The 71349-nt window shown below is 35.6% G+C and overlaps 6 protein-coding genes and 1 long non-coding RNA gene across 8 annotated transcripts in view; 5 read left to right on the top strand and 2 right to left on the bottom strand.

Moving 5' to 3' along the window:
- LOC141847633 (transmembrane emp24 domain-containing protein p24delta3-like) overlaps positions 1 to 2803 on the top strand; it is a 7150-nt gene extending 4347 nt beyond the window's left edge. The window contains exons 2-4 of the mRNA XM_074735687.1: positions 1637 to 1846; positions 1934 to 2010; positions 2475 to 2803. Of these exons, the coding sequence (XP_074591788.1) occupies positions 1637 to 1846; positions 1934 to 2010; positions 2475 to 2619 (432 nt within the window). The 3' untranslated portion in view covers positions 2620 to 2803. The remainder of the gene's footprint in view (positions 1 to 1636; positions 1847 to 1933; positions 2011 to 2474) is intronic.
- Positions 2804 to 10851: 8048 nt separating this feature from the next.
- On the top strand, positions 10852 to 13177 carry LOC141847138 (uncharacterized). Its single transcript, XR_012603399.1, has 3 exons — positions 10852 to 11271; positions 11998 to 12045; positions 13047 to 13177. It is a non-coding gene; the product is annotated as an uncharacterized LOC141847138 (long non-coding RNA).
- Positions 13178 to 21439: 8262 nt separating this feature from the next.
- Positions 21440 to 34194, top strand: LOC141847403 (chaperone protein dnaJ 1, mitochondrial). Of its 2 annotated transcripts, none has more exons than XM_074735447.1 (19): positions 21440 to 21623; positions 21707 to 21815; positions 22896 to 22985; positions 23075 to 23166; positions 23973 to 24056; positions 24138 to 24176; positions 25475 to 25618; positions 25719 to 25760; positions 25835 to 25922; positions 26388 to 26452; positions 26564 to 26626; positions 26702 to 26774; positions 28606 to 28697; positions 29560 to 29631; positions 29821 to 29877; positions 31130 to 31178; positions 31250 to 31319; positions 32044 to 32133; positions 33633 to 34194. In XM_074735447.1, the coding sequence occupies exons 1-19, from the start codon at positions 21564 to 21566 to the stop codon at positions 33658 to 33660; spliced, it is 1407 nt and encodes a 468-aa protein (XP_074591548.1). In that variant the 5' UTR covers positions 21440 to 21563; the 3' UTR covers positions 33661 to 34194. The 2 variants fall into 2 exon arrangements, with proteins under 2 accessions (XP_074591548.1, XP_074591547.1); XM_074735446.1 differs by having other exon boundaries at positions 33669 to 34193.
- A 10083-nt stretch (positions 34195 to 44277) lies between these two features.
- On the top strand, positions 44278 to 49529 carry LOC141847646 (ABC transporter G family member 1-like). The gene is made up of 8 exons (XM_074735700.1): positions 44278 to 44555; positions 44710 to 44789; positions 46243 to 46707; positions 47417 to 47503; positions 47594 to 47719; positions 47781 to 47972; positions 48254 to 48340; positions 48661 to 49529. The coding sequence occupies exons 1-8, from the start codon at positions 44288 to 44290 to the stop codon at positions 49348 to 49350; spliced, it is 1995 nt and encodes a 664-aa protein (XP_074591801.1). The 5' UTR covers positions 44278 to 44287; the 3' UTR covers positions 49351 to 49529.
- A 185-nt stretch (positions 49530 to 49714) lies between these two features.
- LOC141847648 (pre-rRNA-processing protein PNO1-like) lies at positions 49715 to 52085 on the bottom strand. The gene is made up of 2 exons (XM_074735701.1): positions 51784 to 52085; positions 49715 to 50243 (listed from the first exon to the last, which is right to left on the bottom strand). Exons 1-2 carry the CDS (start codon positions 52033 to 52035, stop codon positions 49821 to 49823), a joined length of 675 nt encoding a protein of 224 aa, XP_074591802.1. The 5' UTR covers positions 52036 to 52085; the 3' UTR covers positions 49715 to 49820.
- Positions 52086 to 57788: 5703 nt separating this feature from the next.
- On the top strand, positions 57789 to 68486 carry LOC141846983 (ABC transporter G family member 1-like). The gene is made up of 7 exons (XM_074734994.1): positions 57789 to 57910; positions 58496 to 58886; positions 66361 to 66447; positions 66539 to 66664; positions 66726 to 66917; positions 67199 to 67285; positions 67618 to 68486. The coding sequence occupies exons 1-7, from the start codon at positions 57789 to 57791 to the stop codon at positions 68305 to 68307; spliced, it is 1695 nt and encodes a 564-aa protein (XP_074591095.1). The 3' UTR covers positions 68308 to 68486.
- A 155-nt stretch (positions 68487 to 68641) lies between these two features.
- On the bottom strand, positions 68642 to 71085 carry LOC141847650 (pre-rRNA-processing protein PNO1-like). The gene is made up of 2 exons (XM_074735702.1): positions 70784 to 71085; positions 68642 to 69198 (listed from the first exon to the last, which is right to left on the bottom strand). The coding sequence occupies exons 1-2, from the start codon at positions 71033 to 71035 to the stop codon at positions 68776 to 68778; spliced, it is 675 nt and encodes a 224-aa protein (XP_074591803.1). The 5' UTR covers positions 71036 to 71085; the 3' UTR covers positions 68642 to 68775.
- Positions 71086 to 71349: the final 264 nt, after the last annotated feature.

Genomic DNA, 71349 nt, shown 5'->3' with positions numbered 1-71349 from the left:
ACCAATATTAAAACCTTATTACTGTCCATTGTTGTATTTTGATTCCACTCTGGGTTTGGTTTAATTGGTAATTTATTCCAGTTGAAAATGAGGGCCTCTATATTAATGTGACAATGACCTATTTATTATCAAATTGTGTACAAAATGATATATGTTAGTTATGCAGTATCCTAATCTACTATTTCGAAATCATTCTTCAGTTCAATCATTCGTGAATGACTTGTGAGTTGCATCACAGCTTGTACACATATTTGCAAACTTTGGAAGTAAATTAAATGGCTGGTTTAACTAAATCTCAGTGAATGTCATATTCAGACTTGAAAGTAAGGGATGGTAATGAATCAAAACAGAAAAATCTTTCTTTTAAGCAGACAAAAGTAACTTATCAATTGATGTTTTGGTCAATAACGTCAGAAGAAAGCAACCGTAGCTTGTGACTTAGGTGGTGAAATATTGTAATAAGATATTCATCCAAAGAAGTAATCTCAGATTATGTCTGATCTTCATGTCGTGGAAATCTTGGAGTCAAATGTGGGATACTAAAACAATAAACCATGAGTCTGAACTATTTGGTTGCTACATGAATCGGTTCTCAGTATTGAACTATGCAAGGCTATATCTCTGATTATATTTTAGATCTTTTGACTCATTTTTAATTACGCTAACTATTTAGTTCAACTTGTCTAACCAATTCACCTCGAATGAATTATTTTAAGAACATTTGGAACCTGAAGCAAAATGTCTGTTTTAGTTTAAAATCACTGATGCAAAGCAACATATGAAACTTAAGGGTCTTTCTTATTCGTGGTTTGTGTAGTACAATGAATGCAAAATAATGTACAAAATGTTATATGCATCTTGCAACACATAAGAGAAACAATCACAAGAATTGTCCAATAGTATCCTGTAATTGCCTGATGTTTAGTTTCCTAAATAAAAGTTAGGTGCTGTTGGCAAGAATTTGCATTATCAAGGATCACATTTCAATACATATGATGCAGAGATGACAAGCAATTGAAATGCCCATGCCTGATGGTTGACTCCCTTTGGATGAATTAATGGCATAGTTTTAATGGTAATTGAAACAACCTCTTGCCAAAGGCAAGGTAAGGCTGCGTACAATGGATCCTTTTCCCGGACCCCGCATGGCGGGAGCTTCGTGCACCGGGCTGCCCTTTTTTTAATGGTAATTTGAGATAAGCTCATTTTCTATTCTAAAGCATCCAACCCTAAGTTCAAAGCACTGGATGTAGATATGTGGTGCTAAACTTTGTTATGTTTTTTGTATATTGTGATGGGGGGAGATGGACCTACAGATATTCATCAGCAGGTAGGATTCTTTCTTTGATGAGGAGAATTGTGTAGCCTTCGAATGAATGAAAATGGGTGCATGTCTCGACATTCTTTTGACTGCGGAACTGATATTTTTCTTGACTTCCACCTTTCATTTATGTTAAGAAATTTCAGAATTGCTATGCTTTGCAAAACGCTATTAGCCCTCAGTTTATGTTCTTCATTTTTCATAATTAAAAGGGTTGAATGAATGGAGATTGCATGAAATCCTATGCTGTCTTCCCATTGACTTTAAGGATGCTGTGAAATATATGGTTTTGCTGATAGGGTTGACCTTATGCAGGTTACATCACCTTATGGAAATACACTTCATGAGAAAGACCATGTTCCAACTGGTCAGTTTGCATTCACCACTACTGAGGCTGGCAACTACTTGGCATGTTTCTGGATAGATGGCGGGAACCAAGGTGTAGAGACAAGCATTAGCATCGACTGGAAGATTGGAATTGCAGCCAAGGATTGGGATTCTGTTGCCAAAAAGGAAAAAATCGAGGTGAGTACCTAAAATGTTAGATCGTCAACCACGGCAATTTTAGATGCAATCTTCTTGTGACAAGTGTGGCATGGTCCTCAATTCCAGGGTGTTGAACTAGAGCTTACAAAACTAGAAGCAGCTGTGCGGGCAATCCATGATAACTTGCTGTATCTCAAATCCAAGTAATTCTGAAATTTAATGTTTCTTTCTAGTACTTGTGCAAATTGTGAACTGCCAAGAATAATTTTTTGCTAAAATTTCCATTGCTTCCCATAGTTTGTTCAATTTTGCAATTTGTTTGTCAAACTCCCAAAATGTTAGTTTGCTACCCAAATAAATTGACTTCCCTTTCTTAACCTGAAGTAACTTTCATGAACTAGTTACATGCTTTTTTCAGTACTCGCTGAGCTACAATCTGCAATTTCTCTATCAAACTTCTAAAGATGTTTTTTTTTTCCTTCAAAAGTTACATTCTGTAATCATTTCTCTCCATGATCTTAGTATACAAAAACATGGAAACATTGTGTCTTGTGACATTGATTGTACATTCGAAAGCCCATGGAATGTTGACCAGGAAAGTTGTTTTTATCCTAAAATTTTATATATCTAACACTAATGATCTTTTTTTTTCTCTCTATTTTTCCAGGGAAGCTGACATGAGAGAGGTGAGCGAGAGAACCAATGCAAGAATTGCATGGTATAGCATTTTCTCACTTGCACTTTGCATCTCGGTTTCCATCTTACAGTTGTGGCACTTGCAGAGATACTTTCAAAAGAAGAAACTTATCTAAAACACGTTTGTATACAGAAGGATGTTGTTGTGTATTAATTCTTGATGCTGAAAAATATTATCGCTGATACACCAACAGCCTTTCAGCTGCTTATTCCAATAGTTTGCAACATAACTGAATTCATATTGTAAGGATCAAACCTTGGCAAATTGGTTGCTGAAATGTTACTGCTTATTTTGTTGTATTTTGGGGGTAAAGTTATATTTTACTATGATTTTCTCATTTAACTCTATAGTCTTAATTCTTTTTATTTGTTGTTTATTTAGTACTTTACAATTTTGTTCAACATTTATTTATGATATTGCAATGATGTCATAATTATATTGTATTGGCTGAGCTAATTAAACCAAATTCAATCTAAAAATCCAGTGAAGATATAATTAAAGAGATACATTATATTGATAGAATGATATTTTACCGTTTTGACATACTTAAAAGTTCACTATTTTCCAAAAGACACCACATTTTAGTCATTGGAAGAAATAACCATTAGTTATCTAGGGAGGTGTTGTGTTTTAGGGATGATAATGGTCACGTTTGAGTTGGAGTCTATATCCTCCATTCTCATTTATTATATTCATCTTCATTGTATATTTAATTTTCATCCTATATTTATTAGAAAATCGGATATCTATCTCCGTATCCATTAAGGATCAGATATTTTTTATATTAATAATTTTTTCATTCAATTCAAATATCATTATTCAATAAAAATATATTAGAATTAATATCATATTTACAAAATATAATGCAACAAAATATAATAAATATCTATAAATTACGAGAGGAGAAGTCGATAATGAAAAAGAAAAGATCAGATTTATTTTCTTGTTATATATATATATATAATTTAATGGAGTATTCCAATCAGGTATAAGTAATTTTACCATATTTGTCTCCATATTGGAATCTAAAAATCTTCATATTTAATTACCCGATTATTTAATCGATTTAAAAAATTCCTCCATATTCTCCTCCATTTGAATCGAATATCGAATCTCCATCGATTCGGAAGATATTGTCATTCCTATCGTGCTTTTTATTTAAATAGTTAGAGGGCTTATGGATGGTGAGTCATTTCCAAAGTGCGCACTTTAAGTTTGAGAATGCCTAAAAGGCGTATCAAAATTTATTTTTTCCCAAAAGACGCACCTGATTTCCATTTTACCACTCTGTCATTTGCCAACTTTTCATTTTTCTTTCCTCTCTTATTTGCATGCAGTATTTAATATTTTCTCTTTCCTCTCTCCTTTACATACAAGTATACAACATTATTTCTCTTTTCTCTTTGACCTCGCAGGGATGTTTAGTTGACTAGAGGATGATAGATTTGTTATAATTCCTCTCTTTTAAAAAAAATAAATTAAATTTTAATTTGGCATAGATAATCCTCTAAATTTATTTACTTTTCATTTTTAATTTTAAAACTTTAATAAGAATTAAAAAATGTATTTAAAAATTAATAAATATTAAAGATATTTTTTATTTTTAATATCTTCTATTTTTTAATGTCTAATTATAAAAGAATAAAACATAAAATTAACAAAGTTAATTTTATTAATAAAAATAATAAAAATGGAATAAAAATTATTTTGATGTTGGTCTTCAGGAAACAACATCATAACTTAAATACCAACATTGTTATGGTGTTGGTTTTTGAATATCAATACTATAATATTTTGAAAGTTTTAAATCATTTTGAGCACTATTAAAAGAGTCTTAAAACAGTAAATGAGAGTTTATTTGGACTCAGATTCATCTAATATAAGAGTTGAAATGAATTCGATTGGAGTTCTCTAGGTCTATCAATGAATTTTGATCAAAAATCTATTGATGGACCTACAAGGCTCAAATATCTGAAAACTTAAAATAAGATGGAAGATATGAGTGTGTAAAAGGGGCATATAGTGAGAAATCTTTGTCCTAAATCTCCTACATGAAGTTATAGGCCCGTGTCAATTGACACAAAGTCTGAAACTTTTTAAACCTATTAAGCAATACTAAGAATCCTTTACAATGATAACAGAGAGCACCCGTGGACTCCATGGTAGTGTAAAAACCTACAAAACTTGGATTTTTAAAATTTTATAATGAGATGAAAGTGTGAAGTATGTAGAAGGTAGATATGATGAGAAATCTTAGTTTTGAGTCTCCTATGCTAAGTTATAGGCTCGTATCAATTTACACAAAATCTAAAACTTTCTAAACCTTTTAAGCAATGTCGGGAATCATTTACGTTGATAAAGATATGACACCGTTGGACTTTAGGGCACTACAAAAATCTATAAGAATTTGAATGAGTCGGATCAGAGCTCTCTAAGTCTATCAATATATTTTGATCGAAACCCATTGATGAATTAAAAAACTTAGATTTCTAAAATTTTACAATGAGATTGAAGATATGAGTATGTAGAAGGTATTTATGGTATCCAATTCTGGCCCTAATAAACGTAAGCAAAGTTATAATCACATGTCAACTAGCACAGACTGTGGTACTGATTTTCGAAGACTAGTATTATAGTGTTGGTTTTGATCACACACTGTTGTGCTGGTTTCTGATGACTAACACCACTGTGGTGTTGGTCTTCAGAAACCAACATCATAGTATTTTAAAAGTTTCAAATTGTTCTAAATACTATTGGGAGAGTCTTAAAATAGTAAAAAAAAAGCTTATTTGGACTTATGTTCACCTAATAAACCCACATGAGTTAGAATAGATCTAATCGGAGCTCTCTAGGTCCATTGATGAGTTTTGACCAAAATCTACTGATGAACTTAGATGACTTAAATTTTTGAAAAGTTGACGTGTAATGGAAAATGGTAGTGCAGTGAAGTTATGTACGGTGTCCTATTTTAGTTCTGACATCCCTACGATAAGTTATGTATATGTGTCAATTATCTTAAAGTCTAACTATTGTTAATGATTTAAATTAATATTTTTGGACACATATAGACTTCAGGAAACTTTAGAAAACTGTAGCATTTGGAATGATTCTGATCGAAGCTCTCTAGATTCATTAACAAAATCCACTGATGAACCTAGGTGTTTTGGATTTCTAAAAATTTATAATGAAATAGAAGAGGGTAGTATAGTGAATGTATTTATGGTGTCCATGACTAGTTCTGACATCCCTACGATAAATTATGAGTAAAAATTAATATAAAAAAAGATAATTTTTTTTTTAAATCTTTGAAAAGACTTTAAATGATATTTTTGGGGTCGAAACATGGGTTGTTATGATTTCACTCATAATAAATGTAGATCTCTAAACGATCTTCGATTTGGCATGTAGAACGTCCCATTCTGATACCCGAATAAAAAATTATGGCCTTCGGAAGTAGGCATTTGACATACACATAACTTATCGTAGGAATGCCAGAACCAAGTATAGAAATCATATATATCTCCTACATACTCACTTTTTCATCTTATGGTAAAATTTCTATAGTGCCCATTGATGGACTTAGAGAGCTCTGATCAGATCTATTCCAACTCCAATAGATTTCTGTAGTGCCTAGGAGTTCAATTGTGCCCTTCATTATCATTGTAAAAGATTCCCAGCATTGCTCAAAAGGTTAGAAGTTTCAGACTTCGTGTCAATTGACATGAGTTATAATTTCATGTAGGAGACTCAGGATATGTTGGTGCAGTTTGCACTAACGGTCAAACTCAAGTTTTGATGAATGACAAATAAGTTAAAGTTAGGTTTGTTGTGGGTTTAACCTCTTTACTAAGTGTGTAGGGTCGAAAGACTTAGAACCAGACACTAGGCTGAAGTCCAGGGTGGTTGAGCCCTGGCAGGAAGTCCAGTTGGGTCCGCGGAGCCTGACAACTGTTGGATCGAGATCGCGCTAGAGGGGGGGGGGGTGAATAGCGCTCGTGGCTATTTCGTTTGTTTTGGAATCGTACGAGTAAAACAAACGCAGCGGAAACAAAGATAAAACAAGGCACAGGGACACCAAGATTTACTTGGTTCGGAGTCTTGAGCGACTCCTACTCCAAGGCCCGCGATCGTTGATCGCTTTCGATGGGCAACAACTATAATATCGAAAAAACTTTATACAATCAGTATTTTAATTCAAATGCTATAATAAAATTATACCAACAATTTAAGAGATGAAGAATCGGATCAGCAGAACGTTGTTGAAGCTTTTTGAGGCAGCACGTTGGAGAAGACCAATTGCTCTCTTGTTCAAGAGATTCATTCTTGCTCTTCACGTTGAGGTGCCTTTTAAAGCTTTTGCAAAGTTAATCAAGATCCTTGGAAATAGGATCTACACGTTGAGGCACCAATTAAAGTCTTACACGCGTGGATCAGCCTTGCACGCATGGATCAGCCGATCAGAGCAGATTTATTCTGCTGCTTATCCACAATTCAAGACAAATATTGCATTTTGGTCCCTGCAAAACATGTTAATCTCAAAGCAAACCAAATGTTGCATTTTGATCCCTGCAAAATATGTTAATCCCAAAACAGACCAAATGTTGCATTTTGATCCCTGCAAAATATGTTAATCCCAAAACAGACCAAATGTTGCATTTTGATCCCTGCAAAATATGTTAATCCCAAAACAGACCTGCAACACAAAGTTAGGACATAAATGGATAAAAAGAGATGTCGACAGCCTCCGGACTGTCCGGGTCTGACTTCGGATTTCCATCCGGAAATCCTAGGTCGACCCGACGCCTACTGTTCCCTCTTCCGGGGAACGCGTCCTCACCTACTCCCCTCAAGAGAGATTACCTGATGCCAGTACGATCCTCCAGATCGACTGGACTTTTGCTCGGCGCTCGATGCTCCCGGACTTTCTGCTGGACTTCCGCTTCTCGGCTGGTCCAGTCTTCCACCTGGTTCGCGACACCAGGACTTTTCACCTAGGGTTACCAACAACTGGCCGAAGACCAAGTTGGTTGAGACTTGGCAGAAAGACCAGGGTGGTTGAGCCTTGGCAGGAAGTCCTGGTGGGTTAAGAAGTCAAGTAGAGCTGCACGAGGTAAGTGAGGTAAGTCACTGGAGGAGCGAACCAGTGAGGACGAGTCCAATTTTGGACTTTAGGCGCGGTCCAACTTAGACCCACTTGGGTGATCTAAGTTGAGTCCTGGTTAGATCCTGGTCTGGATTGACAGGATCTAATTAATTTTAAATATTCTGTATTTTAATATATTTTATCATTATACTAACTCTATTTTATATGATTTATTTGGTATATGGATAAAATTAATTTTGCATGTAAAACAAAATTAATCTTCATTATTATTTATTTTGTTAATATGTAATTTTATTAAATGATAAAATTATTTATATTATTTAAGGAATAAATATTTAAAGAGAATAAAATAAATATTATTTAAATTATTTTTTAATTCTGGATAAGATAAACTGCAATGCGTGGATCAAGTTTTGCAGTTTTTTTTAAACATTTGCAGATCTGATAAACTCAACAGTTTCTATATAAAGCCTTGGTCAGTGCATGAATCTTACAACTTCGACCAACGTCATTCTTCTGCGGCGACCCGAGCTTCGACACGACCACGTCCAACTTCTGCCGGAAGATCACCCCCAACATCCGAGCGCTCCAGAATTTTCTGTTGTGTTGGGTAACGAAATTTTTTTTAATTTATTTTTAATTTATTTAAAAATCAAAAGTGTGGGGTTGTCACACTTTTGATTATTGTATTCGCCTACTCTACCAGAGTTTTTGTCTGGTAGAGAGATTTAGTGGATTGCCCACAGGAAAGGTCCAAGGGACCTGGGCCTTCGAGTAGGAGTCGTCGACGGCTCCGAACGAAGTAAAAAATTACTTGTGTCTTCGTACATTTTCTTTCATCGCTTCGTATTTCTTATTTTCCGCTGCACGCTTTTCAAAGCACAAATTTTCTAACTCTGATTTTAAACGAACGAATTTTTAAAAAGCACGTGATTCACCCCCCCTCTCACGTGCACTCGATCCTACAAGTGGTATCAGAGCCCGGTTTGCTCTGAATCGGTGCAACCACCGTAAGAGCCGGGGGAGATCCATATTTTTTTTGTGTTTCGTATTTTTTTTCACAATCTAAATTAGGCATTGGTGCCTGAGTTTAGATTTTTTTTTTTCTTCGTTCGTTCGTTGGTTTTACTCGAATCTGGTGCAACACCATTCGAGTCGTGCCTAAGTTTAAATTATTTTTTTTTCGTTCGTTGGTTTTACTCGAATCTGGTGCAACACCATTCGAGTCATTTTTTTTCTCTATTATACCTCTTCCCGCACTGCTAATCCAAGACCCAGTCTTGGAACTTTTGTCTATTTTTTTCGTGTGTGCAGGATCTAAATGGCCCAAGGTGAAGGCTATAGCACCGCTCGTCCTCCTCTTTTCAATGGGGAAGACTTTCCCTATTGGAAGAGAAGGATGGAGGTCTATCTGAAGACCGACATGGATCAGTGGTTCGCAATCCAGATTGGATATGAACCACCCATGGACGAAGGTGCAAATGCCCCCTTGAAACCAGAAAGATGGAATGCAGAAATGAAGAAGAAAGCACAAATTGAATTCAAGGCCCAGAACACACTTCAGTGTGGACTTACAAAAGAAGAGCTGAATCGAATCGGCCCAACCAATTCAGCTAAGGAGCTTTGGGACAAACTCATCGAGTTGCACGAAGGAACAAACGACGCCAAAGTAACGAAGAGGGACCTTTTACTTAACAAGCTCTTCAACATTAAGATGCAAGAAGGAGAATCTGCAAGCCAACTCCACGCTCGCATAAAAAATATATTGAATGGATTGCACTGATCGGGTATGTTCCAGAGAACCGGGACATCATACGGTATGCCTTGAACTCCTTTCCTAGAAACTCCTTATGGGCATCTATTATAGATGCCTACAAGATTTCTAGGAATCTTTCTAAAATTAGATTAGATGAGCTATTTTGTGAACTTGAATTGCATGAACAAACTAACACCAAGGCCGAGAAAGGTATTGCTCTGTTTGCAGGTTCATCTAAAGAAGCTAAGTCAAAAAGCAAAATTCAAGACGAACCTGAAGATGAGTCAGACTCTGACTTAGATGAAGAAGAACAAATGGTGAACTTGGTAAGGAAAATGTTCACCAGGAGAAAAAATAAATTTTCAAAGAAGGACATTCAAAAGATGATGAAGCCCTCCAGCACAGAAGGTAAAAACAACATAACCTGCTTCGGCTGCAACAGAAAAGGGCACTTCAGACATGAATGTCCTTACAAGAAGGAGGACCAATCCAAGAAGAGCAAGAAGAAGAAGGCTCTTCAAGCCACTTGGGACGAGAGCTCGGACGACTCCGATGATGAACCACCGAAGAACTCAAGCTACCTCGCGCTAATGGCAACCGGACCTGGATCGGACTCGGAGCTCGATGAAGATTCCGAATACGAGTCGAGCCAAGAGGTCGGACTCTTTTCGGACGACTCGACTGAGGTATACTTAGATTCAATTAATGAAAAGTTTTTTAAAATTATTTCTGTTTTAAATAAAAAATTGCTTGCATCTGAATCTAGGAATGACCAGCTCCTTAAGGAAAATCAAAACCTTAAGGAGCAATTAATTGAAGATCAAAATTAACTAAACAAACCCAAAATCAAACTGAACTTGAAACTGAAAACTCCACCCTTAAGGGTGAAGTTCAAAAACTTAAGGATTTACTAGCAACTTTTACAACCCGATCCAAGAATCTTGACCTTATTCTTGGATCTCAAAAGGGCATGTATAACAAATCAGGGATAGGGTACAAATCAGGATCGACCCAAAGATCCTTTACCTCTTTTTTTCACCCCCGCAAAAATCAACGAAAAGCGTGGGTCCCGAAAGCCTATCTAACAAGGCAAGTAGGCCAGAACCAATATTATATTCCCCAAAATGACATCCATTACATTAACCCTAAACACCCTACCTATCATTTAGGGGGAGGCACCAAATTAGTTGGCACCTCAAAGTCAGCCTTTACCCATTTGGGTACCTAAGACTAGTTAGATCAGGGTGTGTCAATGAGTAGGTTAAAAGTACAACTTCCTTAAGCGGCTTTGTCTAGAAAGTGGTTGTTGTTCCATGTGGTTAGTAAACCAAGTGAACCAAAAGCAAAGACGGTTTGCTACAGTAATAAGCTTGAACCCGGTTCAAGTGAATCGAGTTTTTCTTTTCCTTGGCCTGACTCACGCGACCGGAGCCGAACCAAGCGTCGGGACTTCGTCTTCCTCGCGCGAAGATTTCGTCCAACAGAGGACGCCGTCGCCGCTCCTTTCGCTGAGTTTCTCGCGCCGACGAAGCTATAAGAGAGGGCTGAGGTTGATGCTTCCAGAGGGAAGCTCAATCGCTAACCCTAGCTACTCGCCTTCTCCCTCTCTTCTCTGATCGCGCCGCCTTCCCCGACTGTTACTGCTCGCGTGGAGAAGACCAGACCCGCCGCCGCCGCCAAGCGCTCCCCTGACCGCCGTTCCTTTCTTCCAGACGCCGTTCGTGGAGAAGAAGCCGTCGCTGCCCGTCCCTCTGCTCGACCCAGCCGACGCCGCCGCTACCTGTACCACCGACTCCGCCCACATCCGGTTGCTGAAGAAGAAAGAAAATCGAAGCCGCCCACCGCACTGCCGCTGTCGTCCTCTATTGACCAGCAACAGGATAGAGATAAATTTTAGGGCAACAGAGGTAAGTTCGTTGAAGCCAATCTGTTCCAATTTTGAATTCGTGTAGGATTTCAGAATTTTGGTTCGGTTCTGTGGGTTTAAATTGCAAGGGGATCACCAAGAAACCTTCAAAACATTCAACATCAAGAATGACTTTACACCCGAGGAAGATAATGAGATTACACTGGACTTTCGAATAATGTGCTAATCCACCCAGATCACACATTCCATATATCGTAGCAAATCTATTGAAAGTAAACTTTAAACTTCAACACATTTTATTTATCAAAAGTTTAGTTAGTTATTTTATAGGTTCAATTTGTTTTATGGTTGGGGGTTTCAAGAAAGGATCAAATGTGGTTGGATTTGAATTTGATCAACTACCTTAGATGGTGATAGAACAAGTAGGAGTAGATTATAAATTCTCGTAGGTATGAGATGGATATGGATTTAAATAGATTAAGGTTTAGTTAAACAATTAAATTAATTTGATAAGGTACGTTAAATCAGTTTAATATTTAGTTAGTTAATAATTGGATAATTAGTTTAATTAGATTAATTGGAAACGATGAGTTGATTTGGGTTAGGATTACCTCTTGATTCGGTTAAGGCTAACTTGAGTTTAAATTAATTTAAATTAATTGGATTAGATTGGTGGTTAGATTAACCTGGGGTTCGACTAGGGTTTGACATGTTGTAGAAGTTAATATAATATTATACTTAATAGTGTTGTATTGGTAAATTTCAGGATCGTGATTAATACGGAGAGATTTGGGTCGACGAATCTTCAAATCAGGTGGGTAATCCCTGTGTTTGGTCAACACAGGTTCATTTCTTTTCCAGTGCATGTTACTTTCTATTATTGTTGATTATATGTCTTATCGTGCTCCTGTTCCTTACTATCTGGATACTTTAGTTGTACTCATGGTTATATCATGCTTGACCCTATATTCGTTGACCTTGGTTATTGTTCTTGAATTCGTTTCTATCCTTGATCCGATATCGTGATTATTACTGGTATAGTTCTCTTCTTATGATAGCTCAGATTATTAGGACCTATACTCATGCTTATTGATTAGCCTGGTAGGTGTAAATGACTATGAAATGAACATCTCATCATGATGCGAGATAACGATTGTAAATCCCAATGATGTGGGTCTATCGTGTCTATAGTTGGCCTGTAGTAGTATATTGATATAGGTGGTTATGACCCCTACTTCCATCATATTGATGGCGACTGTATGGCAGTGTACGCAGTCGATGGCTGTATGGCAGTGTACGCAGCCGAGTCGATGATCTGATCCCGACACCGGTTAGGGGTGGTACTCGGAGAGTATTAGAGGACAGATATCGGCCATAGGATATGGGATCACCGGACGCGGAGCACTGATCCCTCGATTTGGATCACCGGACTACTTTGTTGTAGGGCGCGGAGTACTGATCCCCCGATGCCGGCCATACCCAGTCTCAGATGCTTGCACGAGTGCTGTAGCGTGTGGGGCAGTTGCATCATGCATTCGCACACCATATGCATGTTATAGATATGTACTGGACTATACTGATTGTTTATCTGTTTGATTCTTGACTGTTGCATTTTGTTTGACATGTCATTCATATGACGCATCCCATGAGACTATTCTAGTGCTACTACCTGCAGCTTTATTTATGATATCTTGCTGAACTTTGGTATGTATCCTTGTTATCTTTATTTATCTCTTCATGCACTATTTGTTCCTATATTACCCACTGAGTTTTGTACTCACCTCTTTGGACCCTGGGATTTTTCTGTCTTCCCAGGTACCAGGTAGGAGCTTACAGATGATGCCAGTGATCTGCCAGCTGTGCCATCTCACATCAGAAGAATTGGTAGATTTAAGTTAATTATTTTAGTAGTGGTTCGATATGGTTGTATTAGCATTCATTACATTATAAGGCTTCGGCCAAAGAAGGCCACTGTGCCTCGCCACTACCTGGAAGTCAATTATTGAAGTATACTTTTAAACTACTACTTGTCAAACCTAAATCTAACAAAAGGTCAGATCAACCTTTATGAATAAAACTCAAATTTATTAATCATCTCACAATAAATCATAGGATCCCTTTATTGATAACATATAAGCGAGTGAGATGAATAATTCGACAACCAAAATCTAAATTGATAATGCAAACATAACTTAATAAAATTAAAATTTTAAATTAAATTATAATTAAAATTAAAATTAAATTAAATCAAATTAAAGGGTAATCCTTAATTAATTTAAAATTCAACTCAACATTTAAATTCAATTCAAAATGCAAATTTAATTCAAAATTTAATTCAATTCAAAATTCAAATTAATTTAAAATTTTTATATTTAAAATTCTTTTCCATTTAAACAAAAATATGTTTTTTTTTAAAAAATTTTCTAAATTTTAAATTGTACTTTCAAAATTCTCTCTAAGTTTTTTAAAAAAAAATCTTTCTAAGTTCTTAAAATTCAAAATTCTATTTTCAAAATTCTTTCTATTTTTTACCGTGCTTCATTTTTTTTAACTATGAACCTAAATTCAACCTAAATTGGTAAAAATTTAATTTTTCCTACTTAACTGTAGGAAAATAAATGGATTATTGACAGTGGATGCTCCAGACACATGACTGGGGATCCCACCAAATTTACAGAACTCAAGTACAAAAGACTAGGGACCGTTGCTTTTGGAAACAACGGTAAACTTAAGGTAATTGGCCTAGGTAATATTGAACTTGAGTCTGATTTTATAATTAAAAATGTCTTACTTGTTGAGAATTTTTACTTTAATTTACTAAGTATTAGTCAATTGTGTGATACTGGTTATAAGGTTAGGTTCTTGTCCAATGAATGTCTGATCAAACACACTGACAACCCAGGCATCACACTTAGAGGACATAGGCACAACAACATTTATGAAATTAGGCTAACCCGTCCCTTAGTAAACTGCCTTTTAACCCATAAGGATGAGACTTGGCTCTGGCATAGGAGACTTTCACACACTCACTTCAGAAAACTACCTAAACTAAATGGTTTAGTTAGAGGACTACCAAAATTACCTAACCTTGAGTCAACCTTATGTAATGCTTGCCAACAAGGAAAACAAACTAGGTCAACCCACAAACCAACTAATCAAACTCAAACTAAGTCAATTCTTGAATTAATTCACCTAGACCTATTTGACTCACACGGAGTAAAATCGATTGGTGGGAACCTATATTGTTTAGTAATCATTGATGACTATTCAAGATTCACCTGGGTAAAATTCTTAAAAAATAAAGATGAAACCTTTGAAACTTTTAACCACTTTTGTAAACAAATAGAAAATGAAAAAGGAATTAAAATTAAAAGACTTAGGAGCGATAATGGTGGAGAATTCAAAAATAAAAAATTCAACCAATTCTGTTTAGAAAATGGCTATCATCATGAATTCTCCTGCCCTAAAACACCTCAACAAAATGGAATTGTAGAAAGGAAAAATAGAACACTACAAGAAGCAACCAGAACAATGCTTAACGAATACAACCTACCTAAATATCTTTGGGCTGAGGCTGTTAGTACAGCCTGTTATGTACAAAATAGAATAACTATAAATAAAAATCTAGGAAAAACTTCTTTTGAAATCTATTATAACAAACAACCTAATATTAAGTATTTAAAAGTATTTGGATGTAAAGTATATATATTAAATACTAGAGAACACTTAGGAAAATTTACATCTAAGGTTGAGGAAGGTATCTTTGTAGGTTATTCCCTTACCAGTAGAGCCTATAGAGTTTATAACAAAACTACCCTAAGAATTGAAGAAACTACAAATGTAAAATTTGATGAAAAATCTAGCCCAAATGACTCTAATCAAAACACTTACCAACCAATTGATTTTGTTAGGTCCAGCACTAACCCAGATGAAAACCCAACTGAGGACCAAGACCATGATCTAATTGAACCTGAACCTGAACCTGAACCTAACCAAACTAGGACTGTCCGTGTTAGCTCAGCCCACCCAACTGATCAAATCATAGGTGATCCAGAACTAAGGGTTCAGACTAGGTCAGCCTTTAGAAACCTTAGCCAGATTGCTTTGATTTCCAAAATTGAACCCAAGTCTATAGAAGAATCTTTACTTGACCCTGATTGGATCATAGCTATGCAGGAGGAGTTAGCCCAATTTGAACGTAGTCAAGTTTGGGACTTAGTACCCTTACCTAAAGACAAAAAGTGTATTGAAACCAAATGGGTCTTTAGAAATAAACTTAACGAACAAGGTGAAACAGTTAGGAATAAGGCTAGGTTAGTTGCTAAGGGGTTTAGCCAAGTAGAAGGACTTGATTATGATGAAACCTATGCCCCTGTAGCTAGACTTGAGTCCATTAGGATGCTTTTAGGTTATGCAGCCCATAAGGGGTTCAAGTTGTATCAAATGGATGTTAAGTCAGCCTTCCTAAATGGACTAATTAAGGAAGAGGTTTATGTAGGTCAACCCCCTGGTTTTGAAAGCTTAGAACACCCTGACTATGTTTTTAAACTTAAGAAAGCCCTATATGGACTTAAGCAAGCCCCTAGAGCCTGGTATGAAAGACTGTCGAACTACTTAGTATCTAAAGGTTTTAACCAAGGTAAAATTGACCCAACACTATTTGTTAAGACCCTAAAAACTGATATTTTTATAGCCCAGGTATATGTAGATGATATAATATTTGGCTCAACTAACTCAAATTTCTTACAAGAATTTATAACGTTAATGGAAAATGAATTTGAAATGAGTCTAGTAGGCCAATTAACCTTCTTTTTAGGGCTACAAATAAAACAAACTAGTGAGGGTACGTTTGTCCATCAACAAAAATACACTAAAGAATTACTTAGAAAATTTGGAATGGATAATACCAAAGAAATTAAAACACCTATGGCTACCAATCAGATCCTAGATAGTGACCAAAAAGGCAAACCTGTTGACCTTAAGTATTATAGAAGTGCTATAGGTAGCCTACTTTACCTAACTGCAAGTCGACCTGATATTCTCTTTGCAGTTAGTATGTGTGCTAGGTATCAAACCTGTGCTAAAGAGTCACATCTAACCCTAGTTAAAAGAATATTTAGGTACCTTAAAGGGACAGAAAATTTAGGAATTTGGTACCCTAGAACAGCCCAGTTTGAACTTATTGGATTTTCTGACTCAGATTATGCTGGCTGTAAATTAGATAGAAAAAGTACCAGTGGTGGATGCCAACTTCTAGGACCTTCACTAGTTAGTTGGTTCAGTAGGAAACAACATTGTGTTGCCCTTTCCACCACTGAAGCTGAATACATAGCCATGGGGGAGTGTGTAGCCCAACTACTCTGGATGATGCATACCCTAAAAGACTTTAACCTAGATTTTAAGAAAGTTAAAATTTTTATTGATAATCTAAGTTCAATTAATCTAACTAAAAACCCAGTCCACCACTCCAGGACTAAACATATAGAAATAAAACACCATTTTGTTAGAGATCATGTAAATAAAGGGGAAATTGAACTTAACCACGTTGAATCTAAGGCTAACCTAGCTGATATATTTACTAAACCACTTCCTGAATCTGAATTTAGCAACTTAAGAAGATTAATAGGAATGTGTGTTGTAGACTAGGACTGACCGGATCACTCTTACTTTTTGAAAAATTAGCTCATAAATTCTGGTTTACACTTAGCTCAATTTTGGTTAATTAGCTTGAATTTTTTTTTTAAAAAATTTTTTAAACTTGATTTTTGAACTCAGACTTTCAAAAAGTCATTTTCAAACTTAATTTTAATTTTTAAAATTAATTTTAAAACTTGATTTTCAAAAGTTGGTGGACTTAGCCTAAGCTCGACCCCTAGACCTGCATGAACCTATAGATTTAGAAGCCGCATCTCACAAAGCACATTAGGTATAACTTGTTTGTGTTTGCCACAACTTAGAACAATGTGAGATGCATAGGGTATTGCCTGGACTTCAGAATGCTTAAGTCTGTGCATCGTAGCAAGTCTGGGCGTTAAATACCACCTTCACATTGATCAAGTCAAGTAGTCTTTCTGTAAACTTAAGCTAGACACTAGTGCTTGACTTGACTAATCTAGTGAAAACTACTATCCTCTAGATAGTTAGCTAGTAACTGAGGTTAGACATCCAAAGTGGGCTAAAATTCTTACTTGGTTCAGGGGGAGTTTGAGTCTAACTTTCTATACTTTGTATTCTAACTTTTCAAATAAATGTGAGTTAAACATTATTTTAAAAATAATTTTGAAAAATTTATCTTTGAAAATAGTTTTGAAAATTTATCTTTGACTCTCCCTCTGAATCAGTTCAGAACCTTAGTCTATTTTTAAGCACTTGAATGCCTATTACTTGAGTGTCTATTACTTGAATGCATGTTCTTCATTTTTTTGATGAATGCCAAAGGGGGAGGGTTATAAGGTTAAGAGTTAGAAATTAAAACAATTAAAATAACCCTGATTTTAGAGCATGTCATTTGCATATTATGTCGTTACTTATTGCTTTAACATGTTATTTTTCTAACTTTAACCCAGGTTGTCATTGCATCAAAAAGGGGGAGATTGTTGGTGCAATTTGCACTAACGGTCAAACTCAAGTTTTGATGAATGACAAATAAGTTAAAGTTAGGTTTGTTGTGGGTTTAACCTCTTTACTAAGTGTGCAGGGTCGAAAGACTTAGAACCAGACACCAGGCTGAAGTCCAGGGTGGTTGAGCCCTGGCAGGAAGTCCAGTTGGGTCCGCGGAGCCTGACAACTGGCCGAAGACCAAGTTGGTTGAGACTTGGCAGAAAGACCAAGGTGGTTGAGCCTTGGCAGGAAGTCCTGGTGGGTTAAGAAGTCAAGTAGAGCTGCACGAGGTAAGTGAGGTAAGTCACTGGAGGAGCGAACCAGTGAGGACGAGTCCAATTTTGGACTTTAGGCGCGGTCCAACTTAGACCCACTTGGGTGATCTAAGTTGAGTCCTGGTTAGATCCTGGTCTGGATTGACAGGATCTAATTAATTTTAAATATTCTATTTTTAATATATTTTATCATTATACTAACTCTATTTTATATGATTTATTTGGTATATGAATAAAATTAATTTTGCATGTAAAACAAAATTAATCTTCATTATTATTTATTTTGTTAATATGTAATTTTATTAAATGATAAAATTATTTCTATCTATAATAAATATTTAAAGAGAATAAAATAAATATTATTTAAATTATCTTTTAATTCTGGATAAGATAAACTGCAATGCGTAGATCAAGTTTTGCGTTTTTTTTAAACATTTGCAGATCTGGATAAGTTCAACAGTTTCTATATAAAGCCTTGTTCAGTGCATGAATCTTACAACTTCGACCAACGTCATTCTTCTGCGGCAACCCGAGCTTCGACACGACTACGTCCAACTTCTGCCGGAAGATCACCCCCAACATCCGAGCGCATCCAGAATTTTCTGTTGTTGGGTAACAAAAGTTTTTTTTAATTTATTTTCGGCATTTATTTAAAAATCAAAAGTGTGGGGTTGTCACACTTTTGATCATTGTATTCGCCTACTCTACCAGAATTTTTGTCTGGTAGAGAGATTTAGTGGATTGCCCACAGGAAAGGTCCAAGGGACCTGGGCCTTCGAGTAGGAGTCGTCGACGGCTCCGAACGAAGTAAAAAATTACTTGTGTCTTTCGTACGCATTTTCTTTCATCGCTTCGTATTTCTTATTTTCCGCTGCACGCTTTTCAAAGCTTAACTTGTCTAACTCTGATTTTAAACGAACAAATTTTTAAAAAGCACGTGATTCACCCCCCCTCTCACGTGCACTCGATCCTACATACCTTCTACACATATCTTTCATCTCATTATAAATTTTTAGAAATTTAAGTCATCTAGGTCCATCAATGGGTCTTGATCAAAATTCATTGATGGACTTAGAGAGATATGATCGAGCTCATTTAACTCTTGTAGGTTTCTACAGTGCCCTATATTCCAACGGTGCAAGTCTTTATCATCATAAAAGATTCCTTGTTATATTTGAGAGGTGTCATAAGATAATCGTCTTATAGTGATACTATTTATTGGATAAATAGAAATTCACTATTTGAGTATACATTCTCTATGTATTTGATTGGATATTAAACTCATTTATTGAATGTCCGCAATATGATTCATAGCATGAGAGAATTTGTAATTGGATCACAATAAATGACCATCTTTACATGTACAATTATGAATATATTAAAATTATTCCTAATCGATGTATTAAAATTATTATTATATAATTTTTTATTAAATCCTAAGTTAAGTTAAAAAAAAGAAAAGAAAAACCTTCGACTTTCGACTTTCGGCTTCAGGATTTACACGAATACTTCAGACACAAAACATGCAAAACTGTTAATCGAGCCAACCCATGGCGAGGCTGGCCAACTCGTCAGAAATCCATCATATGGCAGGGCGAGGCGGGCTGATCCACCATCTTAGCGGATTGAAAAATCTTCAATCCACGACGGATTACGGGTTAGGTGGGTCAACCTACGGGCCTGTCAAAAAATAAAAAAGTATAGAAAATATTATAAATTTTAAATTTGAATTGCAGTTTAGATGGATCAAATTGGAATTTTTATGTTTAGATTGTGGTTTAGATAGGTCAAGCTCATTAGTCAATTGAGTTTTCTATTTTAATTTTAAATTTTTTTAAAATAAAATAAATGTCTCAACCCGCCAACCCTCGAGCCAGCCCAAACCTGCCACGGGCCGACCCACTTGAACTCATTTTAAAATGTGTTAATAAAATTTCAACTCAACTCGTCTAAATTATTTGATGGGGTGGATCAATCTGACAAATCTAACTCAAATTGATGGCTCTAAGGACGTGTCATTGGACCTACTTCAGACGTGCCACCCTTCACCCAAGCCCCCCCCCCCCCCCCCCCCCCCCCCCCCCCCCCCCCCCCCCCCCCTTGACGGGTTCGAAAGCTTCACTCGAGCTCGACGACGGGCCCGAAATTGAAATGTCGAAGTAGGGATAGCTTAACCTAACAACATGCATATACAAAAAAACTAACCTAAAGTCGGCAACAGTGATGGTGGCGGGTGATAGCAACTACGGTAGTTTGAGGCAGAAGGCAAGGCGAGTTGTTTGAAATCATCTAACGCATTAGCTTTTTTAACCTAAGTTTTGACTATTGTGTATAAACACCGCTTTCCATAAAAGCGAGGTGGTTCATGTTCGCCTTTCTCCTAGATGATGACTATGTGGTTGCCTCCTATACCATTTAGAATATTGGTATTTAAGTTGTGATGTTGATTTTTGAACATTAGTATTAATTTTTTATTTTATTATATTATTATTTTTATTAATAAAATCAGTTTTATTAGTTTTATTAATTTTATTATTTATAATTAATATTAAAAAACAGAAGATATAAAAAAATAGAAAACATATTTTTAATATTTTATTACCTTTCTTATATATATATTTAAAATTTTTTATTAAAATTTTAAAATTAAAATTAAAATTAAAATTAAAATTAAATAAATTTAGAGAATTATCTAGATCGATTAAAGTTTTAATTTAGGAGAAAAGAAAAAAAAAGAATTATAGTAAAAGATAATTACACAAATGTCCTTCACAATTCGTTCTTAGATTATGTAAAAGAAGGTAAATCATTATAGTAATTTACAGTCGACCGTCAAGTAGCTAGGAGGTGGAGGTGAGAGGATTTTTTTTGCGAGAGCATGCATCCGTGAGAACCATTGTAGTAAAAAAAAAAGAGAAGAAAGAAATAATATTGCAGGGCCAGGCAAAGAGAAAGAGATGATATTAAATATTATAAATAAATGAGAGAGAAAAATAAAAATTAAATGTGCCTTTTGAAAAATAAAATAAAATAAAATTTTGATGCACCATTTAAATATTCTCAAACTTAAAGGGCGTCTTTGCGAATGTGCTGTTTTTCTTTTCCCTTTCCCTCTTTCTCCTTTTATTTTACCAAGAGGGCCAAATTGGGCCGTCCTTCAATTTTGGAGTCGCTCGCGTCTACGAAGTTGAGAGTTCTGGAAGCCATCAACACTGCGACGTCCGCCACATCTCTCTCGCCTCCGATCTCCAATTCGCTCCGGCTCAATCTCCCCGCCGTCGAATCCGCTTCATCCATCTCTCCTTCACTCGCACCGCGCTTACCTTCGGCTTATTCAGCGCGTGATGGCGGAGCTGGGGTTTTCTGGAAGCTCCCAGTTCCATTTTTTCACCTTTTGAGTTCTTACATCCTGTTCTTCTTGTCCGTGGTGATAGTGATTGGGTTCAGAAAACCACAGATGAATAGGCTAAGACTGCTGGGTTCACCTAAAAACTCGATCCCTTTCCTCTCTAGAAAGGTTTGGTTCAATAAATTGCTCATATTCTGGATCAACGGGTTCCTTTCTTTTTCGAAATGGTTATTTTCTTTTCATTTTTGTAGGCTTCTGGTCACTCTTGGACTTCTCCGGCAGTAGGCTCGCAGTTTGATATTGTCAGAGGAAAGGAAGCTATCTCGCCATTTGTTAGAGCAATCTCTCATCTCTCAACGCGTAATCATTTCACTAAACCTGTTTCTTGATCATTTTGTTAAATTCAGTGCAGTTTTGACTTTGTTTAGCTCTTGGGTGCGCTATGAAAGCATGAACTCGTACGAATGAATTGCTAAACTGAGCAAATAAAATAATTAGTATAACATGGAATGTAGTTTTGTAATATGGGTGTATAAATATAGATTGTTGCGAAAATTACTACCAAAAAACTATTTCCTGATTCCTGATTCTTGATTCTTGATTCTTCTGTGAGAAAGAGAACTTATCTATGCCCAATCAAATGATCCAAAGTCTGAAATATGTGTGGGTAAGTGCAAATTTGTGTGAGTTTCTTATATAAAACTGCATAGTGATACAAAGACTGTATGCAAATACTACTAAGGTGAGTTTGCCTCTAGATGAAATCAATAGACCATTAGCTATTATGATATAAATATAGGTAAACAAGTTCCTATGATAAAGGTTTTTATTTGAAGGGCCTTAATTTATTATGAGCACCTATAGCAAGATTTGGTGGATATTTTTTTTATCAGCAGAGTGATGTAATCTATATTATCAGTGTTGATTATGTTTCTTTTATGGTTCTTCTTCTGACATTTATATTGGTTGCCATTATCTTCATTTGTCCTCTCACCTTGTGATACCATGATAAATTTCATTGATCGATATCACGTGGATGGAACAAATTTTTGAACTGTTTTGCCCTTTGACATGGCATGGCAAATCTATGGTACCATTGTAATTTCACAATATATGCATGTTCAATTCATAGTTGTGCCTTGGGGATTAGACAATCCTCCTTATGTCAATACCAATTCAGTTGTTATCACTTGGCCCATTAACCTATGCCACAACTGTTGACTGTGTCAAAGAGTGGTTCAGTTACGGCTATGGTATCTGTTCCTTAGTAAAATAACTTCTATTAGCCATATAGTAGTTCTAATAATGATTGTCAGTTTGACCCTGAAATTTTCCTAAGTTCATCTTCTTTTGGACCATATGAACTTATATGATTTTTAGGCTGTGTTTGAAATGGAATAATTTAATATTTATGTATGTATCTACAATTCCTTTTTTTAGGTTATGAAGCTAATCTTGGCATTGCTAGAAGAACTCATGACTTATTGAGATTGAAGAGAGTATTGTTAAGCCAGTCATTTCATGCAACAGGTGATTGATTATTAAAAAAAAAGGTTTTCTATCATAATATGATTTGGTAGTCGTTGATGAAATTTTCTTGTGAATCTTTATTTTGTAAGGACCTTGTCATGCCATTGAGAAGGATTACTATGAAATTCTTGGTGTCCCCAAAAATGCTTCATTAGATGACATCAAGAAGGCTTTTCATGCGGTTGGTATCTTATCATCAGTCTGTCTAGGCCAACTGTTAATTACTTGTTTTCACTTGATTCTACTAAAAATTATGTTGAAAAAATATTAACTGTCAGAATTTTGCTCATTTTTTTCGTGCTGCAACTGATGTTTGGTGATCAATGAAATTTTGAGAGGAAATTAGTTTGAACTATGGGAACTGGCATTGCAATCTGTTGGTGGTGCATGAATAGCATGTACCTTGTTTGCTTACAATGTAAGCATTTGTGTTGCTCATCGATGAATAAACAGAAATCAATATCAGAAAATTCATGGTTACCTGAGAAAAAGCTTCTTTTCTTAGACCTTATAGGAGAGAATTGTAATGCTTTGGCATCTCATTGTGAAAGAGATGAATTCATGTCTAATGAAAATGATTAGAATAATTTTGTTGTGAATAAATTCATCTAAATGAAGGGGAGCCTTGACGCAGTGGTAAAGTTGTTGTCGTGTGACATGGAGGTCACGAGTTTGAGTTTCAGAAATAGTCTCTTGCAAAGCAAGGTAATGCTGCGTACCATCGACCCTTCCTCGGGACCTCACATTGGCAGGAGCTTTGTGCACCGAGCTACCCTTTAATACATTCATCCAAATGCTGATTGACCTCACTTTCTTGGTTGACTTCACTTTCTTGGTTGGAAGAAGCATAATTAGTTTAGTAATGCTTCCATGGTGATTTAGTCCTTATTGGATTTTAGCTCCATCTATAACTTGAATTGCCTTTCTTGTTCTATTGCTAAGGATCCTTTTTTTTTGCCCTTTTTCTCTTCTTGTCCAATTTTTAAGCTTGCTAAGAAGTACCATCCAGATGCAAACAAGAACAATCCTGCATCAAAGAGAAAGTTTCAAGAGATAAGAGATGCATATGAGGTCAAGTTTTCAAAACCTGTTATGGAGTCTGATTTTATTCTAACAGAACACTCAGTTGTTTACTTGGACTCCTTACCACAGACATTGCGGGATCCCGAGAAGAGAGCACATTATGACAAGGTAACTGTTATTTTTTGACTTTTTTGTTGTTCCTTAATGTTCTTGAGTATATTGTTTGACAAGCAAGGATAGCCATTCTACCTATCTTAGTCCATATGGCCTACAATGCCTCATACTGAATGCGACTGGACAAAAAAATCATATTGCCATGTGTGTGTGTGTGTGTGTGTGTGCGCGCTCACACTCCTGAGGTAGTACAACATCCATTAACAGTGCTCAGATGAGCACAAATTGTATCTTGGTATGTCTCAACATGATTGGAAGGTCAATCCTTGATCGGCAATACTTGTTTGAATTTTTTATTATTATCTTTTTGCACATTTTATATACTAGAGGGCATTGTTTAGATTATATTCCTGCCTTTTGCTACACATATTGTCCCTAATTCATCATACAAAAACTTCAAACATTTGTGCCTTGCATTTCCTTCGCAATATCGTGCTGAACCTATTTTGCCTCTCTCCATGCTGAGGTTATTCTGTATGCACATGCTTGATCATGCTAACTTTCCATATGGTGGATTAACAGGCCTTAATATGACTTGTAAAGAATCTCAAACTGTTTACATGAATCCTATGATAAGTTGTGAACCCATCTTAGCGTGATTATGCTCAGGTAGCAAAGCAAAGGGTGCTTTTATTTACCAAGATAGATTGTGTGCTCTCACTGGTTTGCATGTTTCAGTAACTGGAGTGAGAGGAAAGTGGATCTCCATTTTTTTTTTGTATTATGTCACAAATTAGGCTAGGTTTTCTGGAAGTAAGAAATTAAATATTAAATTGTACATTAAAACCAAAATAGTATAGAACAAAATTAAAGTTTAACAATTTTTAGGCAAAATATTAAATTGCCTTTTAGTTATGGCAATGGACATTGCCAGAAGCAGATTAGTCCACTGCAGGGGGATATTGTTATGCTTCCGAGCCTTCTAGGTAGCTTTCCAGATCTCTTATATGAGTTGAATGGGCATGATGAAGAAACAAATGATCCACTGTATTCAAGCCCATTCGGGAACATGCCTGGTTAGCAGGCTTGGAACCCTGAACTGAGTGGTACACTTGAGTTTGATACACTTTAGTGCCTTGTTAAGAGCTACTTCAACAATGCATACAATTTTTGCATATGCTTTTAATGGTATGATGCTATCAAGATCTGATATTCTTTAGCTGTCATGCTTACACAATCTGAAGCTGCATAATGCTTGTGATGTCTTACCCTAGTTTTTTTTGGTGTTGCTTTTATTGTTGGACTAATTTTATAAGTTATGTACTTAATTATTCTCATGATGGTGATTGAAGAATTTCTCCAGAGGACCAGAGAGGGAAAGGTACTCTGCAGATAATACAGAGGAGTTCCGTGAAGCTTATCGTGATCCTTTCTCAGAATTCCACCAATCCAACCGTGGTCCTTTCTCAAGTTCATTCTATAGAATATTCTCGGAGGTAATTTTGTTCTCAGTAGTTTATATTTAATAATAATAATAATAATAATAATATAGCAAGAGTTTACAGGCAAATTCTATGATTATTGTTCTTGATTCAGGTCTTTGAAAATGAGAGAGAAACATATGCAGCTGATGTAGAGGTTACTTTTCTTGGACTGAGATTTTTTTCGGCGATCATGTTTGTCTCTATGAATTTAAACCTTGTAGTGCATAGGTGGAGCTAAATCTTTCATTTGCTGAAGCTGCTAAAGGTTGTATTAAGAAGGTGTCTTTTGGTGCACAAGTTCTCTGTAACTCATGCTGTAAGTAGAAACACTCTTTGTATGGACTTCTAGTTGGAAGTCACTCCTATACTTTTAACTGAGAATAGGTGTTTCAAATACATTGATGCATCTGTTCACTTTCTAGCCAGAGAACTCATTGTCTGATTTTGCATGCATTGCCTAGCTTCTTATCTGGAATTTTCCATTATAGTTCTTATAGCTTCTTTTGTAAATTGTTGTGAAGCATATTAAATGGTGATGGTTCTATTTATCCTTGTTTTTGTTAATTCATGGTTAGATTTTTGCATTTGAATCCTGGAGTTCTGGAGTAGATTTCCAAGTTGAACTAAGAATGCTGAAAGGAATTTCATAGAAAATAATGAACCAAATGCTTGCTGTGTGATGAACTAGGAAGCCATGAATACTCTCCCTCTCTTTGGTAAATTTTTTATTCTTATTTTTTGGGTGTGGTTTGACATTTTTGTGGCTTGCAATGAGATGCAGATGGAAGAGGTCATCCAGTTAATACGAAGCCAGTGAGATGCCCTACCTGTGACGGCGTTGGACGGGTGAGTAGTTCATGGCTATATGTACTGGAGTGATCTTCCATATCTTCAATTGCGGATAGAAAATAAATGCAACTCATTTTGTTCTTTTGCAATTGTCATATCTTAATGTAGGTCTCAGTGTTTCCTTTTACATCCACATGCCGATCATGCAAAGGGTCAGGGAAGATAATCAAGGTGGGTTGTTATTTTAAAAGAATGGTTCAGAATATTATGTTCTAGTTAGGTTAAAGGCCAAGCATATCCCTGCAGGATTATTGCACAACCTGTAGGGGGTCAGGGTTCGTTGATGGTGTGAAGAATGTCGATGTAACTATTCCAGCAGGTTATCTATTTTTTCTTTCTAAAGTTGCACCAAAAATATATCTCTTTAAATTCTGGCACAAGAGTTTTTTGTTTCTGCTTTCTGGTTATAGAAGATCTAATGTAGCTCTTAAAATGTTTATTCCACCCACGGGTGTATGTGAATTATTAATTTAATCCTTTGGCATGATAATTTTATACAACTACTCCAAGATCCCAATGCATGTATGGATTGTTTAATTGTTCATAGTATATAAACAACTTTTTGAAAAAATTATTGGAATAATTGTGTCAGACTGCTGAGAATGTCAGAAATACTAATTGTGCAAGAGGGTGCATCCTCATACAAAGTTTATCATAACGAGTGAACTTGATTCTCCTTATTTGTATTAACACTCATTCATTCATCTGAATATGTGGTGGATTTTGCAAACCATTGGTAGATTTGGGTGAGAGAAATGAAAGTTTTTCTTATAAACATGTGCTAAGCCTATCCATGGCTGCAACAATGTTTCAAATTTTGAGTCGTGCCAGCCAATCTGTGCGAAAATTTTCATTCCTCTAGTTGATCAACTCGTGAAAAGCTTCCGATACCTTCATACACTCGAGATGAGTTCTTCCGAACCTTCTGTCTTTGTTGTGATCCTTCCGCCTTCTTCCTGAGCTTTGACTGAGCCTTCTTTGTCATGAGCCTTTTGCTTGCTTCATGAGGTCCACCGAGCTTCCACATTTATCATGATCTTCACTTGAGCTTCCTCTTTCATTGCAAACTATGCTGAGCCTTCATCGTGAGTCTTTTGCAAAAATGAAACCTGCGATCTTTGTCCAAGCCTTCGTTATGAGTTCCAATTGCATAAGCATCTTCTTTCGTCATGAGTTCCAATGAGTTTGGAGCTCCTTCCATGATTGTCCTCCTAAGCCCCAAATTCTCAAGTAAGCTTCTCCTTCCTCCACCTCCTCCTCTCTTCTTTTTCTTTTCCTTCCTCCTCTTTGGAGCAATTGACACTAGGCCAAAATTGAATGGTACAGTACTGAAACTGTATCATTTCAGTCTATGACTGAAACTTCAGAATGAGTTAACCATAGGCTGTAGTATTTGCTACTTATCACCCTTCATTAGTGGATCATTTTGGTGAATAAAAAAATAAAGCTGAATTATGATAATCTTTATAATTAAAATACTTGGTTCCACTTAATACAATTACTAACAGGTCACTGTTGTCATCATTAACCATGTTTGTCCCAACTATTTGAGGGCAGCTATGTAATCCTATCCCTTCAATTAGCTCTCTACAACAAATAGGCTTCATGTTCATGGGTTTAGACAATTTTAACAATTATCATCTATGCCTGAAGAAACCTCACCCTTTCTATTCAGGTGTGGGAATAAATAGTGTTTTGCAACTACTCATAGCTGAATGTCTCTTGATCTACTAACCTACTTCTAACTTAACTTACTGTTTATATCTTATAGAAAGGGACCAAGAGTTGCACTATTATCTTTTATCATGAGTCATGAGCGAATGAATTAGTTAGTTGGCCTATGATTGATTGGCAGTGTTCCTGTTGTAATACTCTGCTACTGACATTATATTTTCATCTAATTTGTTGTCTCCTATGTAAGCAAAACTTCCTGAGCAGCTTCTAAGGTTGCTGATAAAATAAGCTATTCAATTACCTGGATCAATGAACGTATCTTACTAAAAGAGAGATTACGATGCTCGATTGTTTGTCTTTTTTTTCAGTTCATATCTTGTATGAGCTCTTCATTGAATATATATATATATATATATATTGTATATATATATTGTATTTACACTTTTTTGTTGACTCTTCATATTTTTTTTATAAAGGGGTTGATTCTGGGGATACTATTTGTGTGCCAAATGCTGGAAATCAAGGAGGACGGGGCGCCCATCCTGGTGATCTAAACATTAAATTGAAGGTGTTTTCTCCTTTCACATTTTTATCTTTTCTTGGCATCTGCTTATAATCATGATTCTGATAGCCTAATATGCATGCATTTGGAGGCCTCAGTTTTCATATATCATTATCTTGGTGATCACCATTGGAAACAGATTTAAAGAATATTTTCAAAACAAGCCAATATTTTCATATATCATTAGCTTGGTGACATAAGTACATTTGCTAATGTTTCTTATGTCAAATGTATATGCATTGATGTTTTTTTGAGTAAGTGATATATACTGCGTATCTTTCTACTGTTGAATTTGTGGATACAATTGATGCTCCCTTGGATATGAAGCTCTTTGAGAGTGTTATATGTGGCACCAGTTGTTTAAGGATGGACTAATTATTGACTTGAAGATCTTAGTGTGTAGTTATTTGTAGGAGTTGTTTGATTAGTTAAGTAGAAGTATGATAATATAGCTGCTTTACTCCCTACATAAAATTTCTAGAAAGATTGAAAGAAAAGCAGGTTACAATCTCAACATCGTTTATCTTCTTCCCTCTCTTCAAGATCTGTGGGGTTCTACCACCTTCAGTCTTCAATGAGCCCACAATTTCAATGTATGTGGAAATTTATAATATCTATTTTTTGTTTTACATGGGATAGAAATTGTGATGTGTAAATTTTTTCTACTATCAGCTCTTTTTGAGAAGGATGCCCTCAATGCTGTTACTGCTGTGTCTCCTTTTCCCATTGTTTTTATGATTCTGTTATTTTATTTCTTAAACATCTTAGGGTTATGCCAATGAAGGAAATGGTAAAATTATTTTCAATTATTTCCAAGCATTATTCTGAACTTGTTTAATGTTAATCCATCTCTACTGCAATGATTCAGGTAGGAAAGGATCCTGTTTTCACACGAGATGGTGCTGACGTATATGTTGACACCCATATAAGTTTCACTCAGGTAATAATTCTTTATTCTTTCACTAAAAGTTTTTGTAAAATAATAAAATTGATTTTTCTACAATTTATTGTTGGTGATCTCTCATTGTTTTGCCTTTTTCTTACTATATGATTCTGGTGGATCTTTTCACGTCACAAAAAATTTGAAATGATGAGATTCATACATGTATAGTGTATTTTGTTTGAACAGGCTATTCTTGGTGGTAAGGTTGAAGTTCCCACTTTGACTGGCAAAACAGAATTAAAGGTGTGTATTCTTACTTTGTTTATATTGTATCCATTGGCTCATCTTTCCTTTTTTATGTGTGTGAAACTTTCTGTGAGAAGTTTTCTCTATAAATTTGAGCTGTCTCTCCATGATATGTTTCTAGAGCCTATGAAAGATTATAATTTTATTCATAAATGAGTTAGTTGACACTTTCCCATACGAGATATCTAATATGAATACACTTGGCAAAATTAAGCAAAAAAATGGCATTGTTAAATTAGGTAGCAAAAAATTACAACGTATAGCAATTGGGATGGACACTGAGGGTGATGTGTGGAGTTGTGAAGAATTTTAGAATTTGATATTTTTGGTATCAGCGGATGATTGGGCGCAATCTTGATAGAAGGAAACATTGTTCTCGGTGATATGAATTGTGGTATATAGATATACATTGATATTAGTTAAATGATAGGAGTTCATCATCATTGTGGGGCAACTACAAGTACAGGTGGAGTACCTGCATAATTTTGACTAATTTAAAATAAAATGAGGATATAACAAAGGAAATCCATTTAAGATAATAATTAAAATAGAGAAAACATAAACATTCTAGATTTTCTATTTGATCAAGTTTATTCCCTTCAAGTCACATGATCAACTATAATAGTTTGGCAAAATATCATGTATCAGTTTAATCACAAACTAATGTCCATGAGGAGAAATATCAAATGTTACTCAAGTTATGACCATATTACCCTAATTTTAGTAGTCACATGCCACCATTAGTACTATTATAATGTTAATTCATATCTCTACATCTTCATCAACATTCTATATACACAGACACAAACAAACCAGTCTATTATTGATTGTTTTCATCTTGAACATGCTCACAGTTACTTGATCGAGAGCATCACCTATGATGCATTGTGGTTTTACTCCAATCATTTGCAACAAAAAGCCTAGTGTATTGATCCAGCAAAGAGGGACTTGCTCCACGTTGAGAGACAAATCCAGATTTCATACTATACCATAATCCTGGACTGTCTTGGAGACTTTCTCTATCATATCAAGATGCCTCTTAGTCTTAATGGTTTTCTTAGATGACAGTATGTCACCAGCAAATATTTCATTTAAGAGCATTGGCATGTGTTTATCTCATGCCATACTTTTATTTGCACTTCACTCTTTCAGCATACTGCTTCAACTGCTTTTCACTTGGAAATTTTTTCCAAGTAAATATGCTTATTGGAAATTTCAGTTAACTTCATTTCGTTTAAATTTTGTTCAGATACCAAAAGGAGTGCAGCCAGGACAATACTTAACTCTAAGGGGTAGAGGTACAAAAGAAAATAGTTTTTCTTTGATGCAGATTTGTGTTTTTAATACTGAACATACGATAAAATGTCAGGTTTGCCAAAGCAAGTTGGCCTAGTCGATCATGGCGACCAATATGTGCGATTCCGTGTGCACTTTCCGTCGTAAGCACTTCTTTGCAGAAGAATCAGCACAGGATCTTTCAAGTTCTTCTTTTTACTCATAGATGCAATTGAATTTTACATATCTAAGAAGATCTAGTTCTATCTGCTTTCTCGGAACTTGGCAGCCTTGTTTATTAACCATTTTCCCTGGATTTGAGGAATTTGGATGAAACAGATAGCTCCATGTGTGCACGTCTATCAACACCTCTGCTGGACTGAATCCACTGTGACATGATTGTACAATCTAGAGAAAAAATGATTGCTAGATGGCTTTGTGGGATAATTAAAAAGAAAAAATGTTATCATCATATTGCAACACATATTGCTTCATGCACCCCTTTCTTACCTGTATGGATCAACTTGAGTATTTTAAAGGATTGTGTACACCACAACAAATGGAAGTTCCTGTCTGTAGTTGTCATTTTAATGATACATTACAACTCGGCAATTTGGGAAAGGAAATAAAATGTTTGATGGAAACATTTTCTTCTAAGTCTCCATTTGGCCTCTTATATTTGATACTCTTGTAATTAGCTCTGGGATTATGATTATGCACACACGAACGAAATATTTTTCCAAACTTTGAGTTCCAATATTTCTGTTATGTGATTTTGAGAAAACTGCTCCTTGGTTAATGTTTTATTAAACATTTGAAAGGATGCCCAATTTGAAATTGCATTTGGTTTGCAATTTGTAACTGTTCTATCTTTTGGATGTTTACCAGATCTGTAACAGTACGCCAACGAGAATTGTTGGAAGAATTTGCTAAAGAGGAGGCGAAACAGGAAAGCTATGTGTTTGCTAATGGAAACTGGTATGTCTATACCCACTCTCCTTCACAAGGTAGAATCAAATCTATGAGAATAGGACATTATTAATTTTGTTGTTAAAATGGCTTTCAGTTTTTTCAGTCATACAACAACACAAAATAACAATGCTAAGAACTTGATTTTTAATCTTAATGTATTTGAATAGCGAGCTAGTAAAAATTTAATCTTCATTTAGAGTTTATCCTGTGCTTTTTACATTCGAGAAGCAAACTTTTTCTTAGAAACAAACTCATTTTATGGAAGATATACTTGAAAGCAATTAGGTATAGCTTGATGATAAAATAAGAAAAATTAAGTTGAGACGATATAGACTTGTTTTAAGATAATTAATAGATTTTTATAGTCGAAAGAGTTGAATTTGTTAGACTGGAAGATATAAGGGGTAGAGGGATTTGAATATTGCTAGTGATATTGCCTTGCAGAGCTCAATTGAGTGATAAGATCGATGTAGGGGTAAACACGACTTCATGATGATGATGATTTGATGGAAGGTGTGGTTGATCTTGTCGATAATAACTGCTGTTTTGTTTCTATGGCCTAGTTGAAGCTCTATGAAGGCTATATCAACAGTAAGATTGATAAATTATCTCATGTTATGTTAATGTTTTTTTGATCCCTTCTATTCTAATATATAAATATTCTCTAGATATAAAATCTATTAGTCACCTTCAAACTTTATAATACCATCTTAATTTATATTCTCTCATTTTTAGCATTTATTGGAACTACATGAATTTCATTATTTTCTATTTTATCCTTTCTGATAACTTATCTATGTTAGCATTTTTCACTTGGGCTGCATTAACCTTTTGATGTGCTGCTTTTTGACAATCCTGCACTTCCATCCATGATGCATAATGGTTCATTTAAAATCTTACAGAATTTTTCGTATGCTATACTAAAATATTTTAATTTACTTTTAATTGTGCTAAATAGAGCTTCCTTTCGCCTCCCTCTACCTTTTTCACCTTTAGCTATAGTTTATTCAATTTATGTTCATCTCTTGTTCTTCTTTTGATCATTCTTTCCCCAAATTTTACTTTTCAATTTAATCCGATTACAATTTTAATAATATTGATAGTGCTTTGTTTTTATATTGATATAATATCATATTTTAAAAAAAGGTTTTATGCTAGCTTCAACGGGGAATAGGTATGCATATAATAATGTTACATAAATCTTGCTTTAAATTTTAGTAATCCAGTTAAAATCCTTCTCTGTTGTAGCTATAGAATTTGCGATATATCGTAAACTTTGTTATCCTCGACTATTCCCCTCAGTTTAGCTACTTTGTTAACTCCTACCTTTACAAGCAGTGACCTTTCTCAATTAGAACTCACTTTGTTTTGGTTCATTTTGTGTTGACACTGCAAGAATACTGAGACTGCCTGTTCATGGAATCTGCAAAATTTTCACGTCTTTCACATTAAAAACTATACGGTTTTAACTGGAACATAATGGAGATTTCCAATATGACCAACAGGATTTACCAGCAGCTCTCTACTGGTTGAAATTACAGGTGGCAGCAAGTCGTGAATCGTGTGAGCGATCCGAGGTTCATGCTTGGCATTGCCTTTCTACTGTTGCTCAACTTACTGGTGAGCAAAGCTTGAGCTAAAGGGGCAGATAGATACATGGCGCCGTTAAGCATTTGGAGGAAGTCCTGATCTGATCGAGTGCTTCAGCTAAGCAAATGCCTGGATTTGCATGGTAGATGAGCCAAGGCATAGAATCAAACATCTGGACAAATTTTTTCTTGGTAGGGATTCAGATGCCTAATTGGTGAGAAGGCATTTATTTTTCCCCCTTAATAGACTAAGGCGATTTACTTTTTTATACCTTGAGTCTTCCAATCTCGATACTACATATTTGTTCTAGTTGCCCACCTTACAATGATAAAAAGTTAATATCATTTGCCATGCATTATCCTCGTGTTGGGATTTGCTTTTGGAATTTGCAACTCTATTTGAAATTTTGCAAGTCAAATGAAATGTATTGGTCGGAGTTTGTAATAGTGTTTCTATCAATTGGTCATATGTTTTTTTTTCTTCACCATGTATCCTATCTTGGGATGGATGGTTCAATCTCACAATTCATAATCAAGTAAATTCAAGAAGTGAGATTATTCTTGATGTGATCTCAATGTCATTAGTTGTTTGTACGTTGCATATATGTACTGTATGAGTTTTTACTTCTTGTTGTTTGGGGAAAGCGTTCTTTTTTTTTTTTTTTTTTTTAAAAAGTGGAATTTACTTAGATGGAATAAGTGAGGGAAAAGAGAGGGAAATAAAATAAAAAAAATTAAAGAAAAAAATTGGAATTATAATAAATATGTATATTAAATAATAAAGAAGAAGACTTATTTAATAGCGTTTAAGATATTAATAATTAATAAATATTTTAATTATGTGATATAAAATTATGATAAATATAAATATTTTAATTATATGTATAGTGAGAAAGAAAAAGAATTAGTTAATCACGATAAATTTAGTTAAATATAGATAATAATATAATAGGAGATAGAATTTAATTATGCAAAAGAAAAGATTTATGCTTAATGAAATAGGATTTAGTTGTTTAGGATATAATATTTAGGTATAATATAAAATAAAGTAAAAATTAAAGTTAAAAAAATTATATTAAGTATTCACGTGGTATGTGGCATAAGGTGTGTATATCATTCCTATATATATTCTGTAAGCATTAAATAATTTTTTTAACATTTAGGATATAGTATTTAGGGTTTAGGGTATAAAATTTAGGATATATATAGTGCACGGGGTATATTGTGTGACTTGTCTATGACTAGATATATTCGGGCATTAAATAATTGTTTTAAATTTTTTTTTAGGATTTAGGAATAGTTTTTTTTATTTTATTATTTATTTATTTTTTTGATTTATAGTTAAGTCATTTAAAATTTTTTCCTTTAGGTTTAAGGATTGGATTATAGTATTAAGCACATAAAATTTTTTAAAATGAAAAAAAAATAATTATTCATGAAGTGTGTCGGATTGCTATCCGGTACTTTTTATCCGACATACCTTATGAGCAATTTTTTTATTTTAAATTTTTTTATGTTTAATATTATAACTCAATCCCTAAACAAAAGAAAAAATCTTAAAAGATTTAATTGTAAGTTAAAAAAAAATAAATTAAAAATAAAAATTTCACTATTCATGTTTCAAATATTTTATCGCGAATATTTCAAACATTATATAGACCCACAGTATATCAAATGTCCATTTTTTTGTTAGCTTTGAAAATTTAAATCCGTTTAAATTAATTTCTAATTAATCTTCGCAGAAATTATAAACATAAAAAAATTAAGTAAATCTGGAACGGTTAATTTTGTGAACACATCCCATGCCGCATCTCACTCACCACCAGCTGTTCGACAAAATGCTCACTCATATATAATATATATATATAGATAACCACCCAGTCTCATGCACACATCTTCATCTTCATGCTGATTGTCGACAAGGTACATGCAAATATGGGTGGAACCGGCAAGGTAGCGTCGGCCGTATGGTTGTTGTTGGCGGTGGTGGTGGCGGTGGCAGACTCCTCGCCGTCGTCGACTGAGGACTCCTGGCTGTGTTTCTGCCCCTGCATGAAGGATCAGTGCATGGTCATCCACGGCGTGACGAGGGAGATCTGCGCCGGCGCCTGCGACAGGGGCTGCCGGAATTCCGGTGTCCCCGGCCAACCCAACCCCAACGAGTTCTGCGGCTTCTGATCATCTCGTTCAGTCATTTTTGCAAGCACCTTGTGTGCGTGCGTATCTGCCTTCAAATCTCTAGCAAATTTTGTTTTTCCTTTTTCCTCATGTTTTTTTTATTTACTATTATTTTAATTTTAAATATATGCTCTCCATTTTTATGTACGAAATTTTTTTTCAGAATTTTGATTCAAGGGAATAATTTCTTATAATATATATAAAATTACGGTTAAAAGAGATACAACAAGATTTAAATATATAAATCTTAATTAAAAATTTTTAATAATTCATCGTGTACAATTATTTGTAAATAAGCAACTTTTCTATGGATTACTTAACAACAAACAAAATTACAAGATATATTATATATTTCATATTTAAATTTTATTAAACATCACAATAGTCAAATTTACCAAAAAAAATACTCACTTTAATTAGCATGAAACTTTGCAAGTAGGAAAAGTGATATTATTATATCATATGATTGCAATTTATTTGACTAATAATTATGCATGTTCTTAATCAATTGATTTAAGTTGGATTAGCCTTGGGGCAAACCCTGGAGAAGCATCTGGGGTGCCCATTAACACCTTTATTGCAACAATGAATGTGAGACCTATTAGTACCACAGTGTAATTTTGATGTGTAATCAAATAAATTTAAAATTAGCATGCTATGTTTGATGTGTGTATCTAAATGTATATATAGACTTAAGATACATACATGTTCTAGATAACGAACCTTGGCAGAAGACACAAGCGAACGAGAAAGATGATACAGGAAAGGAAACTGATGGACTCGTGCGTCTGAAATATGAGGAGCTGCAGAAGAGTACTCCAACAAAGTGAGAAGGACGCACAGGAACGAGCCAGAAGGGTTCGGTGCATCTGAGGGATGAGAAACTAGATGGAAGACTGTGTAATGCAACCAAGACAAAACAAAGGAGGAAAATGGTCAACCCAAGGTTCACCATTCCAAGCGCTTGGAGTTGTTCCAAGTGCTCGAAATCTAGGCACTCGGATACCTAGTTCAGATCAGCATGACTGTTGCCGAGACAAATTAGGATGAAGTTCACATCAGCAAAATTCAAGCACCTGAATTATTTTCAAGTGCATGGATTGCAAAGAATCATCCAGAGCCATTAGCGGACCATTATCAAAGAGGATTGAGTTCGACAAATCTAGGAGCCTAGAAGGCTTCCAAGGGCTTAGAGATGTCACGTCAATACAACAATCAGATTTAGATAAAGATTATAAATAGACTGAAGCTCGAAGTTGTAAAGTACACATATTCAAATTCATTGTCTTTCAGCTTGTTGTAGTTTTTATGCTCAACCATTATACGAGGCTTCTCCGGCTCCGAATCATTTCCGACGAGGAGATTTTAGTGGAGTTTTCATAGTTTTTGAACTAACAACTCAAGGATTATAACCAAGTAATTTCATGCCTCATTATTTTTTATTTAAGTTAATTTTTAATTAGTGTGTATCCTTACTAAAATGTTTGTAAGAGAAATAAAGATGTTGATTTGTAAGTTGCTATTCAATTTTGACAAATGATTACTTATCATTCACTCTAAGGAAAACGTCACATTAATTAATAAATAGATCTTGGAATATTTGTTTCTTTTACTTTGACAAATCTTCAATTTGACTGAATTGCCATTCGCTAAAACATGATGCATTAATGATGTGAACACAACACTTTACCTACTTAGCATCAACCACAAGTTTCATTAAATTTTTCCTTTTTTTTCTTTGCCATTTGATTGGAACTCGGGCCTCAATTTTCTTGAATCCAAAAGAATTTTGTTCTTGTGCTTCATTCGAGTAGTTATTCACGCCTTTGCGATAATAAATTCGATACTTTGATTGTGCTTTGTTCAATGAACTCATAATTAATGTGACATCTAAAATAGAAAGAGATAGATTAGTTTAATTTGGTCTAGCTATAAAAGATCGATGTTCTTGAAGCTTTATTTATATTTTATATTCTAAGTGAAATAGTGTATTAAAATAAATGAATTAAGTGTGTTAATTATCACCAAATTAATTTATGATTTATTTGTGGAGTACAAAAATTAAATAAAGGTTTGAATTTGACTCCTCTTGAAATCATGAATTTAACATTGAATATTCTATTTTAAATAGGCTCATTTATTTATTTTTAACAAATTTATTAACTGATCATTGGAGAAATGTTAATTTGGTGCAAGGAAGAAATTAATCTAATATATACAAAGGAAATAAGTAACTATTTATTTAATTTTATATGTAAATTTATTTAGTTAAATTTTATTAATTTGGTAAAAGAAATGATTGGATTAAATTAGCCAAATTGGATTATTTTTATCCTTTAAAAACATTCATTCATTAAATTAAATATATTTATCTCCTTTTGTTTAAAAAAAATCTGAATTAATTATTTTAATATACAAATTCACTAAAATATATATATTATTTTAAATCATTTAAATTTATATTTAAAATTAAAATATGGGTTACTTATAAATTAAACTGGTATAATTGACCCTTTTACAACAACAACAACAACCAAGCCTTATCCCACTATTTTATTTTAAATGTCATTGATCTCTATCTATTATATCATCATTTATATTTAAATAAATTTTATCTTGTTTTATTGTTGCTAACCAAGTCTTTTTTGGTCTACCTCGCCCTCGTTTGATATGCGTATTTGTCATAGTTTCACACCGCCTAACTGGAGCACTTATCGGTCGTCTAAGTACATGTCCGTACCACCTTAAACGTGTCTCACGGAGTTTTTCCTTAATAGATGCAACTCCAACTTTCTCTCTAATGCTCTCATTTTTTATTCTGTCCATCTTCGTATGTCCACACATCCATCTTAACATCCTCATCTCCGCAACTCTCATCTTTTGCTCATGTGCTCGAGTCATAGCCCAACACTCAACGCCATATAACATGGCAGGTCTAACTGCCGTTTTATAGAACTTTCCTTTAAGTTTTAGAGGCACTTTACGATCACATAAAACACCTGATGCTCTCCTCCACTTCAACCATCCTGTTTGTATTCTATGTAAGACATCTCTCTCAATCCCTCCATCGGCTTGCAAAAATGATCCTAAATATTTAAAACTCTCAGTTCCCGACAACTCATCATCTCCTATTTTAATACTTGTCTCATTACGTTCAATATTGCTAAACTTAAATTCCATATATTCTGTCTTTATTCTACTAAGCCTAAAACCTTTCTCTTCTAGTGTTTCTCGCCAAGATTCTAATTTAGCATTTACTCCCTCACCTGTCTCATCTACCAATACAATATCATCTGCAAACAACATGCACCATGGTACGGTATCTTGAATGTGTCCAGTAAGTTCATCCATAATTAGTGTAAAAAGATAAGGACTTAGAGCTGACTCTTGATGTAACCCTATCTTTATTGGAAATGCTTCAGTTAATCCGCCTGAAGTCTTCACTCTAGTCGTTACTTCTTCATACATATCCTTAATTAGGTCAATATATACTATGCTAACACCCCTCTTTTCTAGAATTCTCCATATAATTTCCCTTGGGACTCTATCATAAGCTTTTTCTAAATCAACAAATATCATATGTAGATCTTGCTTTTGCCCCCGATACTTTTCAATTAGTTGCCTGAGAAGATGTATAGCTTCTATTGTCGACCTACCAGGCATAAACCCAAATTGATTTTCGGTGACCATAGTCTCTTTCCTTAATCGTTTTTCTATTACTCTTTCCCAAAGTTTCATGGTATGACTCATTAATTTAATGCCCCTATAATTTGCACAATTTTGTACGTCCCCCTTATTCTTATATAAGGGAATTAGAGTACTTACTCTCCATTGATCTGGCATTTTCTTTGTTTTCAATATCATGTTAAATAATTTTGTAAGTCATTCAATACCTTGTTTCCCTAGGCACTTCCATACCTCTATCGGGATATCATCTGGTCCAACGGCTTTTCCATTTTTCATTCCGTTTAAAGCTTGTTCTACTTCTGAAATTTGAATTCTACGGTAAAAATTTAAATTTCTATACTCATTTGACCTGCTTAAATTACCTAAGTTAAGTTGATCACCTACACCTTCATTAAAAAGTTGATGAAAATACCTCTTCCACCGCTCTTTTATTTCTCTATCATGTACTAATACCCTATTGCATTCATCTTTAATACATCTTATTTGGCTAATATCTTTTGTCTTCCTCTCTCTCACTTTAGCTATTTTATAAATATCTTTTTCTCCTTCTTTTGTATCTAATTTTCGATATAACTGCTCAAAAGTTGTATTTTTAGCTTCATTCACTGCTTTTTTAGCCTCTTTCTTAGCTAGTGTATATTTTTTTAAATTTTCTTCATTCTTGCAAATATATAATTTCTTATAGGCTATTCGTTTTTCCTTCACTTTTTCCTGTACTTTCTCATTCCACCACCAAGATTCTTTACTTGGTGGTACATGCCCCTTTTGACTCGCCGAGTATACTCTTGGCTATTATTTTCAACTTTGATATCATTTTATCCCATGTCGTAGTAGAGTCACCGTATACTTCACCTAATACTTGTTCTTCTACCTTCTTCTTAAATATGTTTTGTTTCTCATCCTTCAACTTCCACCACTTAATTCTAGGAGTAGTGGATATTTTCTTTTTATGGATATTATGCTTAAGACGTATATCCAGTACTACTAACCTATGTTGGGTAGTTAAACTTTCTCCAGGAATGACCTTACAATCTTTACAAATCTTTCTATCCCTCTTCCTAACCATAAGAAAGTCAATTTGCGATTTATTATTCCCGCTTTTAAATGTGATCAAGTGTTCTTCTCTTTTCTTAAAAAACGTATTAGCTAGTATAAGATCATATGCTATCGCAAAATCCAGTATAGTTTTACCTTCCTCATTTCTTGTTCCAAACTCATAATCCCCATGCACCCTCTCATATTCCTCATTTTTCACTCCAACATGTACATTTAGATCACCTCCTATTAAAATCATTTCATTTGATGGAATATTTTGTAATACTTCATCTAGGTCATCCCAAAACCTTGCTTTGGTATTTTCATCTAATCCTGCTTGAGGTGCATATACACTAATTACATTTATAGTGTCTTTCTCCACTACTATTTTGAGAGCTATAATTCATCCCCCTTTCTATTTACTCCTACAACTTCATCCTTTAACGAACTATCTATAATAACACCGACTCCATTTCTTGTTTTACTCTTCCCTGTGTACCATAACTTATAACCCGAGTTCTCTATCAACTTTGCCTTTTCGCCTACCCATTTTGTCTCTTGTACACACAAAATCCTAATTCTTCTCCTAATCATCGTATCTACTACCTCCATTGTTTTACTAGTAAGGGTTCCTATATTCCATGTTCCAAATCTTAGACTATTAATTTTTCTATAATTTTTATTCTTACCCAACCTATGGTGTGAGAATTTTTGCTCATTTAACACTACACCCAAGTTCTCATGGAGATATAGCGGTCCTTGCCGAGACGTTACAATCGGACCCTGCAACGCGTTCCTTCCGGGGAACATCCTAGCATTAACACAATAGTTTAATGGATCCATTCATGAGTGTTTGCCTTAGTTTAACGCTGGCTGACAACCTAACGCAACCCTCCTCCTTTATCCGGACTTGGGACCGGCAATGATAAGGTAAACTTATCACAGGCGGAGTTCCCTTTTATTTTATTTTATTTTAAATGCCACTCAAAATATTTTGAAATTTAAAAACTCAATCTATTTGATTTATTTATATAATCACTCTTTTCTAAATTTTTTTTATGCTATGGTTCCAAATAATTTCTTATTGGATAGAAATAAATGAACCGTCCATTTTTAACGGTGTAAATGAGCCAGGTCGTTTATTTATTTATTTATTAAATTTATTTAAAAGTATTTATTAAAAATCTTATTGAACTCAAGTTATTTTATAATTAAGTTATGTTGTTATTCTTATAAAAAAATTAAATTAAATATATATACAATATATAAAAATTATATTATTTTTATTTTTAATCTAATATTATAAAATTTATAAATTATTATATATATAAAATTTATAAAATAAATTTCATATAATTTAATAAAAAAATTTATTCGTAAATTATTTATAGACTCATTTATTCATGGACATCAATTAATTTTTTTATTTTATATATTCTTTCACTAATTAATGAATATGAACAAACATTATCGACCATACCAATTAAGCTTGTTCACATCTATTACATAATTAGTTACCCATCACTTTCTTTAAACACATGTTACATGCCATGAGAGCTTTGATCTATCAAATTTGCCTTTTTTTAAATAAAAATAAAAATAAAATTTCCGCGATTTTTATTCACTACCAACAACAAACAAATAAATAAATAAATAAAACAAAATACTATTTATCAATTAAAGTGGGAACGATTAATAGACGACCAAGTGTAGTATTTATTTTAAAGAGCACGTGCTTATCAACATCTATAGGTAAATAAAGTCAATAAGGCATGGATTATAAAACAAGGACACGTTGTGCACGTGAATAATAAGATAAACATACTTGTTAATTAATTGTTCTAACGTGTTTTTCCTCTTTATTTGTTCCCATTTTTGTGATGCCTAATTTGTTCGGTTGTCTTTGCGTGATACATGATATTATTGTGATGGAAACTAATACACCGAACCAGAACGGAGTCAAAAATTCATATGGAAGGGGCAGAGGAAGAAACGAAAGATATATATTTATTTTGAAAGGGATTGAGAGGTGATTTTTTTATTAGGATATCATCAAAGTTTTATATTGAAAATATATTTTAAAAATCATGAATTTATAAGATGGAAGAAATCAGGCCTTTTGGGTTGAGTCAAAAATAAAATCATAAGGGTTTAGATCTAAAATGGATAATATTATACTATTATAAAAATATGAACAAGTAGACAAGTGGTATCAGAGCCATGGTCTATGTAGAGTCATGTGAAGACCCTCAAGAAAAACAAAAGAGGTAGGAGAGATCCGGACCATGAGGATAATGATAGGGGGCTCTCAGTAAGGAGAGTTTGGACTCGGATCATGAGGATAATGGTAGAGGGCTCTCGATAGAGAGAATTTAGATTCAAACCATAAGAATAATAGTAAGGGGCCGGGACTCCCAGTGGTCATTTGTTTAAGGGGATAATTGTTGAAATACAATCAAAGTTACATATTAGAAATACATGAAAAAAATCATGAATTTATAAGATTGGAAAATATCTTTATTGATATGAGACTTTCTGAGTTGAACCAAAAAATAAAATCATGAGAACTTAAATTCAAAAGATATTTTAGCATTGTCTTTTTATTTATTTTCCATTTTTATATTTCTATCCTCTTGCACTAAAAAATTAAGAGGGAGGAAGGGGTGTCGTCGTCACCCCCTCTCCCCCCTCTGCGGCTTTGTCTCCGCACGCGAGTTAATCCATGATTATGAGAGTTAATACTACTAATAAATCTATCATTATCTTAATATTTTAGTATTAAACTTAGTTTTGACTTTCATGTCAACATTATGCGATTGATAAATGGGTAAAATTTATCAAGATTTTAGGGGATGATGCTTTGCTATGTGTGATTTTTAGCTATTAAGAATATAAAAAGCTATCTCAAATTTAAAAAATAATAATAATAAATTTGATTCTTTTGTTTTTATTATTTTTTTACATTGCAACAAGTAATGAACACTACGTACGTCTCAAATATTTGAAATAAAAAATTAAAAAAAAAAAAAGTTGAATTGCAACTTGCATTGGAGTTCAATAAAAAAGGCCAATAAAAAATAAATAAATATTACTCAATAAAAGATGTAATCTTTCAAATAGAAAATTTTCAATCATTTTGATTTGTTTAAGGGGATAAAAAAGAGATAATACACATTTAAAAATATTAATATTTTAGTTTGTCCTTCGAGTTTAGGAGTGCTAAGAGGTTAGTCATCATCATAATCTTTGTAATATTGTGAGAGTAATTTTTTTAAAATATTAATCCATGATTGCAAGGTAATTAGTCTCATTCAGTATATGTGATAAAAATTGAGAGGACCAATTAATGATAAGCAAGCAAATTAATTTAAAGATTTTTTTTGCAAGTAATAATTATATTATCATTATTATTACATTATTATTATTATTATTTGTATCGTCATTATTCTTGCAAAACAGTCAACGACCAGCAACTTACAACGACAGCCATTTTTTTTGAATTTAATTTTCCACCAATTTCGTAGTCCACATTAAATATCTTGAAATTGAAGTTAAATAATATTATTAAAATCTATTTAAAATTTGGCACAAACTTTTCTTCCTTCCTTGGCTATAAAAGCTGGCTCCCGGAGGAGGAATCAAATGCAACCACCATCTTCTCCTCAAGCTCCATGGAAGTAGAGATAGCTCCGGAGATAGGCCCCGATGCCTCGATCGAACTAGCGAACCAATCGCCTGATCATATAATTCCAGTACACGAGTCGAACCCGAGAGGGATCTTTTTAACATGGGAGGATTTATGGGTCACGACATCCACCAAGACGGGCGCAATGCGTGCAATATTGTCCGGGCTGACCGGGTTCGTGCAACCCGGCGAAGTGCTGGCGATCATGGGGCCGTCTGGGTGTGGCAAATCGACGCTTCTTGATACGTTAGCGGGTAGGGAAGATCATAGTCGTCTCATGCTCATTATTATTATTTTTTGTTGCAATTTTTCTTTATTAATATAGATAAATAATCTTATGAAAAATTGAATCTATTGAATTGTGAGTCAATTAGTGGGGAATTAATTATGATGATTAATTATTTTTAGGGAGACTTGGTTCGAGCGTGAGACAATCAGGGCGCATCTTGGTAAACGGAAGGAAGCAACGGTTGGCTTTCGGCACTTCTGTGAGTTTTTTCCTCCCTTTTTATTAGAATTGGTAAAAGAGCGACTTTGTTATTTATATTTTTTTATTCTAAAAATTGTGGGCAAAAAAAAAAAAAGGACGCCCTTTATTTTTGAAATCATCATCTCATTTTGAATTGTCTATAATTACCCAATTACTATTTATTATATTATTTTTATTATTATCTCTCTCCTATATTTCCTATCTAAATTTTAAGCCGAGCACGCGTTGTAATAGTTACGGACACTTAACTACTATATTTTGATTTGATTTATTAGATGTCCTATAATTTAATACGAGTCAAAAATTATGACCTCTTAAAATTTACTTAATGTATACATTATAGTAGTTATAGTTTCGTAGTTGCTACCATTGTGTAACAACTACAAAATCGTAGCTATTATAATTGAGTTATATATAATTATAGTAGTTATAAAACTGTAACTACTACAATTATAAATTATAATTATTGTAGTTATAACAACTATGAAATTGTAGCTGCTATAACGCATCCGATTGATTTAGAATTTAGACAAAAAATATAAGTGGGATAATAATAGGATAGTACTGAAAAATAATTATATTATTTTACAAGGAGTGAATAATTCTTTTAATAAAAAATCAAAATGGATACTTTTATTTGGGAAAAAAATATCCTTTTAATTTTTATCCAAAATTATTCTTATTTTAATATTATTATTTTTTTAACCACTATTATTAAAATAATAGTTATTTATTATATTAGTTATTCGATAACCACTATAACATATGTTAATAATATTGATCAGATTCAACTTGATTAAACATACTATACATAAAAACTTTCATATAAAATATTATTTATCAATTTAATTAAACTTACTTAAATAGATTTACAATTTTCTGTAATAGTCATTAAATAGTTACTATATTATTCTATAATGATTTTGAATTTTTTTTAATGTTATTAGTTAAATTTAAATAATATTGCATATAATATCCACGACTGAGTACGAGTCGGGATGAATTGGGACATCCAAAAATGATCTGAACGCCCCCGTCCACTCAATCACAGATGAATATCATACGGAAAGAACGCATAACATATCTCTTCCATATCAATATCTATACCTATACTATTATATTGCTACTTCAGGATTTCTATTAAACTAAGAATATTTTCGGTATAAAAAAAATATGATGAAGGTTTAAGGGTTTTTTTCCCTTTTTCTTTTATTAATTATACCTATTTTTAAACTTTAAGGGGGTCAAACCAGGAAATTTTTATTTTAATTTTTTCGAAAGTTTCTTGCAGAAGAAAAAGACAAAAAAACATTGTGGGTTAAAAGAACAAAAATTTAATTTAGTGAAATGTAGCATATGAATCCGTAATTTTGGAAAAAATTAGGGTGCGATTTGGTTTTTAAAAAAAATGCAACGGAGAGAGTTGATTTGGTCCGGTTCAATTGGTGCAGGCCTACGTGACCCAAGACGATATCCTGATGACGACGCTGACGGTCCGCGAGGCGGTTTATTACTCGGCCCAATTGCAGCTGCCTAAATCGATGAGCCTGGCCCAGAAGCGGGAGCGGGCCGAGGACACGCTCCGCGATATGGGGCTTCAGGACTCCGTCGACACCCGGATCGGCGGCTACGCCTCCAAGGGCATCAGCGGCGGCCAGCGGCGGCGGGTCAGCATCTGCATCGAAATCCTCACCCGCCCCAAGCTCCTCTTCCTCGACGAGCCCACCAGCGGCCTCGACAGCGCCGCCTCATTCCACGTCATGGACCGGATCGTCAAGCTCGCTCGCCAGGACGGCCGCACCATCCTCGCCTCCATCCACCAGCCCAGCAGCGAGGTTTTCGAGCTCTTCGATCAGCTATGTCTCCTCTCCGCGGGGAAGACTGTCTACTTCGGTCCTATTGCCAGGACCAATGAGGTATTTAGGAATCCAATGATTCAGTTCTGCCATTTGTTTTTTCTCTTCGAATTTGCTTAAAATTTGGTGAATTTAGTACGTTCCTAAAACAAAATAGTTCAGAATGTTACCTTTTGTCGGGGGCGTTGTCCATTCATGTTCAATATGCATGTGACATGGTTGGCAGGGCAAAATCATGATTTCAGCCACAAGAGGTTATCGATAAAAAATCTACTGTCATATCAAAAATACCATGTGTAGATTGAATCTGTTCCTAATTGTTTATGAAACTGATAGCCTCCCTTACCCACTCAGGTCATATTGTTCATTCTCACTCTGATTTGTGAACTTATTCTATCAAAGCCTATATAATCTTTGACTTGCACACTCTTTTATTAGACTGTTCATGTCAATTCCCATGAAAGGATTTCAAGCTATAAATCGATAATTTGGATTGTTTTACCCTACCAAGAGTTCTGATGGAGTGTTAGCAATCCAACTACATCTTAGTTACAGAGTCATGTAGAATTTTTCATTCATAGAAATGGTTTATACAGAAGATAAGTATCAATTCTATAAACATGCATGATGTCTAGACTATAAAGGTTTAACTCGGAATTGTTTGCACAGATAAACTCAAGAAAAGTTAAAAGTTTTTTTAAGGGCCCTTCAATAAAATTTTAGCAAAGCATAACTGATCATAGTATTTACCATTGACACTATTCTGCAGTTCTTTGCTCTCAATGGCTTTCCATGCCCAACCTTCAGAAATCCATCTGATCACTACCTAAGAACAATAAACAAGGACTTTGACACGGTGAGATAAATTGTTCTTATACATACAAAGCTTTTGCGATCGATTGTACTTGTAACCTTTTCTTTGAATCTGAAACTTCATAATGAACAGGAGTCTGAAGGTACCAGTGTGGAGGACACCCAAGCAAGCGCAGCCATTGATATACTAACAAATTCTTACAAACAGTCCCAAGCATGCCAAGATACAGTAAGAAGGGTAGCAGAAATATGTGCAATGGTGAGTTATTCATTGGTTATCATCAATTTTGATTCAATACTGATATTAATTTCTCGTGTAGGACGGCGCTCTGGTGAAGAACAAGAGACAGGCAAGTTTTGTTGACCAGTGCATTGTTCTCACAAAGAGATCCTTTGTTAACATGTTCAGGGATCTTGGTTATTACTGGTTGAGACTTGCAATTTATATTATGCTTGGTCTCTGCATTGGCACTATCTTCTATGATGTTGGACACAGTTATGGATCAATTCAGGTAAAGATTAAGACTCCGTATGCAAAGATTAGTCAAGTTAAAGACTCCTTTAAAGTATAAAAATTTTGCTAGCAATTTAGCAAACACAAAAGACCAAAGATTAACTGCAACAAAAGGCCTTGAATCATATCATATGCTAGAGGCAACAAATTCCTTTTTTTTTTTGGCAAAGTGATCTTTATTTTGGCTTGAATGACAAAAATAGAACAAAAAGGCTTAAATTTAGCTCTTTTGAGTTCTTCCATGGTATGAGAAGCTGAATTGGAGTTGTTAATCTTCAGGCCAGGGGTTCAATGCTAATGTTTATAGCTGGATTTCTCACCTTCATGGCAATTGGAGGATTCCCTTCATTTGTTGAAGATATGAAGGTAAAACACATTGATTTTGTTTGCTTATATATATATATGTATACATATTGCATTGGCAATATTTCAAAAACCAAGAATCTTTGAGAAAAAAAAAAGCTTCCTAAATACAGTGATTGTTTTAAATATTGTGTTTGTTATGTCAGTGCTAACCTAAGTATTTGTGGGCTAAATGAATTTCATATATTGACATCTTTTGAAATAACTCTACTGCTATTCTACAAATTCTGCTAGAATAATGTCTTGACAAATTTTCCTTTTTTCTCCAACTTTGCTAGAATCACAACTGACAACTCGTTCTTTTTGTTTCCTCCAACTAAAAGATTTTTAGGCGGGAGCGACTAAACGGGCACTATGGTGTTGCTGCTTTCGCGATCAGCAACACTCTTTCTTCTGCTCCCTTCCTGGCTCTCATCTCCTGTATTCCGGGTGCTATAGCCTACTACCTCACTGGTCTCCAAAAGGGCTTCGACCACTTCATCTTCTTCTGCTTGGTTCTCTACATGTGCATGCTTCTCGTGGAGGGCCTTATGATGATTGTCGCCAGCCTAGTCCCCAACTTCCTGATGGGAATCATCACCGGCGCCGGAATCCAGGCCGTCATGATCATCTCCTGTGGCTTCTTTAGGTTGCCTGATGACTTACCAAAGCCAGTGTGGAAATATCCAATGTACCACCTTGCCTTCCACAAGTATGCTAGCCAGGGATATTACAAGAATGAGTTCATAGGGTTGGTGTTTCCGAATAGCACTGGCGACGGGACCATAACCGGGGACTGGGTGGTGAGGAGTTATTGGCAGATGGAGGCAGGGTACTCAAAGTGGGTAGATCTCACCATTTTATTAGCTATGATGGTCTCCTACAGAGTCTTGTTCTTTCTCATTGTAAAGGCAGGCGAGAGGCTGAAGCCAATGCTGGCCGAGTTCAAGAATACGCGACGCAAGAATATCATCCAGGTAGTAGAGCAGCCCCTTGAAGAGGAAGAAGAGGAGGATATCGAGCCTACTCCTTGAAATACATTTGTTTCATCATGCTAGTGAGGTACATCTTATAGAATACCAATAACAATGTCATAAGTTGCACTTAGTTGGATGCAATTGAGCTCTGAGTAAAATCAATCTTGTATACAAATAGTGTAGTAGTTTGTAACAACTTTCTTTGCTAAAATGAATAATATGTTAAATATTCTTAACATTGTGAGCTAACATTCATGGCCAAAGTAAAGCTCAAGTTAAATTTCATTTCTAAAAAAGACCATACAAACTTATAATATAAATGCACATACCTTAATTTACAGTTTTAATCCAAGGAGAGAACTTAACTTCCAGAAATTAGATAAGGCTTGTGACTGATGGGAATTTTAGTCCAGGGCAATCATTAGTTAATGAAGGAAATAGATTGCAAAATCTCGACATTACATCATTAGTCACACATTCAAAACGAAATCTCTCTCATTTTAGAAATGGCAATAGTAAAACACTCTTTAATACTTTTCGGCTAATCGAGCACTAACTGTTCTAAGTTTCGAGTATACCTTTCCTGCTGGTGATCCTAATATAAGACTGCAAAGAGAATCTCGGGCGATCTTAATGTTCAAGAAAGATCCCAGGATGTGAATCTTACTGTCTGCGATCACAATCCGAGTTCTTGTAGAATTTTCAATAGCAAATTTCGTCTTGCCTCCCTTTCCTGATAACCGACCGATAGCCCGAGAAAGGTGTTCCCCTCGTAGAGTCTTCACGTCCTTGATCTCGAATGTATCAACATAAAGATCATCCAGACGCAACAGAGCTACAGCGTCCGCAACATCAAATCCAAGCATGAAAGCATGAACGAAGTCTGCGCTCTTCTGCAAATTAGAGATGTCTGGAGTATCTGCTCTATTTTTAAGCTCCACCTTCTTTGTCTACATGATATAACAGCCTCAATCAAAGCTAGAATGTATATGACTGACAAAAAATATCCAAGAGGAATCTCAAAAACCATTTCATAGTGCTAAAAAGTAAAGGAATTCAGAAATAGAACAGAAACTAATCTTGCTTGATGCAATTAACTCAACTAAAAACGAATGGCTTTTAATTCATTAGTGAGAATCCTAAATCTAAACATAAATAATCAACCAAAATATTTACATTTCAAGATACTTGCCAATACCTTTACAAGTTTGTATTTATTCAACAGATTTACAGCTACAAGGTTTTAACCAATCAAAAGAAGCATTTCCATTATTCTAACAATTCAAGATAAATAATAGATTGCTCCACTTAAAGTGTCAATATGTGACCAACAAAGAAGAAATGAGCACATGCATAATCAAAATGTACATATAAGCATGCGAGAAAATCATGAAGTCCTAATATTATAGGCAGATAACTTATCTTTTAGCAAGCCTCATCAACAACTGATAACTCTTAAACATGAGAAAACACATAAATTCTAATTCTAAAAACTAGAAGTCTAGTCGTTTCTCAAGTATAATATGCAAATAAAGGTAATCTTGCAAGTGATTGTAGCTTCACTAATAGTAATTTCATTGTCTAAATTATGTTAGTCCATCTGTTTTGCTAACAAATCTGAAATGTCCTACTCTAGTGCAGACATGGATAATAATTCCCAGAAACAAATCATGCAAATGACACTAGTTCAAGATTCTATGAACCACATGGCGATTGGTTTCACAAATATAGCATGTATGAATGTACTATTACCACCTCCTGACCTTGTAAAAGCTGTAGAAATATAAGAATTGGATGGCTCATATCTCAGACTCTCAGGTTCCAGCAATGAATACAAATAGCAGAACATGGCGGCAAGGATATTTTACAAAAGGAATATAAATACGATGGATAAAACAGAGAAAAGATTGGAATAAAAAAGAAGGGCATATTTCCCCTCTAACTGACTCCAATAATTCAAACCAAAAGGGAAATACTCAAATTTAGAAACATCAAATAGATGACAGGAACCACTCTGTTCTACATGGACAGCAAGGAAATTTAAAAATTTGAGTGAAAATGTAGAATCCCATCCAAATATCTTGCCCATTGACATGAGCACAAATTAATACAATAGCTCACTTCAAAAGGGTAAGTAATGGAATCAGTTCTCAGTAAAATATAAAATTTGTAGTCGATTAGTTTTCCTATAATTAAGTTCCATGAAGAATAGATTAAAGTAGTACCTTGACTTGCACAATACACTGCGGGGATTAAAGTTAAACAAAAAATTGTTTTGGTCCAATAAACCTGTTCCCGAAATTCTTCAGTAGGGCATGGCCCGCAGTGGGCAAATTTTAAAGTTCACAAATTTGAAGAATCTAAAATCCTAACCATGATAAAAATCATAATTGTGGATGCCAATATTCTCAGATCATAGGACAAACTCTAATTCCTAATGAATCGCAAGTAAAGGAAGCGAAGCGGTGGAAAAGAAGACACCGATCAAACCTTGAGGTTCATCCTTATATCTATCTTCATCTGATCATAGACAGGGCTGTAGATCTCCATCCAGCATCGTTTGAGCGGCGCAAAGCGGTGTTGCGGCACCGATACCTTCCGGAACTCAAATTTCCTGTCCGACATCTCATGCGGCTTCAAAGCCTTGAATTGGGGGCGAGGCGCTGCCGCCGAGGAGGCCGCTTTCTCTACTTCCATGGCCGACGCAACCGCTGTCTTCGCTTCCACTTTCTCCACCTCCATACCTTTGTCGCCGACGAACTACGACACCTGAAAAGTCGGCGGCAAAACAATGGAAGAGGGGGGTAGGATTACAAAAGCCTGGCCTAGGGCTAGAATTATCTATGGGCTGTGGTGGGCCTGATCTACGACCTAATATAGTTAGTTAGGCTTGGGCTAGGTAAAGCCCAAATGCTACCGGTTAACGTTCGTTGCCACTTGGAGAAAAGTTTATTTTTGTTATGCTCCTTATGAGTAAAACATAATAATTTAAATTATAGGGATAAATAAAAAAAAAACTGTGGGGGAGCAAAATGTAGGGTTCCGACCCAGTCACGGGTTCCCCTTTCTGGAATGCTTCTAGAACTATCAAACAGGCTAATTAATGATAAGATTGACAACTCCTAAAAAATCCATCATATAGTAGAGCGGGACGGAGTGACCACTAATTTGACGGATTGAAAATTTTTCAACCCAATCTAATTGAAGGTGGGCTGCGAGATAGGCGGACCAATCCACGGATCTCTCAAAAAATAAAAAATAAAAAATATTAAAATTTTTAAATTTGGATTACTGTTGAAACAGGTCAAGTTGAAAATTTCAAATTTGGATTATAATTTAGACGAATCAAGGTCACTAGTCTATTGAGTTTTCACTTTCATTTTAAATTTTAAAGAAAAAATTAACTTTTCGCGGGTCAATCCACGTGGGTTGCGAGCCTAGGGGGTAAACTCACCTTAATCCACTTTAAAATGGGTTGGTAAAATTTCAGTACAACCCACCTAAATTGTTTGACAGGGCAAACCAATCCGACGGACCTAATCCAACTTGACGGTTCTAAGCGCTTTCAGCGATGAGTCAATGATTAAGAGAAATGGTAAGCCATGCCCTTTTCTTATGCTTCCTTCAAGTTTAAGCTAGTTCTCTGCACTAATAGTGATAGGAATCCACATCCTATCTCATAGAAAAATAAAGAAACAGATGGAAAAAAGATGAGTCGGGCAGTTAAGTATGTGGAGGAGGCTCAGTCCGCTTAACGCAAGGACACTGACTCCCACCAGCACAACGTACCGAGCCGCAACTCCTCATCGTTGAGTCGAACCGATAAAAGACCTTTGCCGCAACCCCTACGGGAGCCTGACTATGAAGCCCCTACAGCACCTCCCAAATCCAGCCACCGCTCCATTCAAGCGGCAGATACTCGGCCTAGTCAGCCTGCTGGTGTCTCACGATGGCTTCCCCGTTTTTGCTCTTACCATCAGTCCCGAAGTCACGCCACTCATAAATGTCATCAATACGCCAGAGAGCTTTGCCGAGCGGCCGAATAGCGTGCTCAGAAGCCATCCCCTATCCCGAAACCTTGAAGAACTCTAGAGGGACGGCCTGTTTGGAAGTCATCACCTCCTTCACCCTGCTCAACCCACCAGCGAGATCGTTCTCCTTGACGGGCTATCCCTCCCACGCGGTCAGGGACCACTCACGGGCCCTGGATAGCTCATCCCAGAGATGTGCAATATGATAACGCTCCCCGTAGCGATATCCATATGATCACAGGAGGAGTAACAGACGAAGCTTCTCACCGAGCCCCAAAAGGCTCATAGCCGACAACTTCAAGTATGCGGAGTCAGTAAAGACAAGCGAGAAGACGACCCTACCATTGGCTTCGGACCACAGGACTTAGAGGGGATAGAGGTCCCTCATGACGATGCTTTAGTTATCCGCGCCACCATCGCTAACTATAATGTAACCAGAGTCTTCATCAACACAGGCATCTTAGTCAACATCATCTCAAGAAAGCCTTTGATCAGATGCAGATCGATGAAGTAACCCCGCTCTTAGAGAGACTGCATCAATCGACTGATGATGTATAAAAAGAAAAGAAAGAAGTTTAAAAGAAAGATTGAAAGAAAGAAAAGTAAACATGTTTAGTATAGGTAATAATTGAGCATGATAGAATTTTAAATTATTACTAAATAGAGTAGTAATTCAATTAACAAAAGTAAGTAAAGTATAGTAAGTAACCTCGCTCTTAGAGAGACAGAAGGATAGGTGTTATAGATGAGGCAACTTGCAACCGATGGCCACATCGCTGTTCGGATTCACGGAGAATGAAGTTCGGCGGAGAACGTCGACGGAGGACGCGTCGATTTAGGCCTTGGCTTTCCAGATGTTGTGCTTCCAGGACATCACTAGCGGCGATCCTCCCAGCAATTCCATGTAAAGGGCGAAATGGCACTCCTTCAATTTCATCGATCGAGAACCTTCGATCCCAAGAAAATAGATTGCGTACAGAGGTAACTCGTTTTAACCTTGGACGAGCGTGTCGGGGGGCAAATGGAAGCTTTTGCTGAAGAACCACGACCGACTTCGCCATTATCTCTTGCACCGGAAGATTTGTCGAGTCGATCGAGGACAATCATGAAACTTGTTTTCTGGTGTCGAGCGATCGAGAGAGTCGGTGTGAAAAGTTGATGAACTTGCTTCTACTGTCTGTTTGATTGGAAAAAAAGTCAGTTAAGGGGAAGCAAGCTGCGGTGCTAAACATGCACAGTGCTACAGGTCTGGCTGCACTTCATCTGGATCACCAAATGCGAGAAGATCTTTCAAGGTGCTGAGATAGAAGTGCCAGCTTCCCTAGCTTCAATTGTAGATAAATTAACTATATATATAAATGTACGATCGAATGAAGTGCCAGGCCAGCCGATAGTAGTATCTCAGGCAATCAGATGTAGCTAGAGTTGTGATTTATAGGCGTATGAACATCAATTTTTTTTTAATAAAAAAAACTTATTTATTTTCATTCATTAAATTCCAATGAAAACACAAATTTAATATAATAAACAAAAAAGATTTCAATGTTCCAAATGAAAAGCAAAAAAAAACCTAGCCAATATCTACCTAGTATCTTATAAAATTCACTAAATTTAATCTTGTTTTCGCAACGGAGAGCTATAAAAGGATTCAATATATCGGGCGAACTCATTTGGAAGTATTCCTAACCGCTGCCTCAAATTCCTTAAAACCTCCCCATTTAATATAAACTTTGTCACCATCTCCTCATTAGAATCTGTTTTCTTCTCTTTGCACCTGATTATCTCTTTATCTCCCTCGGTGGTCGGGTCGAATCTTAAATCGTCATCGTCGTCTAATAATAAGCATTCCCTGCAGCGTCGAATCACACTGTTGTATTCCTCCTTGCTTTGCCAAAACTTGTCAATGGAACTTCCCTGACATGTGTCCTGCCCCAAATCCGGTATCTCAAGCCACGTGTCGGTAGCCACGTCGTACACGAGCGCCGATCGCAGCTTTTTGCCTTCGACGTCAATCCCGCCGATGACTAACACCTTCCCTCCGTCCATCAAGACATTTCTGCAGAAACATCGCTCTGGCGCCGGGTTTGGAGCGCCTGGGCGCCAGGCCCCGGAGAGTAGGTCGTAGATGTTGACCTCACCAGTACGGCGATTTTCCCTTGCGTCCCATCCACCTATCACCACCAGCTCTCGCCCGACGACCGCAGCATCGCTGACGCCCATCCTGAGCTCGGGGTCGGGGCGGTCGAAGGGCAGCGGGCGACCGGGGGCTAGCTGCCGCATGGTGCATACGTCCGTGTCAGGCTCGTATAGGGCTAGGTGACACTTACCCATGGTGTGCGGGAGCTTGCCCCGGAGGAGCAACGAGATGACGCGAGGGGCGAGGCCGGCAGACCTGCGGATGCGGTAGAAGGACGGCGAGTCGAGCTCGTGCTTCCACCGCTTGCAGACGGTCCGAGCGTTGAGGATGGCGTGGAAGGGGAGGCGGAGGAGGCACTGAAGAGCGATGCAGTCCGGCAGCCCTGGAATTAACTCCTTCGTGCTCATGATTAGTTGGGCACGGGAACGCTTCATGGCCGGAACGGTCGGAACGGGATCGGAATGATGATTGCCGACAGAGAAATCGAAGAGCGACGGCGTTGAGGACGCTCCCCGGCGTGGCCTGATCGGGCTGCTCACGGGCGCGGGCACGAATAGCGGCGGAGGGATGCGCACGCGAAGGCACCGACTGTTTAGGGGTAAGGGAATAAACAATTTTCTCAATCTAACTCTTGTGGTATATATAGATAGTTTCTACATGATTTTGACAAAGTCTAAAGGATTTATTCTATTAAAATATAATAAAAATTATTTTATTTTATTTTAAATCTAATAAATTTTATATAATCATGTAAATTTATTTTTTAATAAATTTATTGATCCATCCGCGCTAGGTCCACTGTCGATGATATAAAACAATATCACTCGGGCATAAACAGATAAGCTACACGGACTCCCCCAACTTATACAGGGGAAGAAATTTTCAGATATGACATTTGAATAGAGGTTATAGAGAAAGTGTAGGAAGAAGGAAATTCATCAAGGAAGAAGAGGAGCCGTCTTTAGATTTAAACAAAAATAATTTTTATTCAAATCAAAATCAAACTTCATATATTTTTTATAAGAGTCCTAACCAATTTAAATAACTTAAGAAATAAGAAAAAGTTACAACAAAAAATCTAAACTCACGTCTAGAAATGAAAATTAATTGAAAAAAAATAAAATTCAAATTATTATTTTTTTAAAATTAATCCTACAAATTAAGAAAAAGTTAAAAGATGAAATTTAAAGTTTTAGCAATTCGGTTTGCATGAATCAGAGTGTCGTAATACGCCTGTCACTGCAAAAAAAAAAACACATCGATTAACGACCGATTTTTCGGTCGCTAAATCTGATTAACGACCGATTAGCGACCAATTCAAAAAATCATAAAAAAATTCATCGTAATTGGATTTAGCGATTGAAATCGAAATCGATCACTAATTAGCGATCGATTTTGATTTCGGTCGCTAATTTTAGAGACCGAATCGGATTTCGGACGCTAAAATTAGCGACCGATGTCGAATTCGATCGCTAATTTTAGCGATCGAATTTGAATTCGGTCGCTAAAATTAGTGACCGAATTCTGTTTCGATCGCTAATTTTAGCGAGCGGTCACCGTAATTGAATTCTCGAATTCGGTCGCTAATTAACGACCGAATTCGAATTCGGACGCTAAATTTATACACCATAATAAAATTTTATTATTAAAATTAGTGACCGAATCCGAATTCAATCGCTAAAATTAGCGACGGAAATCTAAATCGGTCGCTAAAATTAGCGATGGAATATAAATTCAATCGCTAATTTTAGCGATCGAATATAAATTTGATTGCTAATTTCGTCATTAATATTTTAAAAAATTTATCAAGATCCCATAATTAACATACAATCATTATTAAAATTTTTACTCATACAATTTATATTTACAATCCACATTTAAAATCCATATCAGAAATTTTTCTAAATGATAAAAATTATTTTTTATTAAAAGATAAACCTGTTCGTACAGGAATAATTTTTGCAATGAAAGATCAAACAGGAAATCAATCGGCCGCGGCGGTGGCGCTGGACGGTTAGCGACCTTGATTCCATGGTCGTCGCCATGGACGATGGGCTCACGGTGAGGGGAAGAAGAAGAAGAGGAAATGGAGAGAAAAGGGCGGAGGGGAAGGCGCCAAATTGAAGGTTGCCTGAGAAGGAGATCCCGCCGGAGAAGGAGATCGTGTCGGAGAAGGAGATTGTGCCGTGCCAGAGAAGGAGATTGGAGAGGGAGATCGTGTCAGAGAAGGAGATCGTGCCGTGCCGGAGAAGGAGATTGGAGAGGGAGATCGTGCCGAGAAGGAAATCTCGTCGGAGAAGCAGATCCCACCGGAGAAGGTGATCGCGATGGAGAAGGAGATCGTGGCAGAGAAAGAGATTGGAGAAGGAGATCGTACTGAGAAGGAAGGAGAGTGTGTGTCTGTAGGATTTGGAAGAGACGGCGGAAGGAGAGCATTTAGGGTTCGGGAGTGAGCAGAGGGGAAAATAAACCCGATTAAGGAAATAATTTAGCGACCGAAACCTGGGTTTGGTCGCTAATTAACGACCGAATTGGAATTCGGTCGCTAATTTAGCAATCGAACCCTGATTCGGTCGCTAATTTAGCAACCGAAATCGAGTTCGGTTGCTAATTAGCGATCGAATTCCAATTCGGTCGTTGATTAGTGACTGAACTCGATTTCCATCGCTAAATATTAACGACTGAATAAAAAATCCGTCGCTAAATTTGTCCATCGTCATAAAATTCTATAATTATCGATCGAATTTAAAATTCGGTGGCTAATTTAGCCACCAAATTTTAATTTCGATCGCAAATTAGACACCAAACTTATATCCGTCACTATTTAGCGACCGATTTAGAGACCGATTAAATTTCGATCGTTAAATTAGCAACCAAATTTTAATTGGTCGCTAAATCCGTCATTATTTGTGAGTTTTTTTGTAATGTGTGCTTGGAACATGGCCTAACTGATTCCATCTTTGGTGTTTGAACATAAGCAAAGGATCAGATCCAGTCTCCTCCTTCGCTGAACAAGAATCCCGTGATGGGCCAGGAGGGCAAGACGCCGCCGGCGAGGGACCTCCCTAGCTCCGCTCGCTCGCGCCTCACTCGCAGCCGCCAGATTCGGAAGACCTTCAACAACCTCAAGATCACCGTCCTCTACGACGTCGTCACCATTCTCGTACGTCCTTCATGGTACCGTCGGCATCGGAAGCCTCATCGGCGCTGGAGGAGGCACTGATGCCTCCGAAGCCTCCGAACAGAAGGTCGTCGAGGACATCGACCGCATCCTCCGCGAGATCCGCTTTGACTCCGACCCTGACGATGACAACCAGATGCCGTTTGGATTTAACTCCACAGCCGCCGTGCTCAACTATACCTCCGCCGAAGAACTCGCCGTCTACGCCAACTACGGACATGGCCTTCGAGATTCCTCTCGATCAGTTACATCATAGAGTCTGTTGATCATTGACCAGTTAAATCACACATCAAAGGCCTATAAACAGATTTGTTAGAGATAGCTGTTTTTCCCACCCCTCCTAACACTGCACTCCCTCCCACCTCCTCCCTCTCTCTCTCTTTCAAATAACGATTCTATCCTCTTTCTTTTTTTTTTTAATTTTTTAATTTTCATATAATTTTATTTTTAATTAATTTTATTTAAAAATAGCTCCTAGACTTATATATTTTTAATTTTATTTAATTTTTATTTAGTTTACTTTTTTAATTAATTTTGTTTATTATTTTTATCAATATTTTATTTTTAATTTAAATAGGTGAGAGATTTTGATATATGTCAAGGGGAAGAAGAGTAATTTAAAGTGATGAGAGATTTTGACATATGTTAAGAGTTGGAAGGAGGGTAATTTAAAGGATAAAAGATTTTGACATATATAAGGGTTGGAAGGGAGGTAATTTAAAGGGAGGAGGTGTTTTGACATGTGTCAATGGTTAGAGGATGGATAATTTAAAGAGGATTAGAGATTTTGGCATAAGATTTTGATATGTGTCAAGAGGGAAGAGGGGTAATTTAAAATGATGAGAAATTTTGACATATGTTAAGAGTTGGAAGGGGGTAATTTAAAGGGATAAGAGATTTTGACATATATCAAGGGTAAACGGAGGTAATTTAAAGGGAGGGGGTGTTTTGACATGTGTCAATGGTTAGAGGATGGATAATTTAAAGAGGATTAGAGATTTTGGCATGTATTATGTGGGGTTGGAGGGAGGGATGATTTAAAGGGAGAAAAGGTTTTGACATGTATCAAGAGTTGGATAGGGGTAATTTAAGTGTCGAATTAGGAAGATAATTTAAAAAAAAAAAAGATATTCTATGTTAAAAATTATATAAAATAAAAAAAATAAAAAATTTGATAAAAAAATAATAAACAAAATTGATTAAAGAAATAAAACTAAATAAACATTAAATAAAATTAAAAAAACAATAAACAAAATTAATTTACAATTAAAACTAAATAAAAATTAAATAAAATTAAAAAATATATATAAGTATTAATGAAAATAATAATAAACAAAATTAATTTAAAAATAAAACTAAATAAAAACTAAATAAAATTAATATATATATATATATATATAAGTAAAATAAAATTAAAAAATAAAGAAAAGGGTAAAAAGGTCATTTGAATGGGGGGAGAGAGAGAAGAGGAGAGGGGGTGGGGTGTCAGAGGGGGTGGAAAAAGTAATTTACTTTGTGAGATTGTTAAGAACGATAATGATGATTTACGTACTTTGTTGGATAGGACTAAGTCTGTTAATTATGAACTGGCTAAGGTCGCAGCTGAGAAAGTAAGGAGACCGTTGGAGGACAGTAACAGTGAAGCAACAATTCTTTATTACAGTTCTTTATTTAATTCTGGTACACCATCAAAACAGAATGACATAGAAAAAAGAAAACATTGAAAACCAAATTGCGAAAAAAATTACGAGAAAAAAAGCTATTCGTATTAATATTATTATTTACTCATCGTTGTCGTCGTCGTAAAAGAAGTAAATGTGTCTTCCCCTCCATATCGGCACTACAAAAATAATACCGATTAACGATCGAAATTTCGATTGCTAATCGATCGCTAAATCTAAATAACGACTGATTAGCGATCGATTAAAAAAATTATAAAAAAATTCATCGTAATTCAATTTAGCGATCGAATTGCATCGGTCGCTAATTAACGACCGAAATTTGAATTCGGTCGCTAAATTTAGTGACCGAATTCACAATAATTCTTTATTATAGTTTTTTATTTGATTCTGGTACACCATCAAAACAGAATCATATAGAGAAAAAAAAGAAAACGTTGGAAAATCAAATTGAAAAAAAAAAGAGAAAACGTTGGAAAATCAAATCGAAAAAAAATGAGAGAAAAAAACTATTCGTATTATTTACTAATCGTCATTGCCGTAAAGGAAGTAAATGTAAATGTGTCTCCCCCTCCATGCCGGCACTACAAAAATAATACTGATTAACCATCGAAATTTCAATCGCTAATCGGTCGCTAAATTTAATTAACGATCGATTAAAAAATCATAAAAAAATTTATCGTAATTTAATTTAGCGATCGAATTGAAATTTGATCGCTAATTAGCAACTAAAATTTGAATTCGGTCGCTAGATTTAGCGACTGAATTTGAATTCGATTACAAATTTTAGCGATCGACTTTCAATTCGGTCGCTAAATTTAGTGACTGAATTCACAACAGTTCTTTATTACAGTTCTTTATTTGATTCTGGTACACAATCAAAATAGAATGGCATAGAGAAAAACAGAAAACGTTGGAAAACAAAATTGTGAAAAAAATTGTGAGAAAAAAAACTATTCGTATTATTTACTCATCGTCGTCGTCGTAAAGGAAGTAAATGTGCCTTTCCCTCCATGTCGACACTACAAAAATAATATCGATTAATGATCAAAATTTCAATCGCTAATCGGTCGCTAAATCTAATTAACGACCAATTAAAAAAATTATAAAAAAATTTATAGTAATTTAATTTAGCGATCGAATTGGAATTCGGTTAGCTAAATTTAGCGATCGAATTTTAGCGAATTCGGTCGCTAAATTTAGCGACTGAATTCACAACAGTTCTTTACATAGAGAAAAAAAGAAAATGTTGGAAAACTAAATTGTGAAAAAAATTATGAGAAAAAAACTATTCGTATTATTTACTCATCGTCGTCGTCGTAAAGGAAGTAAATGTGCCTTCCCCTCCATGTCGGCACTACAAAAATAATACCGATTAGCGATCGAAATTTCAATCGCTAATCGTTTGCTAAATCTAATTAACGTCCGATTAGCGATCGATTAAAAAAATCATAAATAAATTCATCGTAATTCATTTTAGCAATTGAATTGGAATTCAGTCGCTAATTAACGATCGAAATTTGAATTCGGTCGCTAAATTTAGCGACCAAATTTGAATTTGTTCACTAATTTTAGCAATCGATTTTCAATTCGGTCGCTAAATTTAGCGACCGAATCCAAATTTCGATCGCTAATTAGCGATCGAATTGGAATTCGATCGCTAAATTTAGCGACCGAATTTGAAATCGATCGTTAAAATTAGCGGTTGAATTTGAAATCCGTCGCTAATTAGAGATCGAAATGTGAATTCGGTCACTAATTTTAACAATCGATTTGGAATGCGGTCGCTAATTAAATTTAGCAACCGAATTGGAATTTGATCATTAATTAGCGATCGAATACGAATTTTGATCGCTAATTTCGACGTTAAAATTCTTTATTATAGTTCTGATTCTGGTACACCATATCAAAACAGAATAGCATGAAAAAAAAGTTCGAAAACAAAATTGCAAGAAAAAAAACTAATCGTATAATTTATTCATCATCGTCGTTGTAAAGGTAGTAATAGTACCTTCCACTCTATATTGGATTGACATATCCGGCGAGGTTGGCGCGATTGGCAAGCTCGGCAGCGGAGGCCGCAGCAAAAGTAGCAGAAGCTGCCGCGGTTCTTCGTCGACGAGGCATAGGAGGAGATGGGGAGAGGAGATGAGGAGATGAGTGTTTAAGTAGGAGATAGTGGCGTCGGAATGGAGGCCCAGCACGCCCGTTTAGGGTTTTTGGTGTGTCAGTCTAGGTACGAGAGAGTGGTTTCGATTTCCTACTGAAAAATAGTTATGTTATTTTACAAGAAGTAAATAATCTTTTTGATAAGAAATCAAAATGGATACTCTGATTTAAAAAATATATCCTTTTAATTTTTATCCAAAATTATTCATTTTAATATTATTATAATAGTTATTTAGTAACCACTATTCACTAGATTTAGCGACTGAATTTGAATTCGGTCACTAATTTTAGCGATCGATTTTCAATTCGGTTGCTAAATTTAGCGACCGAATTCACAATCATTTTTTTTTAATTACAGTTCTTTATTTGATTCTGGTACACCATTAGAACAGAATGGCATAGAGAAAAAAAGAAAACGTTGGAAAACAAAATTGCGAAAAAAATTGCAAGAAAAAAAAACTATTCGTATTATTTACTCATCATCGTCGTCGTCGTAAAGGAAGTAAATGTGCCTTTCCCTCCATGCCGGCACTACAAATACAATACCGGTTAACGATCGAAATTTTGATCGCTAATCGGTCGCTAAATCTAATTAACGACCGATTAAAAAAATCATAAAAAATTCATAGTAATTCAATTTAGCGATCGAATTGGAATTCGGTCGATAAATTTAGCGATCGAATTTGAATTCGGTCACTAATTTTAGCGATCGATTTTCAATTCGGTCGCCAAATTTAGCGATCGATTTTCAATTCGGTCGCCAAATTTAGCGATCGATTTTCAAATCGGTCGCTAAATTTAGCAACCGAATTCATAACAGTTCTTTAGTACAGTTCTTTACATAGAGAAAAAAAAGAAAATGTTGGAAAACTAAATTGCGAAAATAATTGCGAGAAAAAAAACTATTCGTATTATTTATTCATCGTCGTCGTTGTAAAGGAAGTAAATGTGCCTTCCCCTCCATGCCGGCACTACAAAAAATACCAATTAACGATCAAAATTTCGATCGCTAATCGTTCGCTAAATCTAATTAACGTCCGATTAGCGATCGATTAAAAAAATCATAAATAAATTCATCATAATTCATTTTAGCGATCAAATTGGAATTCGGTCGCTAATTAACGATCGAAATTTGAATTCAGTCACTAAATTTAGCGACCAAATTTGAATTCATTCACTAATTTTAGCGATTGATTTTCAATTCGATCGCTAAATTTAGCGACTGAATTCAAATTTTGATCGCTAATTAGTGACCAAATTGGAATTCGTCGCTAAATTTAGCGACCAAATTTGAAATCGATCGTTAAAATTAGCGATTGAATTTGGAATCGATCGCTAATTAGAGACCGAAATGTGAATTCGGTCATTAATTAGCGATCGAATACGAATTTCGATCGCTAATTCCGACGTTAAAATTCTTTATTATAGTTCTGATTCTGGTACACCATATCAAAACAGAATAGCATGAAAAAAAAGTTCGAAAACAAAATTGCGAACAAAATTGCAAGAAAAAAAATTAATCGTATAATTTATTCATCATCGTCGTTGTAAAGGTAGTAATAGTGCCTTCCGCTCTATATTGGATTGACATATCCGGCGAGGTTGGCGCGATTGGCAGGCTCGGCAGCGGAGGCCGCAGCAAAAGTAGCAGAAGCTGCCGCGGTTCTTCGTCGACGAGGCATAGGAGGAGATGATGAGAGGAGATGGGGAGATGAGTGAGGAGATGAGTGTTTAAGTCGGAGATAGTGGCGTCGGAATGGAGGCCCAGCACGCCCGTTTAGGGTTTTTGGTGTGTCAGCCTGGGTATGAGAGAGTGGTTTCGATTTCCTACTGAAAAATAGTTATGTTATTTTACAAGAAGTAAATAATCTTTTTGATAAGAAATCAAAATGGATACTCTGATTTAAAAAATATATCCTTTTAATTTTTATCCAAAATTATTCATTTTAATATTATTATAATAGTTATTTAGTAACCACTATTCACTAGATTTAGCGACTGAATTTGAATTCGGTCACTAATTTTAGCGATCGATTTTCAATTCGGTTGCTAAATTTAGCGACCGAATTCACAATAGTTTTTTTTGTTACAGTTCTTTATTTGATTCTGGTACACCATTAGAACAGAATGGCATAGAGAAAAAAAGAAAACGTTGGAAAACAAAATTGCGAAAAAAATTGCAAGAAAAAAAAACTATTCGTATTATTTACTCATCATCGTCGTCGGCGTAAAGGAAGTAAATGTGCCTTTCCCTCCATACCGGCACTACAAATACAATACCGGTTAACGATCGAAATTTTGATAGCTAATCGGTCGCTAAATCTAATTAACGTTCGATTAGCGATCGATTAAAAAAATCATAAATAAATTCATCGTAATTCATTTTAGCGATCAAATTGGAATTCGGTCTCTAATTAACGATTGAAATTTGAATTCGGTCGCTAAATTTAGCGACCAAATTTGAATTCGTTCACTAATTTTAGCGATCAATTTTCAATTCGGTCGCTAAATTTAGCGATCGAATTCAAATTTCAATCGCTAATTAGCGATCGAATTGGAATTCGATCACTAAATTTAGCGACTGAATTTGAAATCGATCGTTAAAATTAGCGACTGAAATGTGAATTAGGTCACTAATTTTAACGACCGATTTGGAATGCGGTCGCTAAATTTGATGACCGAATTGGAATTTGGTCATTAATTAGCGATCAAATACAAATTTCACTCACTAATTTCGGCGTTAAAATTCTTTATTATAGTTCTGATTCTGGTACACCATATCAAAACAGAATAGCATGAAAAAAAAGTTCGAAAACCAAATTGCGAACAGAATTGCAAGAAAAAAAAACTAATCGTATTATTTATTCATCATCGTCGTTGTAAAGGTAGTAATAGTGCCTTACGCTCTATACCGGATTGACAGATCTGGCGAGGTTGGCGCGATTAGCAGGCTCGGCGGCGGAGGCCGCAGCAGAAGCAACAGATGCTACCGTGGTTCTTCGTCGGTGAGGGATAGGAGTAGATGATGAGAGGAGATGAGGAGATGAGTGAGGAGATGAGTGTTTAAGTAGGAGATAGTGGCGTCGGAGTAGAGGCCCAGCACGCCCGTTTAGGGTTTTCAGTGTGTTAGTCTGGGTACGAGAGAGTGGTTTCAATTTCCTACTGAAAAATAGTTATGTTATTTTACAAGAAGTAGTTCAGAATGTTACCTTCTGTCCCTAAACTAGGAACACAATATCCCCTCCTTCATCCCTAATGGAGGGCGTGTTGTCCATTCATGTCCAATATGCATGTGACATGGTTGGCAGGGCAAAATCATAATTTCAGCCACAAGAAGTTATTGATAAAAAATCTACTCTGTCGTATCAAGAATACTAAGTGTAGATTGAATCTGTTCCTAATTGTTTATGAAACTGATAGCCTCCCTTACCCACTCAGGTCTTATTGTTCATTCTCACTCTGATTTGTGAACTTATTCTATCAAAGCCTATAATCTTTGACTTGCACACTCTTTTATTAGACTGTTCATGTCAATTCCCATGAAACGATATCAAGCTATAAATCGATAATTTGGATTGTTTTACCCTACTAAGAGTTCTGATGGAGTGTTAGCAATCCAGCTACATCTTAGTTACAGAGTCATGTAGAATTTTTCATGATAGGGCTGTCGTATTTACAAGAAATGGTTTATACAGCAGATGAGTATCAATTCTATAAACATGCATGATGTCTAGTCTCTCGAGGTTTAACTCGGAATTGTGTGCACAGATAAACTCAAGACAAGTTAAAAGTTTTTTTTGAAGGGTGCTTCAATAAAATTTTAGCAAAACATAACTGATCATAGTATTTACCGTCGACACTATTCTGCAGTTCTTTGCTCTCAATGGCTTTCCATGCCCAACCTTCAGAAATCCATCTGATCACTACCTAAGAACAATAAACAAGGACTTTGACACGGTGAGATAAATTGTTCTTATACATACAAAGCTTTTTGCAATCGATTGTACTTGTAACCTCTTCTTTGAATCTGAAACTTCATAATGAACAGGAGTCTGAAGGTACCAGTGTGGAGGATACCCAAGCAAGCACAGCCATTGATATACTAACAAATTCTTACAAACAGTCCCAAGCATGCCAAGATACAGTAAGAAGAGTAGCAGAAATATGTGCAATGGTGAGTTATTCATTGGTTATCATCAATTTTGATTCAATACTGATATTAATTTCTCGTGTAGGACGGCGCTCTGGTGAAGAACAAGAGACAGGCAAGTTTTGTTGACCAGTGCATTGTTCTCACAAAGAGATCCTTTGTTAACATGTTCAGGGATCTTGGTTATTACTGGTTGAGACTTGCAATTTATATTATGCTTGGTCTCTGCATTGGCACTATCTTCTATGATGTTGGACACAGTTATCGATCAATTCAGGTAAAGATTAAGACTCCGTATGTAAAGATTAGTCAAGTTAAAGACTCCTTTAAAGTATAAAAATTTTGCGAGCAATTTAGCAAACACAAAAGACCAAAGATTAACTGCAACAAAAAGCCTTGAATCATATCATATGCTAGAGGCAACAAATTCCTTTTTTTTTGGGCAAAGTGATCTTTATTTTGGCTTGAATGATAAAAATAGAGCAAAAAGGCTTAAATTTAGCACTTTTTGAGTTCTTCCATGGTATGAGAAGCTGAATTGGAGTTGTTAATCTTCAGGCCAGGGGTTCAATGCTAATGTTTATAGCTGGATTTCTCACCTTCATGGCAATTGGAGGATTCCCGTCATTTGTTGAAGATATGAAGGTAAAACACATTGATTTTGTTTGCTTATATATATATATGTATACATATTGCATTGGCAATATTTCAAGAACCAAGAATCTTTGAGAAAAAAAAAATGCTTCCTAAATACAGTGATTGTTTTAAATATTGTGTTTGTTATGTCAGTGCTAACCTAAGTATTTGTGGGCTAAATGAATTTCATATATTGGCATCTTTTGAATTAACTCTACTGCATTTCAATTATTCTTCAAATTCTGCTAGAATAATGTCTTGACAAATTTCAATCCTTTTTTCTCCAACTTTGCTAGAATCACAACTGACAACTCGTTCTTTTTGTTTCCTCCAACTAAAAGATTTTTAGGCGGGAGCGACTAAACGGGCACTATGGTGTTGCTGCTTTCGCGATCAGCAACACTCTTTCTTCTGCTCCCTTCCTGGCTCTCATCTCCTGTATTCCGGGTGCTATAGCCTACTACCTCACTGGTCTCCAAAAGGGCTTCGACCACTTCATCTTCTTCTGCTTGGTTCTCTACATGTGCATGCTTCTCGTGGAGGGCCTTATGATGATTGTCGCCAGCCTAGTCCCCAACTTCCTGATGGGAATCATCACCGGCGCCGGAATCCAGGCCGTCATGATCATCTCCTGTGGCTTCTTTAGGTTGCCTGATGACTTACCAAAGCCAGTGTGGAAATATCCAATGTACCACCTTGCCTTCCACAAGTATGCTAGCCAGGGATATTACAAGAATGAGTTCATAGGGTTGGTGTTTCCGAATAGCACTGGCGACGGGACCATAACCGGGGACTGGGTGGTGAGGAGTTATTGGCAGATGGAGGCAGGGTACTCAAAGTGGGTAGATCTCACCATTTTATTAGCTATGATGGTCTCCTACAGAGTCTTGTTCTTTCTCATTGTAAAGGCAGGCGAGAGGCTGAAGCCAATGCTGGCCGAGTTCAAGAATACGCGACGCAAGAATATCATCCAGGTAGTAGAACAGCCCCTTGAAGAGGAAGAAGAGGAGGATATCGAGCCTACTCCTTGAAATACATTTGTTTCATCATGCTAGTGAGGTACATCTTATAGAATACCAATAACAATGTCATAAGTTGCACTTAGTTGGATGCAATTGAGCTCTGAGTAAAATCAATCTTGTATACAAATAGTGTAGTAGTTTGTAACAACTTTCTTTGCTAAAATGAATAATATGTTAAATATTCTTAACATTGTGAGCTAACATTCATGGCCAAAGTAAAGCTCAAGTTAAATTTCATTTCTAAAAAAGACCATACAAACTTATAATATAAATGCACATACCTTAATTTACAGTTTTAATCCAAGAGAAACTTAACTTCCAGAAATTAGATAAGGCTTGTGACTGATGGGAATTTTAGTCCAGGGCAATCATTAGTTAATGAAGGAAATAGATTGCAAAATCTCGACATTACATCATTAGTCACACATTCAAAACGAAATCTCTCTCATTTTAGAAATGGCAATAGTAAAACACTCTTTAATACTTTTCGGCTAATCGAGCACTAACTGTTCTAAGTTTCGAGTATACCTTTCCTGCTGGTGATCCTAATATAAGACTGCAAAGAGAATCTCGGGCGATCTTAATGTTCAAGAAAGATCCCAGGATGTGAATCTTACTGTCTGCGATCACAATCCGAGTTCTTGTAGAATTTTCAATAGCAAATTTCGTCTTGCCTCCCTTTCCTGATAACCGACCGATAGCCCGAGAAAGGTGTTCCCCTCGTAGAGTCTTCACGTCCTTGATCTCGAATGTATCAACATAAAGATCATCCAGACGCAACAGAGCTACAGCGTCCGCAACATCAAATCCAAGCATGAAAGCATGAACGAAGTCTGCGCTCTTCTGCAAATTAGAGATGTCTGGAGTATCTGCTCTATTTTTAAGCTCCACCTTCTTTGTCTACATGATATAACAGCCTCAATCAAAGCTAGAATGTATATGGACAAAAATATCCAAGAGGAATCTCAAAAACCATTTCATAGTGCTAAAAAGTAAAGGAATTCAGAAATAGAACAGAAACTAATCTTGCTTGATGCAATTAACTCAACTAAAAACGAATGGCTTTTAATTCATTAGTGAGAATCCTAAATCTAAACATAAATAATCAACCACAATATTTACATTTCAAGATACTTGCCCATACCTTCACAAGTTTGTATTTATTCAACAGATTTACAGCTACAAGGTTTTAACCAATCAAAAGAAGCATTTCCATTATTCTAACAATTCAAGATAAATAATAGATTGCTCCACTTAAAGTGTCAATATGTGACCAACAAAGAAGAAATGAGCACATGCATAATCAAAAGTACATATAAGCATGAGAGAAAATCATGATGTCCTAATATTATAGGCAGAGAGCATATCTTTTAGCAAGCCTCATCAACAAGTGATAACACTTAAACTCTCCTCCAATCTAAATCATGAGAAAACACATAAATTCTAATTCTAAAAACTAGAAGTCTAGTCGTTTCTCAAGTATAATATGCAAATAAAGGTAATGTTGCCAGTGATTGTAGCTTCACTAATAGTAATTTCATTGTCTAAATTATGTTAGTCCATCTGTTTTGCTAACAAATCTGAAATGTCCTACTCTAGTGCAGACATGGATAATAATTCCCACAAACAAATCATGCAAATGACACTAGTCCTAGATTCTATGAACCACATGGCGATTGGTTTCACAAATATAGCAAGTATGAATGTACTATTACCACCTCCTGACCTTGTAAAAGCTGTAGAAATATAAGAATTGGATGGCTCATATCTCAGACTCTCAGGTCCCAGCAATGAATACAAATAGCAGAACATGGCGGCAAGGATATTTTACAAAAGGGATATAAATACGATGGATAAAACAGAGAAAAGATTGGAATAAAAAAGAAGGGCATATTTCCCCTCTAACTGACTCCAATAATTCAAACCAAAAGGGAAATACTCAAATTTAGAAACTTCAAATAGATGACAGGAACCACTCTGTTCTACATGGACAGCAAGGAAATTTAAAAATTTGAGTCAAAATGTAGAATCCAATCCAAATATCTTGCCCATTGACATGCGGGTTAAGCACAAATTAATACAACAGCTCACTTCAAAAGGGTAAGTAATGGAATCAGTTCTCAGTAAAATATAAAATTTGTAGTCGCTAAGTTTTCCTATAATTAAATTCCATGAAGAATAGATTAAAGTAGTACCTTGAATTGCACAATAACATCAGTAAAATTTTTACACTGCAAGGATTAAAGTTAAACAAAAAATTGTTTTGGTCCAATAAACCTGTTCCCGAGATTCTTCAGTAGGGCATGACCCTCAATGGGCAAAGTTTAAAGTTCACAAAGAAGAATCTAAAATCCTAACCATGATAAAAAATCATAATTGTGGATGCCAATATTGATCATAGGACAAACTATAATTCCAACGAAAAATAACTAATGAGTCGCAAGTAAAGGAAGCGAAGAGGTGGAAAAGAAGACACCGATCAAACCTTCAGGTTCATCCTTATATCTATCTTCATCTGCTCATAGACAGGGCTGTAGATCTCCATCCAGCATCGTTTGAGCGGCGCAAAGCGGTGTTGCGGCACCGATACCTTCCGGAACTCAATTTTCCTGTCCGACATCTCATGCGGCTTCAACGCCTTGAATTGGGGGCGAGGCGCTGCCGCCGAGGAGGCCGCTTTCTCTACTTCCATGGCCGACGCAACCGCTGTCTTCGCTTCCACTTTCTCCACCTCCATACCTTTGTCGCCGACGAACTACAACACCTGAAGAGTCGGCGGCAAAACAATGGAAGAGGGGGAAGAATTACAGAAGAATGGCCTAGGGCTAGGGTTATAAATGGGCTGTGGTGGGCCTGATCTACCACCTAATATATATAATGAGGCTTGGGCTAGGTAAAGCCCAAATGCTACCGGTTAACGTTCGTTGCCACTGGGAGAAAAGTTTATTTTGCCGCTGATATTTATCAATATTTTTGTTATGCCACTTATGAGTAAAACATAATAATTTAAATTATAGGGATAAATACAAAAACCTGTGGGGAGCAAAATGG

Source organism: Curcuma longa, chromosome 16, assembly GCF_044706935.1.
Source record: "Curcuma longa cultivar G26 ecotype Majalengka, Jawa Barat chromosome 16, ITB_CL_G26_1.1, whole genome shotgun sequence".
Taxonomy (NCBI): Eukaryota; Viridiplantae; Streptophyta; class Magnoliopsida; order Zingiberales; family Zingiberaceae; genus Curcuma; species Curcuma longa.
The sequence above is the reverse complement of the archived record's forward strand: the minus strand, read 5'-3'. Positions and strand labels throughout refer to the sequence as shown.

Excerpts from the sequence above, each read along its gene's own strand:
- LOC141847403 (XM_074735446.1), top strand. The coding sequence starts at position 21,564 with ATGAATAGGCTAAGACTGCTGGGTTCACCTAAAAACTCGATCCCTTTC. Across the intron at positions 25,761-25,834 it reads CATATGCAGCTGATGTAGAG|GTGGAGCTAAATCTTTCATT; the intron begins GTTACTTTTCTT and ends TGTAGTGCATAG. Across the intron at positions 31,320-32,043 it reads TTCCGTGTGCACTTTCCGTC|ATCTGTAACAGTACGCCAAC; the intron begins GTAAGCACTTCT and ends GATGTTTACCAG.
- LOC141847646 (XM_074735700.1), top strand. The coding sequence starts at position 44,288 with ATGGAAGTAGAGATAGCTCCGGAGATAGGCCCCGATGCCTCGATCGAA. Across the intron at positions 47,504-47,593 it reads TAAACAAGGACTTTGACACG|GAGTCTGAAGGTACCAGTGT; the intron begins GTGAGATAAATT and ends CATAATGAACAG. Across the intron at positions 47,720-47,780 it reads TAGCAGAAATATGTGCAATG|GACGGCGCTCTGGTGAAGAA; the intron begins GTGAGTTATTCA and ends TTTCTCGTGTAG.
- LOC141847648 (XM_074735701.1), bottom strand. The coding sequence starts at position 52,035 with ATGGAGGTGGAGAAAGTGGAAGCGAAGACAGCGGTTGCGTCGGCCATG. Across the intron at positions 50,244-51,783 it reads ATATAAGGATGAACCTCAAG|ACAAAGAAGGTGGAGCTTAA; the intron begins GTTTGATCGGTG and ends TATATCATGTAG.
- LOC141846983 (XM_074734994.1), top strand. The coding sequence starts at position 57,789 with ATGGAGAAGGAGATCGTGGCAGAGAAAGAGATTGGAGAAGGAGATCGT. Across the intron at positions 66,448-66,538 it reads TAAACAAGGACTTTGACACG|GAGTCTGAAGGTACCAGTGT; the intron begins GTGAGATAAATT and ends CATAATGAACAG. Across the intron at positions 66,918-67,198 it reads ACAGTTATCGATCAATTCAG|GCCAGGGGTTCAATGCTAAT; the intron begins GTAAAGATTAAG and ends GTTAATCTTCAG.
- LOC141847650 (XM_074735702.1), bottom strand. The coding sequence starts at position 71,035 with ATGGAGGTGGAGAAAGTGGAAGCGAAGACAGCGGTTGCGTCGGCCATG. Across the intron at positions 69,199-70,783 it reads ATATAAGGATGAACCTGAAG|ACAAAGAAGGTGGAGCTTAA; the intron begins GTTTGATCGGTG and ends TATATCATGTAG.